Source organism: Capsicum annuum, chromosome 6 (assembly GCF_002878395.1).
Source record: "Capsicum annuum cultivar UCD-10X-F1 chromosome 6, UCD10Xv1.1, whole genome shotgun sequence".
NCBI lineage: Eukaryota > Viridiplantae > Streptophyta > Magnoliopsida > Solanales > Solanaceae > Capsicum > Capsicum annuum.
The window spans coordinates 211,203,940-211,268,303 of NC_061116.1; the positions used below are offsets into that span (position 1 = coordinate 211,203,940).

The 64,364-nt window shown below is 36.3% G+C and overlaps 4 protein-coding genes across 10 annotated transcripts; 2 read left to right on the forward strand and 2 right to left on the reverse strand.

Moving 5' to 3' along the window:
• The first annotated feature begins 21,869 nt into the window (after nucleotides 1–21,869).
• LOC107875927 lies at nucleotides 21,870–35,257 on the forward strand. 5 transcript variants are annotated; one of them, XM_047413915.1, is made up of 5 exons: nucleotides 21,870–22,302; nucleotides 22,881–23,037; nucleotides 23,776–23,952; nucleotides 28,228–29,215; nucleotides 34,812–35,257. In XM_047413915.1, the coding sequence occupies exons 2-4, from the start codon at nucleotides 23,023–23,025 to the stop codon at nucleotides 29,197–29,199; spliced, it is 1,164 nt and encodes a 387-aa protein (XP_047269871.1). In that variant the 5' UTR covers nucleotides 21,870–22,302; nucleotides 22,881–23,022; the 3' UTR covers nucleotides 29,200–29,215; nucleotides 34,812–35,257. The 5 variants fall into 5 exon arrangements, 2 of the variants coding, with proteins under 2 accessions (XP_047269871.1, XP_016578316.1); XR_007056777.1 differs by lacking the exon at nucleotides 21,870–22,302 and adding an exon at nucleotides 30,969–31,016 and having other exon boundaries at nucleotides 22,708–23,037; XR_001675907.2 differs by lacking the exon at nucleotides 21,870–22,302 and having other exon boundaries at nucleotides 22,709–23,037; nucleotides 28,228–29,259.
• Nucleotides 35,258–41,175: 5,918 nt separating this feature from the next.
• Nucleotides 41,176–48,064, forward strand: LOC107875925. 2 transcript variants are annotated; one of them, XM_016722829.2, is made up of 3 exons: nucleotides 41,176–41,403; nucleotides 41,543–41,609; nucleotides 46,791–48,064. In XM_016722829.2, the coding sequence occupies exons 1-3, from the start codon at nucleotides 41,326–41,328 to the stop codon at nucleotides 47,705–47,707; spliced, it is 1,062 nt and encodes a 353-aa protein (XP_016578315.1). In that variant the 5' UTR covers nucleotides 41,176–41,325; the 3' UTR covers nucleotides 47,708–48,064. The 2 variants fall into 2 exon arrangements, with proteins under 2 accessions (XP_016578315.1, XP_047269873.1); XM_047413917.1 differs by lacking the exons at nucleotides 41,176–41,403; nucleotides 41,543–41,609 and adding an exon at nucleotides 44,001–44,143.
• A 1,495-nt stretch (nucleotides 48,065–49,559) lies between these two features.
• Nucleotides 49,560–53,377, reverse strand: LOC107875924 (protein EDS1). The gene is made up of 3 exons (XM_016722828.2): nucleotides 52,846–53,377; nucleotides 50,649–51,434; nucleotides 49,560–50,550 (listed from the first exon to the last, which is right to left on the reverse strand). Exons 1-3 carry the CDS (start codon nucleotides 53,167–53,169, stop codon nucleotides 49,849–49,851), a joined length of 1,812 nt encoding a protein of 603 aa, XP_016578314.1. The 5' UTR covers nucleotides 53,170–53,377; the 3' UTR covers nucleotides 49,560–49,848.
• Nucleotides 53,378–54,770: 1,393 nt separating this feature from the next.
• LOC107875923 (aminoaldehyde dehydrogenase 2) lies at nucleotides 54,771–60,659 on the reverse strand. 2 transcript variants are annotated; one of them, XM_047413916.1, is made up of 16 exons: nucleotides 60,494–60,659; nucleotides 59,807–60,114; nucleotides 59,013–59,146; nucleotides 58,135–58,215; nucleotides 57,906–58,054; nucleotides 57,597–57,689; nucleotides 57,390–57,513; nucleotides 57,238–57,303; nucleotides 57,064–57,133; nucleotides 56,886–56,962; nucleotides 56,193–56,306; nucleotides 55,897–55,974; nucleotides 55,651–55,802; nucleotides 55,320–55,380; nucleotides 55,129–55,235; nucleotides 54,771–54,977 (listed from the first exon to the last, which is right to left on the reverse strand). In XM_047413916.1, exons 2-16 carry the CDS (start codon nucleotides 59,835–59,837, stop codon nucleotides 54,887–54,889), a joined length of 1,428 nt encoding a protein of 475 aa, XP_047269872.1. In that variant the 5' UTR covers nucleotides 59,838–60,114; nucleotides 60,494–60,659; the 3' UTR covers nucleotides 54,771–54,886. The 2 variants fall into 2 exon arrangements, with proteins under 2 accessions (XP_047269872.1, XP_016578313.1); XM_016722827.2 differs by having other exon boundaries at nucleotides 59,850–60,114; nucleotides 60,494–60,658.
• Nucleotides 60,660–64,364: the final 3,705 nt, after the last annotated feature.

Here is a 64,364-nt window from a genome sequence, read left to right on the forward strand (position 1 = left end):
AATATCAAGAACCAATTTTTGAATGACAATAATAAGCACACTTGTACAAGAATGAGAATCAACAAATAAAATGCAAAGCAAAAACACCCACTTACATGCCTCATGATTTATGTTCATACAAGACTGAATAAAGGTAAAAGGAAGAAGGTCATATTCAATGAATTAATACAAGAAACAAACAACGTAAGCTTGCGAAAGTAAAGGGATGAGGCAACAAGGAAAATACTCATGACTTCTAAAATTGAACAAACATAGATACTAATCCATATAACAAAAGAAAATATAGCTCAACTTTTCAAGCGAGAGAATCCTAAATCTCAATTAAGGCGACATTAACGAAAATTCATACATCTAAATCGCAATCAACATTTTATGAAAAAACGCGTAACGGCCCATGGTTTATATTTCTAAGACATCGTTGATTCTCTTTTGACATTATGAATAAAAGAGAGACATGAATCAAGTCTTTACACACACAAAGAGCACATATAACAATCCCGAGTAAGAAAATAAGAATAAAAGTTTAGTATTTCTAAAAGTGAAATATCGTTTCACAATCATACTATGCGTAAGTCAAAAATATCCAAATAATTTTTTTTTAGCCGCGAAAGTTCGAACTTTCTTATCATTTTGAAAAGACAACATGCGAACAAAAAGGAATAAACATCTTGGATGAAAAATAAAGCTAGCACTTCATATCTTATATGAGGGTTTTGAAATTCATTAAATAATTAGTAAGCAAATGACAAATTCTTGACTTAACTAATTACTATTTTTATTAAGGCACAAAAAATAATAATAACTATTCTTCCATCATAAAATAAACAACTTTACATGCTAAAAAAACATATCTACCAACAATAAGTTTAAACAAGACATGGGTATTATTTTTCAAGTAAAGATCTAAACTTTATCCAAAATAATCAAAGAATAAAATAAAAAAAGAGAAACAATCAATATTATCTATTCTTTTCAACATAAAAGAAATAACTTTACATGCTAAAAACAAATATATCTACCAACAATAAGTTTAAACAAGACACGGGTATCGTTTTTCAAGTAAAGATCTAAACTTTTTTCAAATAATCAAAGAATAAGGTGAAAAGGCAAAACATTCAACATTAACTATTCTTCTAAACATAAAGAAAATAACTTTACATACTAAAACAAATATATCCAACAACAATGAGTTTAAAAAAAGTATAAATACATCTTTTAAGCAAAGATTGAAACTTTATCTAAAATAATCAAAGAATAAAGTCAAAAAAGACACAGACAACTATTGCTAGCTCATTTTTATATCATGAACATGAAAATAATTAGAATATCGATACCACAACTTCCTAGGGCCTTCAAGGCCACCTATAACATACAATCCCAACAAATAAAATTATATCTACGAACTACGAAGAAGAAAAAAGATGAAGATAAAAAACGATAATAAAAACTAAAATAATTAAAAAAAAAAAAAAGAAAAAAGAAGGTGTTTTACCTTTTGGGGGGCAGCAAAACGAGACTACGAGTTTCGTTGGAATCAACCACCACCGAAAAAACGTCGCCGGCAACTAAAAAATTTTGATTAGCCGATCAACTTTGTGAAACAAAAATTTTTACTAAATAAAAATAACTATTTTTACTCAAAAGGATTTTTTTCTCTTTCTAGCCTTTTTTCTTTCTTTCTTCTCCCTCCTCTCTCTACCAAAGTAGTAGTACTAGTATTTATAGGAGAGAATGGGGTATTTTTTTTCCCTTTTCCACCAATATGGGAGAAAACTATTTATAGGAAAGGATAGAGATTTATTTTTTGTCATCTACCAATGTGGGAGAAAAAACATTTAGGGGGGTTTTTGGAATGTAAAAATTAAAGATAAGGTGACATGGAAGATAATGCGGGGGAAATAGTACAATGTAGTACAATCTTTGAATTTTAAAATTGGAAAAGGACAAAGTTGGGGGGAATAGTACAATTTAAATTTATTTTTTGGTGGGAATTGGGTAAAGGTTATGAGAGTTCTTGAGAATTTTGGGGTTATTTAAAATATAACTCAATTGGAATTTAAAATTTAGTCATATTTATTTATTTTGACCAAATTAAAAATTAATTGACGAATTGCATTGCAATTATGACCAATTATCAATTATGGTCAAATCTAATAGATTGGCTAAATTAAATTAAAATTCGATAAGAATTAATACTTTTTTTTAATTCCAAGCTTCTTGATTTAATAAAATGAATGCATATTTATCCAAATAAATTATTTTTGAGAATAAATTATATTTAGATTAAAATTTAAACATTTGAATTTATTTTCAAGAAAAAGGTTAGTTAAATTTGATATTTTGTAAAATAAATATTTAAGTAACAAATTATATAATCTCGTATAACTGAACACGATAGTATATAATCGCTACTTACACTGACAAAATCACGTACGAAAAATATTTTAAGTTTTTTTTTTATTTAGATGAAATAATTATTTTAGTTTATTAAAAACTGAAGAAACTCAGAATTAAATTTAGTCGTGGAGGGCAAAAATTAGGTGTCAACAACTGCCCCCTCCCTTTGGGTAGGGTGGATGTAAGTAACCCTGGGCAAAGGAAGGTTGACGTTCCTAATTTTTGTCCGACATGGATTCAAATCTGAAAGAGGTTGGTTTTCGCACGAGTTTCATTGAGTCATGGACGGACCTCGGTATTTGGTTTCCTACATATCTCAGGTTACATGAGAATTCAGGCCACTTGTAGTTCATAGAGCTTGATTTAAAGCACGATTTTCAAAAAATTAACAAGTTATCTCAGTTTTAGAGTGTTTGATAAAACTGAGAAACTGGGATAAAGGAATTAGGGGGGAGGTTGGAATGCAGTTGAGTTTTCTACATAGATCCCAGCCTACATATCCCCAAGATTTCAGAGAATCAGACTGCTTGTAGTTCGACTCAATCGGTAGAAAAGATAGTCTTTTATTTCAGACCATCTTTGGCTCGGAATGAATGACAAGTTGATCGAGTTGTAGAAAAGAGGCTTGTAACCTCTTAACCATGAATGTGGAATCCTTCACATCCATAGTTAAAAACTTACCTGAACATAATTTCCAAAACTCTAAGTGTGTTGCCACCCGAATTTGAAAAAAAGAGAAGGTTACCCTCGGCATGAGTTTAAAAATATCCCAAAGGTGAAGCTGAAACCAGAATATCCTGAAATACCCACATGCCTTCTAACAGGGGTGTGGTTGGATGGTGGTGGTGATCATTCTTTAGCTCGCGTCCAAAGAATTTGACGTCCCTCTTTAGACTATGTCCCATTTTGCTGCTAAGAAAGAGTTCCACATTGTGTTGCGTCCTACCTGAAGTCGTCTGCACCTGTGGTTTTTATTTGAGATTTTCATCCTCTCAGATGCTCTCAACAATGCTTCAAGCAAAAAGTGTTAGTGCTAAACATAATTCATGAAAGAGGTATGTAGTCTTTTAATATATCTCCACGTGAGTTGTGGCCTGAAAAGCGAAGTCATCCTTTATTGTACCTATATACAGTTGTAGCCGATGATCGATTTATAAATTCTTCTTAAATTATCAATCTTTAGATGATCTTGCGCATTATTTGATGTTGGATACGAGGCGACTTACAGATATCCTTTAAATTTCTAGCTTTTATGTAATCCTTTACATCATCCTCCTTTGGATAAGAGATGACTTACAGATATCTCTCCAATCGCTAGCTTTCAGGTGTTCCTACACATCATCCGACCTTGGATACAATATGACTTATAGATAATCCCTCAAATTGGTCATCTTTGAGTAATCCTGCACATAATCGATCTTGGATGTGACGCAGCTTATAGAGAACCCTTGGACGTATCAATTTGACAATCTTGCATATCCTTCGGTAAGGATTTAGTTGCGACTTACGAATAACCTTTGAACTATCAACTTTTGGGCGATCTTGCATGCTATTCTGTTAGGATGTTATTGTGGCTTACGGATGACCTACAGGCTATCAACTCATAGGTGATCTTGCACACTATCCTATTTTAAATAATATGACTTATAGATGACCTTCAAATTGTCAATTGCTGGAAATCTTATATATCATTCATCCTTAGATAGCGACCTGAAGACGTCCCTCTAAATCGTGTGCTCTTAATGTTTTCAAATGCTGATTCATGAAAATATGATAATATCCTCGACGCCAGCATTGTGTCTTGCGTGTCAATAGATATATTGAATACTGATAATATCCTCAACGCCAGCGTTGTGTCTAGCGTGTCGACAGATATATTGAATGCTGATGATATCCTCAATGCCAGCGTTGTTTCTAGCGCGTCAACAGATATTGAATGCTGATGATATCCTCGACGCCAGCGTTGTGTCTAGCGTATCGACAGATATATTGGATGCTAATGATACCCTCTACGTCAGCGTTGTGTCTAACGTGTTGACAGATATTAAATGCTGATGATATCCTCGACGCCAACATTGTGTCTAGCGTGTCGATAGATATATCGAATGCTGATGATATCCTCGATGCCAGCGTTGTGTCTTGCGCATCAACAGATTTTGAATGCTGATGATATCCTTGACGCTAGCGTTGTGTCTAGCATGTCGACATATATATTGGATGTTGACGATACCCTCTACGCCAGTATTGTGTCTAGCGTATCGATAGATATTAAATGCTGATAATATCCTCTACGCCAACGTTGTGTCTAGCGTGTCATCAGATATCGAATAATAATGATATCCTCAACGCCAGCGTTGTGTCTAGTGCGTCAACAGATATTGAATGCTGATGATATCCTCGATGCCAGTGTTGTGTCTAGCGCGTCAACAGATATTGAATATTGATGATATCCTCGACACCAGCATTGTGTCTAGCGCATCAACAGATATGTAATGGCCTCTGCGGTAATGATATGTGATGGCCTTTGCAGCAATGATATGCAATGGCCATTATGGCAGTGATAAAATAATTTTACCTGGCTTCATTTGTCAGTGTCCTGCTTTATACATGTACCTGTACTCAAGGTAGACGATTAGTAGACACAAAGTCGCTTTTACTAGAGACTATTTAAATACGATACGTGTAAAGAAGACAAAGTGCTTTTGTTTGTCGCCTATGATCTCAAGAAATGAGATGGACAAATCAAAAGGTCCTCAATAAATGGGCATTAAACCCATTTTTGGGGCTGCCCTAAAATACCGTTCTTGGGCATTAATGATCTGTTGTGGCTCTCAATTTGCTCGGAGATTTTTTAAAGAGACTCACTTTTTGTGTATTGATCCCTGCATCCACAGAAAAATGATTAGTTGAATAAAATTACTCCATGTTGTCCTTCTTTGATCCTTGATTTGCTCCTTGCCATCACTTGGGCATTCCACCATATTGAGACTTCCACCCTGACACTCTATTCCAAATGATGTCTAGGCAAGTACTAAGTAAGTGAGTCGTAAGATTTTTGAAAATAGTCTTAAATTTTGAAAATAATTTTGAAAACTTCTGTAAAATTTTAGAAAATTTCTGCCAGTCATGTCATGTACTAGCTCAATGAACGTCTTCCTCGCGGTTCTGACTATATCCGATGGATGGTTTCCAAAACTCATGATTATTGTTGGAGGGTTTCTTCAAGTAGTTCTATCAGAACCAAATATTGAGTCTACCAAGACTTTGTTATAGTTGGTGGTTTCCAAAGCTTTAACCTCTGGTGCTGGGGAATTTGGAATATATCTCGGCATTTGATGGAAATTTTGAGGTCTTCCTCAAAATTTCTGCCCCAGTTTAAACTTGTTTGAGATAATACCAATCTGAGTGGATCTGAAGTCTTTGCTGATCTTCATTCTCTTTGTTGGATGTCGATCTTCTCTTGTGAATTTTCGAGATTCCTTCTCAAAAATTCTGCCCCAGTTTCTATTTCCTAGGGTTATATGGCCGAGCCGTTGGGGCGCCCACATATCCCGTTGAAGTAGGAATCAGATCAAACGTAGTTCAGGCTACGCTAGGGATATACAAAAGAAATTATTGAGTTGACCGAAGCCGACATAGGCCACCTACGTATCCCTTTTATTGGGAATTCAGGTCATCACATAGTTCATACATAGAGGGGAAAGGATAAATTTTCCTAAGGAGTTGACCGAAGCCGACATAGGCCGCCTAAGTATCCCTTTCTTGGGAATTCAGGTAAAACGTAGTTCGTGCATAGAGGGGAAAGGATAAATTTTCCTAAGGGGTTGACCGAAGCCGACATAGGCCGCCTACGTATCCCTTTCTTGGGAATTTAGGTCAAACGTAGTTCGTGCATAGGGGGGAAAGGATAAATTTTCCTAAGGGGTTGACCGAAGACGACATAGGCCGCCTACGTATCCCTTTCTTGGGAATTCAGGTCAAACGTAGTTCGTGCATAAGAAGAAAGGATTCTGGGCAGTTACACACTAGCAAACAACATTATTACAAAGGTGATTACAAACAAACTAAGAAAACACAAAAACTAGAACGTCATTCAAACATAATATCTCTTTACCGCATCAGAATTGATTGGTTTGGTCCACTCTGTGCCATCCATCTCAGACAAAATCAGAGCTCCTCCAGATAGCACCTTGCGAACTATGTGTGGCCCTTGCCAATTTGGAGCAAACTTTTCCTTGTACTTCTCTTGGTGAGGGAATATTCGTTTGAGAACCAGTTTCCCCATTTCAAATGCTCGAGTTCTTATCTTCTTGTTAAAGGTACGAACCATCCTGTGTTGATACAACTGACCATGGCATACAACGGCCATTCTATTTTCATAAATTAACATGAATTGTTCATAGCGAGCACGGACCCATTCTTCGTTACTCAGTCCAACTTCCTGAATAATCCTTAGGGAAGGTATTTTGACCTCAGCGGGTATCACAGCTTCATTTCCGTAAACTAGTAAATAGGGAGCTGCTCCTGTGGAGGTTCGAACTATTGTTCGATACCTTAGCAAGGCATAAGGTAACATCTCGTGCCATGATCTATCATTTTCAACCATCTTTCTCAAGATCTTCTTGATATTCTTGTTAGCATCTTCTACGGCTCCATTCATTTGGGGACAGTACGTTGTCGAGTTGCGATGCACAATCTTGAACTGATCACAAATTTCTTTCATCAAGTGACTGTTCAGGTTTGCCCCATTATCAGTAATAATCGATTCCGACACTCCAAATTGGCAAATCAAGTTATTCCTGACGAAATCTACAACCATTTTCTTAGTGACGGCTCTATGTGAAGCAGTTTTAACCCACTTAGTAAGATAATCAATGGCGACTAAAATAAATCTATATCCATTCGATGCCGATGGCTCTATTGGTCTAATAACATCCATGCCCCAAGCTACGAAAGGCTAAGGAGAATTTATTTCGTGAAGCTCGTGTGGAGGCATTCGAATCAGATCTCTGTGTATTTTACATTTTGGACATCTCTGTACAAACTTACTACAATCATTTTCCATAGTCATCCAGAAGTAACCGGTTCTCAGGATCTTTCTGTCAAGGACAAACCCATTCATGTGGGGCCCACAAACTCCAGCGTGTACCTCGTTCATCAACTTATTGGCTTCCGCCGCATCGCCGCATCTTAGGAATCCCAAATCAGGAGTCCTCTTAAAAAGAATTTCTTCACTTGGAAAGTAATTCTTTGCCAAACACCGGATTGTCTTCTTTTGGTTGTTACTAGCCTCTTCAGGATATATTCCAGATTCTAAATACCTCTTAATGTCATAGTATATAGGCCTTCCATCAGGCTCCTCTTCCACGTGTATACAATGCGCGGGTTGCTCCTTCAAGCTTATTTCCAAAGAATCGATGTAACTCTGATCCGGGTGCTGAATCATGGAAGATATCGTGGACAAAGCGTCAGCAAACTCGTTTTGTGTCTGTGGGATATCTCTGAAATCAACATCTTTGAATCTTCCGCATAATTCTTGTACCAGCTCCACATAAGAGTAATCTTGGAGTTTTTTACCGCCCATTCTCCCCTTACCTGGTGAATCAGCAAATCTGAATCTCCGATGGCTAGCAATTCACGAACACCCATATCAAGTGCCAATTTAAGCCCCAATATACAAGCTTCATATTCAGCCATGTTGTTGGTGCATGGAAAACGTAACTTAGCAGTTACCGGATAATGCTGGCCCATTTCTGATACCAAAACTTCTCCAATTCCTGAACCTTTAAAGTTGACCGCCCCATGAAAAAATAGCCTCCATCCGGGGTAGATTTCCGTGATATTTTCTCCTACGAACAAAACTTTCTCGTCTGGAAAGTATGTCCGAAGTGGCTCGTATTCCTCATTAACTGGGTTTTCAGCCAAATGATCTGCTAAGGCTTGCCCCTTGATTATTTTTTGGGTTACATACACAATGTCAAACTCACTCAGAAACATTTACCACTTGGCTATCTTTCCTATAGGCATGGCTTTCTGGAATATATACTTCAATGGATCCATTCTCAAGATGAGGTAAGCTGTGTAGGACGACAGATAATGCCTCAACTTTTGTGCCATCCAAGTCAAAGCAAAACATGTCCTTTATATAAGAGTGTCATGGGCTTCATATGGTGTGAACTTTTTACTCAAGTAGTAAATGGCTTTCTCTTTCCTGCCGGTCTCATTATGTTGCCCGAGGACGCATCCGAAAGTATTTTTTGAGACTGACAGGTAAAGCAATAATGGAATTCCTTTTCTCGGTGGGACCAAAACCGATGGTGCAGACAAGTATTCCTTGATGCGATCAAAAGCTCTCTGACATTCTTCTGTCCACTCATTCAGTGCATTTTTCTTCAACATCTTGAGAATTGGCTCGCATATGACTGTTGATTGAGCAATGAATCTGCTAATGTAATTCAGATGACCCAGGAAACTCGTAACTTTTTTCTTGGTCCTCGGCGGTGGCAAGTCTTGAATTGTCTTGATTTTGGATGGGTCTAGCTCGATCCCCCTTCTGCTGACTATGAACCCCAGCAACTTCCCTAATGGCACACCAAAAACACACTTAGCAGGATTTAACTTCAAACTTACCTTCTTAATCTGTTGAAGAATTTCTCCAGATGAGTTAGATGATCTGAACTCTCGCGGGATTTGATAATTACATCATCCACGTACACCTCAATCTCCTTATGAATCATATCCTAGAAAATCATCGTCATGGCCCTCATATATGTCGCACCTGCGTTCTTGAGACCAAACGGAATTACCTTGTAATGATAAACACCCCAGGGCATAATAAAAGCCGTTTTTTCTACATCTTTCTCATCCATTAGTATCTGATGATAGCCGGCGAAGCAATCAACAATGACTGTATTTCATGTTTCGCACAGTTATAGAGGAGAATGTGGATGTTGGGCAATGGAAAATTATCTTTAGGACTGGCACTGTTCAAGTCTCTATAGACAACACAAATTCGAATCTTGTCGTCCTTCTTTGGCATAGGGACGATGTTGGCCAACCATGTCGGATATTTTATGACCTCGATAACCTTAGACTGAATTTGTTTTGTCACTTCTTCCTTGATCTTTAGAATTAAATCTGGCTTGAATTTTCTCATTTTTTGCTTGACTGGATCAAACTCATTATTTATTAGCAATTTATGCGACACAATACTAGTGCTCAACCCTGGCATATCATCATAGGACCAAGCAAACAATTCGATATACTCCCGCAACAGGTGGATGAGCTCTTCCATTTATGGCGCCGCGAGGTGGACACTGATACTGGTCTCTTTGTTTTCATCGTGATCTCCCAAGTTGACTATTTCAGTTTCTTCCAAATTAGGTTTTTCATGATTCTCAAATTCCTCAATATCTTCAACTAACCGTTCCTCATCATCGTCCTTCCAACCATCATCATCCCCTTCATTTTGTTCGTTCAGGATTTGACATGACACAACATTGGTAGGTTTTAAGCTATTGTTACTGTAATGGACAAACAAACTAAGTTAGATGATAAGAAAATAACAAAACATATGACTAGGAGTGTTTTAGAACTAATATAGTTTTCCAAATAAATGAAGGCCTTTTCATTGAAATTTGAGAAATAATTACAACACCATGGCTTGTGACTTGCACAAATACAAGCCCCCGCCTTTTTGAAAGCAGTAAGATACGAAAATAAAGTTTTGAGATATAAAAGGTAGATCGCGGGGCCTCCTACGGATCATCACCAATTTTAAAACTATTAGTAATTGCCCTTTCATCTACCACGACGGGCGACGGGTTATGAGTGGAGTGGAGGTCCACTTTTGCAAAGCCTCCCCTGGCGTAATCTGCTTCACCCCGCTGGACTCTGGGAGATTTTCTGGTACAGCATTGCATCCTTCAAACAAATATCCTATCCCATCCCCAAGACCATCATCATCTGACATCTCTCGTATGGGAAATGACTGGAACAGGAGTGGCAAGGGCCTAAACAGACTCTTTTCTGGCTCATCCTCAACCCTATCTCTTCTGGTAGGCTGATACCCTAACCCGTGCTTAGAGCTTCTCTCTGGGATCGCAATAGGCTTGATAATTTCTTGTAAATTATTGCCCAAACCTCGACCAGGTTTGAATCCATTTCTTAACATCACAGTTGCAATCATTTTGTAGACAGAAAGCATTGATACTTTGGGTGTCAAATCTCTTTCCGTAGCGTTTACAATTTTCACTGTATAGAAACTGCTACCTTTTGGAACATCTTCAATCACCGGTACATAACCATTGGGACGGTTCGCTCGACTTCCTTCTCCTTGGATGACTACTTCATGATCTTTCCAAATGAACTTCAATAGTTGATAAAGGGGTGATGAAATTGCCTTTGCCCCGTGTATCCATGGTCTTCCCAAAAGCAGGTTGTAGCTAGGATAGATATCCATAACATGAAACTTAGTCTTAAACTCAGCAGGCCCCATTTGGATGTGCAAATCAATCTCTCCCATAGTATATCTCTTCCCTCCATCGAATGCTCTTACATTTATGTGGCTTTGACGAATTTTCCCCAGATCATAGCCCATTTGGACTAGCGTAGAGAGGGGATAAATATTCACACCAGATTCTTCGTCTATTAATACCTAATTAATTGCATAATCTCAACAAATGACGGTGACATGCATGGCTTTATTGTGCATTGATCCTTCAAACGGCAACTCTTTGTCACTGAATGATATGTGATGGTTCCCCACAAAGTTCCCTATCATCTCAGCCAAATTCTCAACGCTCGTTCCTGCGGGAACATACGCTTCCTCCAAGACCTTCGACAGAGCCTATCGGTGGTGTTACGAGCTCAATAATAGTGCCAAGACAGAGATTTGGGCCGGCGTTTTCTCTAAGTATTTGACAATTGAGTAATCCTTTGGTTGCATACACCTCCAAAATTCCTCAGCCTCTCCTTCAGTGATTGGCCTTTTCTGTGAATCTTTCTTGTTGGTCAATTCCTCAGGGATGTAACATCGTCCTGATCGCGTCATCCCCTAGGCAGTGGCAGTTTACACAATAAATTCCTTCTTTGGAGGGGGAGCGTACACTTGAGTCAGTGAAGTCATCACTATAAATGAGGCTTTCTCGCTGATACTTAAGGCAACCACAACTTTCTCTATCTTTCCTACCTCTTCTGCCCTTTTGCACTTTTCAGAGTTCACCTGAGTAATGGTCTTGCCAGATGCCCATTCGCCTTCTATTTCAATCATGTTAACTGTAGATTCCCCATGGTTGGGCAGTGAATTACTGCTAACATTTGGAGTAGGTTCCTGGAGCGTGATGACCTTTTGATCAATCAGATCTTAGATTATGTATTTCAAGATAAGACAGTCCTCGGTACTATGCCCTGCTGCCCCTTAATGATAGGCACAATTTTGATTAGGGTGATAAAACTGGGAGCTAGGATTGACTGGCTTTGGCTGTACTGGTTGCAAATGACCAGTATTCTTTAATCTTTCAAACAATTGGGTGGTACTTTCAGCTAGTGGGGTGAAGTTTTGGGGAGGTTTGTTTTCATGGTTGGGACGCTGGGGGTTATACGGGCTTAGGTTTGTAGGAGGGGGTACTTGGTGGTAATTTGGAGGTGTTTGGAAATTTGTTCAGCTATTTGGGGGAGTAGTTTGGAAATAAGACTGATAATTTAGAGGTGGAACTAGGTATTGGGGAAAGATATTTGGTTGTGGAGCTTGGTATGATGGTAGGATATTTAGGAGTAGAGTTTGGTATTGGGGGTGGACGTAGAATGCGTGCGGAAGGTTAGGTGATGGCGGGGAAGATAAAATTTTTCTAGAATTGAACCGATGTTTCAATTTTGTAACATAATTGGCAGAAACCCCACCTACCTCTTCCTTTTCCTTCTTAGAAAACATGGGAGTTCCAGATGATGTCGGGGTTTTGGTAATTTTTCCTGTCCGAATACCTTCCTCTAATGATTCTCCTATTTTTACCAAATCTGCAAAGGTCGCTCTGACAGCGGACACCATCCTAGTATAATATTCTCCTTCTTGAGCGCGAGAGAACATGGATACCATTTCCTCCTCGAACATGGGGGGCTATAGTTTGGCAGCTCCTTTCCTCCAACGAAAAGCATAATCTTAAAAACTTTCAATGCTCTTTTGTTTAATCCGATCTAGTGAATACCGATCAGGGACTATTTCAATGTTGAATGCAAACCAGTCAAGGAAACTCTTGGCCAATGTCCTCCAACCAGTCCACCTTTTCGGCTCCTGAGACATGAACCACTCCAAGGCTTCACCATTCAAACTTTGACTGAATAGGCGCATTAATAATGCCTCATTTTCCCCTATCCCTACTAGTTGCTCACAGTACCTTCTTAGATGGGCCATTGGATTTCTGGTACCGTCAAACATCTCAAACTTAGGGACCTTTTATCCTTTTGGTAGGTCTACTCCTGGGTGAACACACAAATCGTCATACCCCAAACCGTCGTGGTCCTTGGCCCCATGAGACTCTTTGATCCTCATGATCTCTTCTTACATGACTATTAAATTCCTTTCATGCTGGGCCCTTTATTCCTTCTCCTTCTCCTTGTAATGGTCCATCTTGGGGTTAGGAAAAGGGTTCATAAATATCAGGGGATATGATGGCATGAAGGGGATTTGGAAGGAAGACTTGATTGTGCAGATAGAGGGAATTTGGTTGGTAAGTTGGGAGAACGTTTTGGAAATTAGGAAGGTTATGTGGGCCTTGTAAGTAGTTTGGCGGAATATGAGAGGGATTTTGCGGATTTGGAAATGAATTTGGTGGATTCGAAGGTAGGTTTGCCGTATTTTGTGGATTTGGGAGTAAATCTTGCGGATTTGGGAATGCGTTTTGTTGATTTGAGAATGTGTTTTGAGGATTTGGGAATGGATTCGAAGACGGGTTCTGTGGGGTTGCAGATGGATTTTATGGATGGTAGGCGTCTGAATTATTTTCACGATTAGTGTTTTGGACAAATGGAGGAGCGGAGCCGAATGATATGTTAGTTAGTTGGTCCCCGAGAATAGGGGTGCTGAAGGGAGGGATTTAGAGTGGAGTCCCGTGTCCCCCCCAGAGCAGGGGCATTGACGGTGATGGCCAAGTTAGCCAATTCTTGAGTGTGATTTATTTCCTCCTGAAGCAATTCTAATTTTCTTGCAAGTTCCGTAATCATCTCATTCTGTTCCGCTATCACATTATCCCGGATAGCCAGTGAGCTTTTTTTGTCATTTCCTATCATTTTTGAATGATGGTCTGAGGATGAGATTTTCTGTGTTTTCGATCGGGTGAAGTAGGGATGTTCTGCCAGTTTATCAACACGGAGTAATTTCTTTTATCTCAAAGTAAAACAACTCAAAGGCAAATGTGTTAGTTTCCGTATATGATAAGTAATGCAAAATATTTGACAGAAAATAATCACACAGAGTTGTTCGAGTCATAGCCAAATTCATCCGTAGGTCATAGTGGATAAACTTGACTTTGATCTCAACCAACGCATATAAGCACATAAAATAGTTATATCACGTAAGACATTAATAACGCGTATCCTAATCGGGGTGACCCTTTTTGAGCCAAGTGTTCAGGCCTAACGATTTTTTAAAGAAAATATATGCTTCCTCAAAGTCAATCCATTAACCCCCCAACTCATATAGACACAAAAAGGGGCATAAATGCCTATAAAAGATAACGAAACAGGGATATAATTTTTAGGGAAAAGGGGAAATAACATGAAAGAAGATAAGTTCCCGCGCAGGGGAGAATAGAAAAGCTAGCTACTGGAGGCTTCTTCATCTGCTTTCTCCTTCTTTGCCTTGTTTACCTTATGTGCTATTTGATACCTATTGATGATAAGGTGACTCCCGCATAATTGTGCCTTACAGTCGTAAGTCATTTCTCTTATGTTGTCGAGTTGGGAGTCCATGCTATCGTCCAAATCGATTAGGCATTGCCTGGCATCATCAGCGTCTTGCCTAGCTCTTTTCAACTCTTCCCTCAATGTATTTATGGTTAAAGTGTCTTCCATGTGCATCTGCCGGTGCACAATTTCACTTTTCTGGAACTCATCTTGTAGCCTATAAATCCAAATTTTATGCTCGTATTCTACATCCACAACCCGAGTGGGCACATTTTGTCCCGGATTCAATGCTCCGGCGAGGCTCTTTTTCAACCACTCCTTGTAAGTGTCGCTGACTTCAGGTTCATACCCTATACGAAAAGACTTCTACCCACTTTTTCCTTCTCCATCCATTTATCATGTAGTCTTTGAGCGAGGGCTTACTTTCATCATATTCGGTGAAGAATCTGAGCATAGAATCGATTTGAAGCGTATCCTGCTTGGTCTCGAATTGCCTTAGAACTCTGCCAGGATTGTAAAGGCGGGTTCCCCTGAGACCCGGGAGCACTAAAAAAGGCTATTCGCCCCCTCGAATGATGTATTTCCCTGAACGAAGATAGTTAAGGGACCATTGGACATCGCCATCTCTTAATTCTCCAAGAGTCTTAAACCAAAATTCGTGGGATGCTTCCCTTTTGAACTTGTGTAAAAATAACCACATGTTGTGCAATTCTAGCAGATTTCTCCTTGTTTTGTGATCAGGTTGTGCCGTTCTAGGATTTTTCACCAAATGCATCATCATCCATCATTGTAATATGAGGTTTCAGCCTTGAAAGAAACGATTCTCGACTTGACATCTTCCCAAAGCGCGATATATGTCGGCGACAATCATGGGGACTAAGTTGTGGAATACTTTTTTAGAATTGTATTCCATTCCAAAGAAGAGTGCATGGGTCACTGTGACAACCCTCGGATGAATTGTTCCATTTTCCCCCTGCAGGAACACCATGGTTCCAAGTAGGCCTACCGCGAATGCAAAAGCTCTCGTTTCCTTTCATTTTACTTCCGACTTCAATTTATGCCCAAATTTGTGAAAAAAGTTGAATCTTCCAAACCGACGGTACAACTCACGAAAAGTGATTTTTGCTCCATCCTGTTCTCCTAGCCAGGTGTCGTCATTAGTTAAAAATGCTTCCTTGATCTTTTGACGATCCCACACATCCGGGACTAAAATATTCTTATCCGGTGTCTCCTTTCTCTTAAAACACATTTCCGTAATCTCGTAGCAAATCAATACCTCTTCAATGGTGGGGGTCAATTCAAAATCCCCGAAGCAAAATACCATGTTCTGATCATCCCAAAAAGTTGTTAGTACATGAATCATTTTGGGCCAAGCGTCCATCTCGATCAAAGAAGAAAGATGCCCAATGTGTGTTCTAACAATCCTTCTCTCTTATGTACCCATGTAATCCCACCACAGTTTTAGGTAATCGTCGGGTTTGGTGACCGACCATCTTGAACTTTTCACGAGAATGCAATTGAGCCATATCTACATAAAAGAAGACAAAATAAGCCTTTCCCCGACCCCAAAGGATAATGGATTGAATTTAGACAAGCATATATTTCTTCAACACATAAGCATGGTTCGTCTGTGATTGACTCGGGGTCAAATGAGCAGGTTTTCTAATGAGCCCAATACCCCGCTCGGATATTGGGTTGTCCTAGGCACATGCCTAAAATAGGGTTTTGGTTTCGTTCTATCCTCAGTGTCTAGAGTGGGCTTGGACCCTGGTTCTCAAGCGGACAACTTGAGTTTGAAAATACGAACAGTGTCAGACAACTCACGTGCTGATAAGATGTTCGTATTTCCAACATATTTTGGAATTGAACAACAAGGGCCGGGACATCCACGAAACCCCAAAATAGTTTATAAGATGCAGGAAATGTCATGAGATGCGATAATTAAAATTTACATAATCGAAACACATAAACACATAAACAGTTAATCAAAGACGAAATAAAACATTTGGTTAGAACCTAGTTAGATCCCCAGCAGAGTTGCTATTTCTGTTTTGCTGAAATTTTGACTTTTGAAGAGAGTCGCCACTTAATTTTGAAAATGAATTAAGAAACCTTTAGAGAGTTACTTCAAACCATTCAAAACAGAAAAATCGTTTTAAGTTAGAGATTCTAGATAAGTGGTTCCTATTAACGTTTTAGGAAGGTGTTAGGCACCTAAAACGTCCGCTAACTTACGGTTATCCGGACTGTTTGAAAATCGTCTTTTGATTAACTTCGAACAAATTAATTTATTGAAATAGGGATTTGATTTTTTTCAAAAAAAAAAAGACTTGTGTAAAATAGATTTGGGCGACTTAGTAGGGATTTTAACTAAGTCTAAATAAAACTAATAAACAAATAAACACATAAAAGGGGAAGGGAGGAGAAAGTAAAGGATTTAGGCCATTGGGCCCAAATCAACGAGACCTGTCCTAATCTAGTTGGGCTTCTGACTCATTTCACCTGTCCTAAACTATTTTTCACGCCTTTGGCTCGAGTCTTGCTCCACCTGTATTAAATACAACTTTGGCTTCGAGGCCGAAATGAATGAATAAATAAATGACTAAATGAATAAATAAAAAGAAGACAATAATAAAAATTGAGACTTTTCAAGTCTCTTAGTGACCTCATCAATGGGTTTTGACCCATTTTCCTTCTTCATCTATCTTCTAGCACCCCCACGCCATGTAGTGGACCTTGGATTTAAACTTCGAACTTGACTCGAAGGGGTGAGCCTCATTTACCCATTATGAAATGCGAGAGGAGAGGAGTCCATTTGGACTCGAGACATTTTTTTGCATGCAAAGAAAAGATAAAGAAATTAATATACGCTCAAGACATAAAAGTGACATATTTAAAAGCAAAAGAAAATATCAAGAACCAATTTTTGAATGACAATAATAAGCACACTTGTACAAGAATGAGAATCAACAAATAAAATGCAAAGCAAAAACACCCACTTACATGCCTCATGATTTATGTTCATACAAGACTGAATAAAGGTAAAAGGAAGAAGGTCATATTCAATGAATTAATACAAGAAACAAACAACGTAAGCTTGCGAAAGTAAAGGGATGAGGCAACAAGGAAAATACTCATGACTTCTAAAATTGAACAAACATAGATACTAATCCATATAACAAAAGAAAATATAGCTCAACTTTTCAAGCGAGAGAATCCTAAATCTCAATTAAGGCGACATTAACGAAAATTCATACATCTAAATCGCAATCAACATTTTATGAAAAAACGCGTAACGACCTATGGTTTATATTTCTAAGACATCGTTGATTCTCTTTTGACATTATGAATAAAAGAGAGACATGAATCAAGTCTTTACACACACAAAGAGCACATATAACAATCCCGAGTAAGAAAATAAGAATAAAAGTTTAGTATTTCTAAAAGTGAAATATCGTTTCACAATCATACTATGCGTAAGTCAAAAATATCCAAATAATTTTTTTTTAGCCGCGAAAGTTCGAACTTTCTTATCATTTTGAAAAGACAACATGCGAACAAAAAGGAATAAACATCTTGGATGAAAAATAAAGCTAGCACTTCATATCTTATATGAGGGTTTTGAAATTCATTAAATAATTAGTAAGCAAATGACAAATTCTTGACTTAACTAATTACTATTTTTATTAAGGCACAAAAAATAATAATAACTATTCTTCCATCATAAAATAAACAACTTTACATGCTAAAAAAACATATCTACCAACAATAAGTTTAAACAAGACATGGGTATTATTTTTCAAGTAAAGATCTAAACTTTATCCAAAATAATCAAAGAATAAAATAAAAAAAGAGAAACAATCAATATTATCTATTCTTTTCAACATAAAAGAAATAACTTTACATGCTAAAAACAAATATATCTACCAACAATAAGTTTAAACAAGACACGGGTATCGTTTTTCAAGTAAAGATCTAAACTTTTTTCAAATAATCAAAGAATAAGGTGAAAAGGCAAAACATTCAACATTAACTATTCTTCTAAACATAAAGAAAATAACTTTACATACTAAAACAAATGTATCCAACAACAATGAGTTTAAAAAAAGTATAAATACATCTTTTAAGCAAAGATTGAAACTTTATCTAAAATAATCAAAGAATAAAGTCAAAAAAGGCACATACAACTATCGCTAGCTCATTTTTATATCATGAACATGAAAATAATTAGACTATCGATACCACAACGTCCTAGGGCCTTCAAGACCATCTATAACATACAATCCCAACAAATACAATTATATCTACGAACTATGAAGAAGAAAAAAGATGAAGAGAAAAACGATAATAAAAACTAAAATAATAAAAAAAGAAAAAAGAAGGTGTGTTTACCTTTTGGGGGCAGCAAAACGAGACTGGGAGTTTCGTTGGAATCAACCACCACCGAAAAAACGTCGCCGGCAACTCAAAAATTTTGATTAGCCGATCAACTTTGTGAAACAAAAATTTTTACTAAATAAAAATAACTATTTTTGGTCAAAAGAATTTTTTCCCCTTTCTAGCCTTTTTTTTTCTTTCTTCTCCCTCCTCTCTCTACCAAAGTAGTAGTACTAATATTTATAGGAGAGAATGGGGTATTTTTTTGTCCCTTTTCCACCAATATGGGAGAAAACTATTTATAGGAAATGATAGAGATTTATTTTTTGTCATCTACCAATGTGGGAGAAAAAACATTTAGGGGGGTTTTTGGAATGTAAAAATTAAAGATAAGGTGAGGTGGAAGATAATGCGGGGAAAATAGTACAATGTAGTACAATCTTTGAATTTTAAAATTGGAAAAGGACAAAGTTGGGGGGAGTAGTACAATTTAAATTTATTTTTTGGTGGGAATTGGGTAAAGGTTATGAGAGTTCTTGAGAATTTTGGGGTTATTTAAAATATAACCCCAATTGAAATTTAAAATTTAGCCATATTTATTTATTTTGACCAAATTAAAAATTAATTGACGAATTGCATTGCAATTATGACCAATTTTCAATTATAGTCAAATCTAATAGATTGGCTAAATTAAATTAAAATTCGATAAGAATTAATACTTTTTTTTTTAATTCCAAACTTCTTGATTTAATAAAATGAATGCATATTTATCCAAATAAATTATTTTTGAGAATAAATTATATTTAAATTAAGATTTTAATCATTTGAATTTATTTTCAAGATAAGCGTTAATTAAATTCGATATTTTGTAAAATAAATATTTAAGTAACAAATTATATAATCTAGTATAACTGAACACGATAGTATATAATCGCTACTTACACTGACAAAATCACGTACGAAAAATATTTTAAGTTTTTTTTTTATTTGGATGAAATAATTATTTTAGTTTATTAAAAACTGAAGAAACTCAGAATTAAATTTAGTCGTGGAGGGCAAAAATTAGGTGTCAACAATCGTATCATAAGCCGTTTGTCTTGTTGTGTTCTTCGCATTGTTATGTTCATCTTGTGCTTCATATATTGTTGTTAATCTTAGTTGGGGCTGGCTGATTATTGTGTTAAACACGTGATATTCTCTCCATTATTGTTATCACTAGCGAATCCGAGTGTGGCCACCAAGATAGTCCTCGATTTCTTGACTTTTGGACTGTTTTGGTGTGTGATTCCGTATTTTCTCTTGTTTGTCTTGTAGCACCAAGTCACTATCATTTTTGAATCTGTCGAAAGAAATCAAGAGTGACGATGAGGTGAGGCAGCGTTAGGGTTGGGTGGTGTTTCGGTGGATACGATGGTCCTAAATACACATTTTCAGATACACACATCATATACACAAGTCTAACATACATGCAACATTAGTATTATCGCCTTTTGGCCGGACACGAAATTTTAAAAATAAATGATGATTTTGTAAAGGTTACAAAATCATCCCGCTTAAAGTCACTTTAATATTTACTTGAAAGTTGCCTTTTTTTTATTAAGTGAAACTCAATAAGTATAAAATAAGGACGATGTCATTAAATAGTTACCAAATAAAGAAAAATGACATTTTTTAGACAAACTAAAAAGAAAATAACGACACATAATCTAAAACGGAGGAAATAATTTAATCTAAAAGTAAGGGAACTTTTATAAATGAGTTGCTAGTTAAGTGTACTTTTTATGATTAATTCATGTTAGTTAGATTCAAACTAGTATTTCGTTTTTGGAAAAAAGAATCTAGGTTATTTGAGTTGCAACACCATATCTTCTCATTTTTTAATTATTGATTTTTCTTTCCCTTATCAGTAAAAGAAAACATTATTTTCTTTGGTCACATGTAATTTTTTTGTATTTTTCTCCACTTTTTTAATTTAATTTTTTATGAAATTCTAACTGTCGTAAGTTTATATTTTTATTTTGGCTCGCACTGGACGTTTGTGACTTTATTGGAAGTTTCCTAACTACTAATCAAAATTTTAAAAATTATGATTGATTTTTTTTTTTTTAAATAACTTTAAACAATAAAATGCATCCCTTTTCGCACTTTTATTTATTTGTAGTTGTTTCATTTTATATGTTTTCATAGAAATTTTTTGTTCTAGTAGATCTATAAAAGTTTATATGAAATACACGTGTAATGCACGTGTCCAGAAACTAGTTTATATAAAATAAAAAATAATCTATATTTTCCTAATTGTACACTTGTACTCTTCCTATTGGCTATGCTATAACTGGTCTCAACAAACTTAAAAAGAGGCTATTAGAATCTTTTTCACCATAGATCAAAATTGAAGGTTGAGATTGAGAGTTGCGGAAATTTGATGAACGACTGTGATTATTTAAAACTAAAATGATAAAAGACTTCGATATTGTTGAGGGGTTCGATTTTTGTTGAAAACTCGGTCTTTTACCATTACCGTCTTCTGTTGGGTTCGAAATCGAGAGGACATCATGCGGAAGCTATTAGTTGTAAACGATTGTGGTGACAATTCAGAAGACACATAAACAATACTAAAAACTTAATATTATTATATTATTTGGTCAATTAACCTACATATAAAACCTAATATTAAAAATATAAAAATTAATGAGAGAGAAAATCTCCCCCTAAACAAAGACTCTTTAAAGCACTATATTGTGGATGCTATTGTGTTATAATATGAGAAGGGAATATTCTATTTATAGATGTCCAAAACCTTTCCTCTAAGAAAAAGGTTAGCCAAATATGGAAAAAAATTATATTTTTTCTTTCAGAAAAATTAAAAATAATTATGCTAACTTTTATTTCCCTTCTAAGAAAAAGTAAAACTTAAATATAGTAAGAAAATGAGAAAAAAAAAAACTAATATCTTCTTCATTTCTTCATCAATAAAGTGAGGAGTTATATCCCCAACATAATTGAGGCATGAAGCTTGCAAAAATTGATAGTTTAAATAAGTAGAATAAATCAGTTGCTCATTAACTGTATTTTTTATGATTGCTTCATGTGAGTTAGATTGAAACTAGCGTTTTCTTTTTGGAAAAAAGAAAGGCATGCATTATAAATATAGTAGGTTTGATCCATAATTATAATATATATCATAAGAATTCCCTTAGATACACAAAACAGCAGTCGAGTGTATCTCAAATATACATGATAAATTGCGTGTATCCTCCAATCATCAACCCTCCTTCCCATTTTTCCGGTGAATCCCAATCACTGCTCCACCACCCTCCACCTCTATTCTCTACCTCTCCGTCGTCCAAGCACCCTGATAGGATCTGAATCTCCACTATCCAACATAGCCACATTTTTTCCTTTCCCCATCATTGTCACGACGCCGAAAATCCAACCACCACCCTCCTCGTCTCCAACTAAGTCACCGTCATTTTTGAATCTGTCTGATCTGGATTTGTCGAAAGAAATCAAGAGCGAGAATGAGGTGAGGCGGCATTAGGGTTGGGTGGTGTTCGGTGGGTACGACGGTACTAAATACACATTTTCAGATACACGCATCATATACACAGGCCTAAGATATATGTGACCTCGGTATATTTTGTACTCCCTCCGTATATCGCTTTTTGATTGGACACAAAATTTAAGAAATAAATGATGATTTTGTAAAGCTTACAAAATCGCTCCTCTTAAAGTAACTTTAACATTTATGTTAAAGTTGCCGTAAAAAATAAGAATGATTAAGTAATTTTAACGTTTATGTTAAAGTTGCCGTAAAAAATAAGAATGATTTCATTAAATAGTTATCAAATAAAAAAAATTAATTTTTTTTTTTTACACGAATTAAAAAAAATAACGCAACATGAAATAAAATGAAAAAAATAATTTAATTTAAAGTTAGGGGAGCTTTTGTAAATGTCCCTTATGTTTGACTCTTTTGTTGATTATCCCAAAAAAGAATCTCAGTTATTTGAGTTGCAACTTCATCTTTTTATTAAATAAACACACACATTAAACATTTCTTTTTCTTTTTTTGGGTGAATTGGGGGCAAACATTTAATAAAGAAACAAATCTTTAAAGCAGTTGCCGCTCAAGATCCTTGTTTCCCTCCAATTTTTTCTCATTTACTGACAGTAAGAGTGACATTACCGTACTTCAATTTGTTTCTCAGGGGCCTTTCAGTAATTTACCAAAGCAAAACATTTTCCTCCTGTTTCTTATAAAACCACCTTCGCGAATTATCGTTCTTCACATTTTGGTCTGGGAAAAACCTTAAACGACAACAACTTTGTGAACAGTTCAAGGAAAACACAATGGATGCAAACGAGGTAACAATTAGGATAACATTATTTTTTTTTTACTTCGTATTATTTTGTTGTAATTATTGCTACTTTTCTTCGAATTGCTTTATCATTCTTGGTATAGCAGTATTTGCATGCCTTCTTTACTTTCATTATTTCTTTTTACGAACTGTTTTGTTTTGTTTTTCCGTCGAGTCAAGCTTTTATCTGAAACAAACTTTCTACCTTTCAAATAGTGGGCGGAGTCAGAATTTTCATAGCATTTCAAAATATGAAAATGTAGATATGCAAGAAGTCGAAGGGTGAAATCTATACTATATATATATAGTAAAAAATTAATTTTAGCCATGTATAAATAGTGTAATATTCAATATTTACTATAATATATATAAACTTTAATTTTAACCATGTACCTTGGTCCTATTTGGCTCATGTAGGAGCGGATTTGCATAAATTCTCTTCTCTCAATACCCACTTTTGTTATTAGACCAGATTGGTTTATTTTGCGTTGGAGTAACAAACGAAGTTGTTGCTATTTAAGCTACAGAAATAGCCCCTTGCGGAAATGTAAGGTGAGCTGAGGACAATAGAGCCTTGTGGTTCGATCCTTCCCTGAACCTTGTGTACAGTGGGAGCTTTACTGGGTTGGGCTACCCTTATACGTTGTTATAATGGAATGAAATAGAACGAGTTAGGGATTGAGGAGTATACTAGTAGTGATATATTTTAATTAATTGGTTTTGCTTATATTTTTTTGAGTTGCAGAGATTAATAGGTTTGGAAAAGGAATATGCGGATGAAGTCTTGAACACAAAGAAGGATGCAACGGTGAGGATTATGGCGTCGGAACAGAAAGCTCAATATTTGCAGCAGGAGCTTCAAGTGGTGAAAGAAAAGGGGCTATTGACACTGATGAAGCTCAAAGAGATGATGGATTCTAAGGTGAACTCTATTGAACACTATATTTCTTGTTGCTAGTGTACGTTTGTTAGGTTGGATTGTATTTATCTTCTAAAATTGGATGATTATCAGTTATCATATAAAGGTATTATACAATTATACTTCAGTTTAGATTGGACTTTTCGCAATTTGATTTAAACAAAACTACTTGATACAAGGAGTATTCTTGGTGTGGTGATTAATTTGCATTTAAATTCGTTATTATGGCATTCAACAATACACGTTTGTTAGATAAATGAACAAGAACTCTTACAACAACAATAATCATCTCCAAAACCACATCAACAATCCTTACGCACATCATAACACTTGCTCAAATTATAGTCCCATAATCACTTTGAGGCCAAAGCCAACTGTCTCAGCACTACAACTAATCCTGGAGATATTGACTCTGGTGCCAGTCATCATATCACAACGAAGCCACACCACTTACAACCTGATTATGGTAACGAGTCCGTCTCCATGGCTGATAGAACTTTCGTATCTCGTACTGGATCCACTCAGTTACAAGCATCAAATATAATGTTTTTAAGCTAACTAACACTCTATGTGCTCAAACTATCAAAAAATAATCTTATCTTTATTTAAAATTTATGTTAGGATAATTTATGAAAATTTTTTCCTTTTCCGCTATGAAGGTTAAGCTTAAGGAGGATCGTGACTATTTTTGAGAATCAATTTGGATTCATGCCATGACGATGGACTATTGAAGCCTTTCATCTAGTAAGGAAACTAACGGAGTAATATAGGGAGCAGAAGGACTTATACATTGTGTTGATCGACCTAGAAAAGGCTTACGATCAGTCCCTAGGAAGGTTTTGTGGAGGTGCTGAGAAGCTAGAGGCGTAACGGTGGCTTACACTAGTAAATTATAGATATGTATGATGGAGTCAAGACTCGTGTAAGAATGGTGGGAAGGGACTCAAAACATTTTTTTGTATTGATGGGGTTGCACCAGAGGTCGACCCTTAGTCCATTTTTACGTTCCTTGGTGATGGATGTATTGGCGCAACAAATTCAAGGTGAGGTGCCATGGTGTATGTTATCTCCGGGTGATGCAATTTTGATTGACGAGAATTGAGAATGAATTAATTATAAGTTGAAAGTTTTGAAACAGACCTTGGAGTCTAAAGGATTTAGGTTGAGTAGGACCAAAACTGATTATTTGGACATGTAAGTTCAGCGAGGTGATGCAGGAGGCCGATGTAGAGGTGAGGCTTGATACTTAGGCCATTCAAAAGCAAGTCAGTTTCAAATATCTTGGGTCTATTATTCAGAGCAATGGAGAAGGTGGGAAGAATGAGGATGTTGTGATGGAAGTGTGGGGTGACTAGGAGAGATATAATTAGGAAGAATGAGGATGTTGTGGGGTGTTACAGCTCACCGAGGACATGACCCTAGATAGGAAGGTCTGGAGGGCACGAATTACGGCAGAGGATTAGGGCCAGTTTGGGTCGCTAGTGTAGGGAATTACTTGGTGGGAGTTTTATTCCTGTTATGATTCCGTGTTCCGTGTTCCATGTTTTATTATGAATCTGTGTGCTTTCCTCTGCTTTCCTCTGTTTTATATTACTTATGGGTGCCGTATTTATGTTATATAATCTGCTTCTGTGCTTTACTATGTGTTTGTGTGGTGTCTCGTGCCTTGAGCCGGGGGTCTATCGGAAACAACCTTTCTACTTCATCAGAGGTAGAGGTATGGACTGCGTACATCTTACCCCCCAGACCCCACTAGGTGGGAATACACTGGGTTTGTTGTTGTTGTTGTTGTTGAGGATGTTGTGATGGAAGTGTGGGGTGACTAGGAGAGAGATAATTAGAAATGAGGATATCCGTGATAAGGTAGGAGTGACTTCGGTGAAAGACAAGATGGGGAAGTGAGGTTGAGATGACTCAGACATGCGATGAGGAGATGCACAAATGCCCCAGAGTAGAGATATGAGAAGTTGGCTATGGATGGTTTCCAAAGAGGCAGAGGCAGACCGAAGAAATATTAGGGAGAGGTGATTATAGAGGACATGGTCTTAGATAGGAAGGTGCGGCAAACACTAATTAGGGTAGAAAGTTAGGAGGCCGGCATGCATTCATGCTAGTAGGTAGGAGTGTTGTCCTTATTAGTAGTCACAGTGCTACATTTGTATTTTTTTTTTTTTTTTTTTGGATTCGTGTTGACATATGTTGTTTCGGGTAGGTTGCTTATATCATTATTTTGTTGTGATATTATTCTTTTACTATATGTTGTTGTGCTACTCTTTATTGTCTTTTGTGCCTCTTTTATTCAAACTTGTTTTTGCACTGTATTTTCAATTTTGTTTTAAGCCGAGGGTCTATCAAAAATAGTCTCTCTGCCTCATCTCTTAGGTAGTGGTACGGACTGCGTACACTCTACCTTTCTCAGACCCCATTGTATGGAATACACTGGGTATGCTATTGTTGAATTTTTTCCTTTTCCATTTTGTTGTGAAGGACCTGAAAAAGTAAATGTCGTTGGTGTGCGTCCATAAGTTCACATGTCCACTTTCACTTGGCATCAGTTGCTCGGTCTTCCCCACTTTAGAGTTCTTAAATATGCCTTGAATAATTTCTTGCCTTCAAATACTACTGCAGCTCTGTTTTCACTTACTGAAAACGTAAACGGAAATGTCTCATTTTTCTTCCATAAGTTCACATGTCCACCACTGCAACTCTGTTTTCACTTGGCATCAAATACTTGGTCTTCCCCACTTTACAGTTCTTAAATATGCCTTGAATAATTTCTTGCTACCATTCTCTGACCAAGACAAATTTATCTTTGTAGTTCTTGTTTCTATTCTAAAGCACATCAACATTCGTCTCACAAATTGACGCTGACAAGTTCTTCAACTTTATCTCTTGACAAAAAGTTGTATTATGGCATCTTTGTTGATCGACATACGAGAGTAGGCTATACATGCTAAAAACTAAATATTAGGTCAAAATTCGAGAAAAACCCGAAATGAACACATGAGGTAGATCTGGGTTCATGTGATTTTTTGTACGAAGTCAGGGTTAACATAATCATCCAAAAGTAATTTGAGAGGCATAGTTTTTTGGTTGCCAAATAATTTCTGAACGGGAAGAAATTATTTTAAAGTGACGGAGTAGACGTTTATTAGATAAACAACATGGTGACATGCAAAGGACCATAAAAGCGTTGGAGGATACTCCTTGTCTAAAAATGTTCTTGCAGTTTCAATAATGCGACGATGCTAAGGTTTATATGATGAAGTAAAAAGATGTTTGATATAGGAATGGGAGAGATAAGAGTCAAGACTTTATACTCTTATTCAATATCAATATAAACCGATCGAATTTTTGGTTTCAAAATGTTTTTCTTCCAAAGGATGAAATTTTTGAAAACGTTCATTGACTTCATTTTACCTTTTTAGTGTGTAGGGCCAAGTGTTTGTGTATTGATCAACAAAGATGCAATAATGCAATTTTTTTTATCAAGAGATAGAACAAGAGAGCGCTGTCACAAATCACTAAAAATAATTTAAAGCGGTTTAGAGCTTTTCAGAGTCAATTTTTAAAATGGATGTTGATGAGTTTACATGTGAGCTTGTGGAGGTGAAATGGGCCACTCATGCAGTCCACTTTTGTTCTGGCCACATGCCAATGGTGTCTGCGTTTTTCAGATTCGTCAAAACTAAGTGAAAAGGAAAACACAGAGATAAAGATATGATTTGATGCTTGTAATTGTGTAGAACCAACATGTGGCATGGATTTGTTACCATCACCCACATAGACATCCTTGTTGTTGTGATATGATTGTAAATTGTGCGGCTCCGTTGCGATATGATGAGTGTCAGCAGAGTTGATTATCCAAGGATTGACAAGTGGTGTTGAAGCCAGAGATGTAATTGGTTTTGATCTCAAAGTGATTATGAGACTTAGATTGTTAGATACTTGCAACATGGCCAATCTTGTTGCATAGAGGAACGACATTATTGTTATTCAAGTACTGAAATAGTGTATTTATCAAAAAAATAATAAGATTAGCTGCGAGCTTTCTTTATATCTATTTTTTGATAAGGAGAGATAAGCACCAGCTTTTACCATTCTGATTTTACAAAGCTTCTTTGATTCTCGAATTCCCTGTGGCCAATTATTTAGCAGATGTAAGCAGCATTAATTTTTCTCTTTTCTTTTCCCCTTAGACATCTTGCAAACATATTCATTGCCAGTCTTCGCTATTTATATTTTTTCCATATCTTATATCTCTATCCTTATTGACAGATTATTGAAGCAGAGTTGACATCGTTGAGCCAACAGAGGAAGATTGAAGAACTTGAGGCTCAACTTGAGGAAGCAGAAGATATTGCAAGTGAACTCAGGGTTGAGTTGAGAGAAATTCAAGCTGAATTTGAGAGAATCGGCAACAAAGAGAAAGAAGAAAAGCAATCACAGCATGTTGATACTACTAATCCTGTAGAACTAACAAAGGAGAACACAGCTGTATTGCCTCCAGAATCTCAGGATGCTTCTGTGACAACTTCTAATATGGAAGTCGACAGTATGAACCAGAAAATTGAGGGTCACCATTCTTTTCCTATAAAAGTTAACGCAGGGAATTGTTATGTTGCTACTTCGGATTTACCCTCTATAGGTTTGAGAGGCAAAGCGCTAGAGTTGTACCAAGATGGACATACACTGAGAATTCATGTTGCTGAAGGAAATCCATCGGATAGGGAAATCATTCATAACGAAACATTTCCCGAACATTCTTCAACGATGGAAAACATGCCAACCACTAATTTTCTGACAGATGATTCAACTGTAGCGAGAGGCAATGCTCCTATTGAAGATCCTCCTGAGATGGCCCAAGGATTGTCCACAGGAAAAGGCGAACAAGTCATGAAACTGGGATATGCAGAAAGTTCTGATAATAAACTGCAGTCTATTGAGGCTTCTGGTGTTCATTATGAAAAAGATGAGCACAAGCAGTTGATTGGAAAGACGGATCTTTCAGACGAAGATATTGAAAATGTTTGCAATCAGTTGCTCTTTATAAAAAATCTTTGTGATCAGTTGTTAGTGTCAGAATCAAGGGCATCTGATGTAAACAATAGAGTCCCTAGCCAACCTCTAAATGGTAGAATGATTAAGTACAAATACCAAAGAAAGAGGAGAAGAGAATTTCTGAGTGTATCTGATGAGAAAGCTTCAATTTCAAAGAGCTCTTCAAAGAGTAAGAATTTGACTAGATAGCCTTCTCGAGACACAGGTGAGTTCAGTAAAGTTGGCAAATTGCATTAGGTTGCTCAACAGGTTAGTTATATGTTTATTTATTGCCTTTGATGTTTCTGTTGCATACTATCTTTGTTTATATACTAATTTAACTGGTATACCTTCAACATGAGACGTGAAACCGACATATGAATGTGGCGACATGTATAGTTTTTGGTATGAGAAGGCTGTTACAACTCCTCTACTTGTTATAATATGCTTTTTTCCATCCAAAAGAAACAAGAGAAAGGAAAGGTGTCAAATTTGATGTCATTTTGATTACCTAAAAGTTTTAATATATGAAAGAGGAGAAAACTTGGAAATTCTGTCTATTTTTAGATCTTTGTGGGAAATTGAGGAGTTGTGAGAATATGTTGCAACTCCAGGAAGAGTATATGCTTATTGGATTTATTGACATCTAGGGGTGGCAAATGGGCTGTTTGGGCGGTTCTAGATGGGCTGAAGTAATAAACGGGTTATTTCCCAACTTTGCCCAAGGTTGAGATGCGTGAAGATGGAGAAAATTATGTCTAGTATCCCCCAAAGTGTTCGGTCTTGAATTTTTGTCCCCGCGTAATAAGTTTTAACGTTTGCCTATAAGGTAAAATTTGTGGTCAGTTGAATAGGTTCATTGTCTTGAAATGTCCTCAATGTCTACCTTAAAGGCAAAAGTTAGATTTATGTTTGATGTGCAACATGCCTAAATTCTAACTTTTGCCTATAAGGCATAACTTTTGGTAAATTGAGCAAGTTTGCTGTATTAAAATGTCTTGAACGTCATCTTATGGGGCAATAGTCAGTTTCTACGTGTGATGGGCAACATACCTAAATTCTATTTTTTGCTTATAAGGCAGAACTTTTAGCAATTTGTGCAAATTCATTATCTTGAAATGTCATGAACTTCTGTCGTATGGCAAAAGTTAGAACGTTTGCTTACGGGCAAAATTTGTTAAGCATGGGCAAAAAAATCAAAGTCACCCCTTATGGAGGCTATTTTTGTAAGACTTTTCTCGTAGGGGATAAAATATCAAGATTGTCTCATTTTAGAGCCATTTCTGAACTCGACCCGTTAAGATGGGTTAAACAATGGCCCAACACACCAACTTGGTCCATTATTTTTATGATTTTCAAACTTATATGCATGACTAGTATTCAATATGTCAGTGGCAACCTTCCACAATTTCATTCGTTCCTGGCATTTTACAAAGTTTGTACTAAGGAGACCTCATTCTAGTAACAAAGGCCAAATCTTCTACTCTTAAACAAGACTATGCTTATAGCTTACCAAGTTCGAAATTTGTATATTTTGTAGTACTTTTTGGAAGGGGAGCCTTGGAGTAACTGGTAAAGTTGTTGTCATGTGATCAGGAGGTCACGGATTCAAGCCTTGGAAATAGCTTAAGGCTGCATACGATACACCCTTATGGTGGGGCCCTTCCCCGAACACCGCGCATAGCGGTAGCTTTAGTGCACCGGGCTGCCCTTTTTTGATTACTTTTTGTCAAATGAAGTTTTTCACTAAGAGAATATGTTAGAATGTGAGTAGCAATAAGAATAATATATAGAATTTTACTTGAAAAAGGATTGTAATGTAGTATCTTACTTGGAAAAGGACTGAAATGTAGTTTCTATAAATAGGGTTCAATTGTAATAATGTAGTTACAACGATTCAATAATATTTTTCTCCAATATTTCTCACATGGGGAAGGGGAGTCTTAGAGTAACTAATAAAGTTGTTTCCATGTGATCAGGAGGTCAAGGATTCAAGCCTTGGAAACAACCCCTTACAGAAATGTAAGGTGAGACTGCATATAATAAATATTTGTGATCGGGCCCTTCTCTGAACTCTGCGCATAGCAGGAGCTTAGTGTACCAGGCTGTTCTTTTTTAATATTTGTCACTTGATATTAGAGCGAGGATAAAAACAGGTGTTCATTTTAGCGGGTTCGGTTCTACCTATAACCTATTTGACCATAACGAAGATTTTTGATTGCGAAATTTTATGATGCTGTTAGTTTGTGTAGAGATAGATTTAATGAACGAGATTTGGGAATGGAGATCCAGTTTGTTGAAGATTACATGAAGAAGGTGGAGCAAATTTATTTTGTCAGAAATTCAGACTAAGAGGGAGAATTGTTGGGTGTTTGTCCCAACTTTCTTACCATAATTGGGTTTCCCTTTGGGAAAAGGAAAACATAGATTTCCATATTTGGCTAATCCTTTATCTTGTAGAAAAAGGTTTATGACTCTATAGATAGAGGCTCATTTCTTCTAACTTGGTAGCATCCACAATGTAATCTTAAGGGCTTTGAGAGTTTTGTTTAGGGGGAGAAATTGTGAGACACAAGTGTTACGGTGTCATTTGTGAAAACCTTTTTTTAGTCTAAGTGAATTAGGTGAGGTTGTTTCTCTCGATAGTTTGTACTCTTTTTTATATCGTGAAGTGTTCATCATCGTTTGTGGATGTAGGTTGATTGAACGATCCACGTTAAATTATTTGTCTCTTTTAGTGTATTTCTTGCATGCTTTTTTATGTGGTGTTTTCTGAGATTTTCCCACACACCCAATGTTGGACCCTTGAATTAATACTTGCCTACACACTAGATGTCCAATCCTGGGTGTGAGGTGGAGTGTTAAAGAATGAAAAGTCCTATATTGGTAGTTAATGAGATGAGTGGTTTCTTTATAAGGCTTGAACAATCGTCCTCCTTTTTAGCTAGCTTTTGGGGTGTGGGTTATGCTCAAGACCTAATTTTACATTGTATTCAAGCCTTTACTATCTTGGTAGAGTTTCAAAAGAAAAAAGCTTCTGCAACTGGCAGGCGGTTATAATTCATATAGCCGTCTGTCTGGCCAATGATCATGTTAGTAAAAGGTTAGGCCACCGTGCTTCTTTTCTGTGAGTTCTCATATCTAATTTGATAGCACCTTGCATCTTTTCGGTGACTACTTTCTCATATCTAATTTGTGTAGCACCGTGGATCTTTTCGGTGACTACTGACCGTGCTTCTTTCCTGTGGGTTCTCATAGCTAATTTGTATAGCACCTTGCATCTTTTCGGTGACTACTTTCTCATATCTAATTTGTGTAGCACCGTGGATCTTTTTGGTGACTACTTTTTCATATCTGATTTGAATAACACTGTGCATATCTATGAACCACTTTTTCTATTTGATTTGCATAGTACTGTGCATCTTTTTAGACTACTTTCTCATATTTGAGCTGCACAGCACTATGTGCCTTTCCTGTGATTCCTCAGATCTAATTTGCTTAGTTTCGTGCATCTTTTTGGTGAATCTTCAAATCTGATTTGCGTAGTGTCGTGCCATGATTTCGACCCTACCCATATAATTTTTTTAGTAAGGTTGTGCCATCATTTCGATCCTACCCATATAATTTCTCTTTTTCAATAGGGTTGTGCCATCATTCCAATCCTACTCATATAATTTCTCCTTTTCAATAGGGTCGTACTATCATTTCGACCCCACCCATATAATTTTTCTCAAATATTGCCACTTTTCAACCGTCAAGTATAATAATCTGGCGCGTGAGCATGTTCCGATCAGTTTTTCGGTGATTTTCTTGTTCAAGATCTACCCATCTTTTGATTTTCGAGATAACTTATATATTTTATACTAGTTTTTAGCAATTTTCCAGCGACAAATCGACTTTCCCGGGAATTTTTACTATTTTTTCGATCACTTTTTCAGTTTGTTCCTTTTTAGTTATGATTGCCCAGACATCTCGAGCAGTCCTTGCCAGTTTTCTTGCAGATATTTTCACAAATCCCATACTAATCCTTGTATTAATTACATCCATCACAAGCATGGTGCATATGACCTGCATGCACCAGCTTGAGGAGTGCTAGAATATGAGTAGGAATATCCATCACAAGCATGATGCATATGACCTGTATGCACTAGCTTGAGGAGGAGTGCTAGAATATGAGTAGGAATAGAAATAATATATATAATCCTACTTGGAAAAGGACTGTAATGCAGTGTCATACTTGGAAAAGAATTTGAATGTAGTGTCCTACTTTGAAAAGAATTGTAATGTTGTGTATATAAATAGGGTCTCATTGTAATAATGTAGTTGGAACAATTCAATAATATTCTTCTTCAATATTTCTCAGAGAATACTGGAAAGTAGTAGTTTGTGTTTGACTAAGTCATTTGAGAAATTGCTTTTGTAGAAGCTATTTGCGTTTGTCCAATCTTTCCAAAATATCTTTTAGCGTTAAATTATGAAAAATGACATGTAAAGGTTCACTTTATAATTAATATTTCTTGAATAAATGTATTGATTTAATATATGCATTTATGAGACTAGTCATTTATTTTCTTTTCATTGAAATATAAAAGATACAAACAACAACACACCAGTGTAATGCACAAGTGAGGTTTGAGGAGGGTAGGGTGTACGCATGCCTTACCCCATCTTTGTTGAGTAGAGAAATTGTTTCCAATAGACTTTCGGCTCAAAAGGAATGTTATTGAAGCAGGATGATGAAAATATGTCAACCAAATAACACAACCAAATGCTCATAGAAGAATAGGAAGCTACGGAATTATTAAAGGCGAGAAGAGGAAAGGAAGAGGTTAGGCCCCCACCTCTCCAACATATAGTGCGATAACACTCGACTACTTACTAACCTTCTACCTTAATTCTTGACCTCCAAACCTTCTTATCTTGGATCGTGTCCTAATAAGGTGAAGTTGTGCCAAGTCCTGTGTGATCACCTTTCCCCCAATTCTTTTTCAGCCTATGTCTACCTCTCCTAGCTCCTGCTATGTCCAACCTCTCACACGGCCAGTGGCGGAGCTAGCTGTAAGTGAGGGGGTTTCGAACCCCCTTCGGCGAAAAATTATACTATTTATATAAGCTTAAAGTTATTTTTTATGTATATATAGTAGACGTTGAACCCCCTTCGACTAGTTCTTTTGTTCACATTTTTCGATTTTGAACCCCCTTAGTTGAGATGTTAGCTCCGCCACTGCTCACACCTCATAGATGTCTTGTTGACAATGCATGAGGTCAATTGTCATCCATATGCTAAGGGTACTTTTGTCATCAAAAAATAAAATCAGCTTATTGATCTACCTCTTAAGGGGAAGCTATTTTTCAGTTTCTTTGCCACAACTGAAAAACAAGCACTTCTAGTTTCCCAAAAGTTTGGTCAAACACACTATTGAACTTATTCGTTGAAAGATGTTATGGGAGTTGGAACATTTCACCAGGATATTTTTTTCAAGAAAGAACATTTAAGAATAACGAATTTATCAACTCTTCCTTTTTTCTTGTAAAGAGTGAGTTATGCTGGTTTTTATTAATGCTCAGTACTGTTAAGTACAACAACAAACCCTGTGTAGTCCCATAAGCGGGGTCTTGGGAGGGCAGAGTGTACGCAAACCTTACAAGGAGGTAGAGAGGCTGTTTGCTCTGTACTGTTAAGTAGCGTTGGCATACTGCCCTATTTTTGTTGGCCTGTTGCAAATTTTGATGGCTGTTAACATAGTAGACTAGTTTTAGTTTCTTGGAAATATGTCGTTTGTCTCCTGGTTGCTCATATCTTCCCTATTTGTTCTTTGCAGCTACTGATGCCTTTGGCTAAGAAGTGCCAATGAAATTGAGTGCGCCGTATTTTCTTTGCCAGAAAACGAGGAATGTCTTGTGTCTGCTATCTTTGAGATCCACCTTTTTGGATACCATGTCATTAAGGATGGAGGTTTACGAGTAAGATGCACTATCTGATTGATAGCTTGCCGGCATGATCTTCAGCAGAGACAGATCTAGTCTTAGAGCACTGGATTCACGTGAATCTAGTAATTTTTGCCCAAACCATGTATTTGTGTTAAGAAATTCACTAATGAGTTCAGTGTTTATTGTATATTAACTTGAGATCGTTGTAGGAACTTATAAACTTCAAGTTCTGGATCTGCCTCTGTTATCCAGTAGGTAAATCGTTATTTGTATTGTTTGGATCCTGCACTTGTACAGTATGTAGCTTTCAAACTTAATTATGTTCATCTTTCCCGTTTAAGTAGTTTAATCATCCTTTTACATATCTGATTGTGAATGGTATGTCGATAAAGAATGTCACTTGCAAAGATAAGTTGGGACTCATCTACTGATGAAGAATCATAGTTTTGGTAGTTTGTGGAATGCCTTTAGTAGAAATGTAAGGTAATATTGCTTACATTAGAGCCTTCTGATCCGGTCCTTCCTCGAGCCTCGTGCATGGCGGAAGCTTTAATGTGCCGGGCTGTCCTTTTTTTTTTTTTTCCCTTGCTTTGATTGAAATTGAACTTTAAGGAAAATGTTATTGATAGGAAGTTGCTCTCTTCTGATAGTATAGTACTATGTCATTGATAGGAAGTTTGTTCTCTTCCGATAGTATAGTACAATGTCTTTAAATTATCTTTTACTAACAAATTTTATCACCAAAGTGATGGGCATTAAGTATGTTGGCATTCTTAAGGTCTTCAATTCGAGCCTTGAAAATGAAACCGGAGATAGCACAACTACAAATCAATTGAGTCCCAAAGCATATATCGAATAAAATGTGAGAAACTCAAAAATTAAGAGTAGTCAAATTTAGCTTTAAGTGATTATCCATAGGAAAGTGAAAAATCAGGTTGAATAGTATCGTATCAAATGGAAAGGCTATCGTTTGCATGATAAGTAATTCTTGTAATAGTGTTTGCATCCAAATCAATGCAACCTATTGTGTTTAATTAATTTAATGAAGCTAATACATGAATTGATTAACTATAATTATATATTCGAAGTCTATATCAAATCAATAAATTTGAAGGAAAATAAAGACGTGCACACTTAAGTAAAATTATGAAAAATCAACTTTAAAAATAAAATAAAATATTAAATGCTAAATGAAAACAGAAAACATACAACTAATGACCCAATTTTTTGATTTAACTGAGACAAATTCCATTTCCAGGTCCCAACCAAAAAGAACAAAAAATAAAATAAAAATCAATAGTTCTTAGTGTAGTAGTATTTATTTTGCCTTTTCTAATTTATCCAAAAATTATTTAAAACAAGATGAATGAAGCACCTAGTCTGATTATTAATAAAAAGAAAAAAAAAAGAGTATAAAAGGTCGTAATCCTAAACCCCTTCCCAAGTTGGAAATAAGAAAGGGGTTTTTTGTACTGTGCAATATTTGCAAGTCATTGTTGTTCATTTCAATCCCAACAACTAAACGTCCATCGGAAAATGGGAGGGGCAAGTAAGGCAGGTGACTTGGTATTTAAGGCGGCGGCAGCGGGGCTTGGCGTTGCCACCATATATCTGACTGCTACTTTCTCTGTTAACGTCTACCGTGGTCTCTCTTGGCATAAAGCTCAATCGGTATCCTCCACAATCCCTTATCAAACACTTTATATATGATTGCTAGTTGTTCTTTTCTTTGATTGAAAAGCTAATTGTGTGATTTCTATTTGCAATAGAATTTTTTTTTTTTTTTTTGCGAAGATATTTCGATCCATTTATAGTAGCAACCTTGATCTTTCGTTATGCTCATTTCATTTAATGGTCAAATACACACCTAAGGTATCACGGATTTCTTAATTGAAGTATTGGATGTACGAGTTTCCTATCCTATGTGAAGTATTACCAACTATTTATCAAAACATACCCCATCTATCAATTGTTCATTTTTCATACTTGAACTATGTTGATATCTTTTTTTTTTGATAACCATGGTGTACAGGCCCAGCTTGGGCACCTCGACTAAATATGCGAGATACTTGCCACCTCCCACCAGCAATAATAGGTATCAGTTAACTCTATCCACAAGGCTAGAATAGATGGGAAGAAATCACCGAGTGATTTTGTTTCTGCTGGAATTGAGAACTATGGTAATATTTCAAGTAGGAAAAGTACACAATTGATAGTATAGTTAGTGATAGTTCAAGTAGGAAACTCACACGTTTGATAGACCGGTATAAATGTTGAAAAACTAGGATAAGCTAGGGGTGCCTTTGACCCTTTACTCTTTGATTTATTTCCTTTATCTCCTTATTTATGTTACATGGATTTATTCATTTGCCTTAAATTGCCCATGTACTACGTGTGTGATATGGGTTTGATTGGGTTGCTGCAAATACGAACGTAGTAAAGAATTAGACTAATACATAAATGTGCCATTTAACTTTCAGCTTTGCATCTATGCTCTTCAACTTTAGGTGTACACAAGTAGGCACTTAAACTTGTATAAAGTTGAACAAGTACACACATGCGTCCTATGCGGTGTCCTACGTGTATTCTTATGCCACATACGCCGGGTTTGCTTACTTGTTCAACTTTATTCAAGTTTAAGTACCTACTTGTGCACACCCATAGTTGGAGGTCATAGATGCCAGCTGAGGCCGAGTTAATGGGCACGTTTATGTATGCCTAAAATGTGTCCGTTTAACATAGCTCCTAATAGTGTTTCACAGAGAACAACTCCTAGCAGCGGTGCAGCTACCTTTTGGTGGTGGTGGTGGGGGGGGGGGGGGGGGGGGGGGGGGGGGGTTCATTGAATCCCCTTGAAAAACTATATTGCATAAATTGGACAAAATTGTTTGTATTTTGTATATTTATACATTGTCGAATCCCCTCGAAAAATGGTAAATGGTGCATTCTGGCTCTCATTGCATCCCCTCGCTAGATTTCTTGGCTCCGCCACCGTCTCCTAGTGCAAATTAAAAGATTGACCATCGTTTTCCTTCTTAAATAGGACCATCATTTTCCTTCTCTATTACCAATTTCTTGTCTTTTGGCCTTTTAATCTCTACTTCCTTTGAATCACCGATGACTGTTCAGCTCAAGGGTTCTGCATGAAATCCTGTCATTCTGTGAGCCAGACACTCAAATAGGACTAAAGTTCCAGCTGCCACTTGTGGTGTTGGAAGAGCCTGTAGGCTGTACCTTTCCCTTATATTTTATCCATAAGATTTAGCTCTTACTATTTTTGTCCGATAATATGAAAAGATCAGTGTTTAGTTTTTGTGTACCAGTAGTAGATTTATTTGTGGGTATAAATTAGTCAATTGTGTGACTTCAAAAGTTAGTACCGAGAAATGCTTGTCTTTTTAATCATTAGTCTGCTGGATGTGAACTTTTAATGTGGTTTTTGGTTCGGTAAGGGTAGGAAAGGGGTAAAGAATAGAGAAATTCATTAGTTTATGTCCCTCCCAATGAAGATTTACCGTTTACCTCCCATTCTTTGGAATGAGTGGAAGGGCTAAAGAGATATGTTTTCTCCAGTTAGTCCTTTAAGGGCTTGAATAGGTATTTTCTTAGCCCTTTCACTTTTACTCCTCTCCCTGACCCTTCTTTTCTGTTTGAAACATAGTTAAGCATTCCCAAGCTGTTGTAATTGATTAGCTTTTCCAAAGTGGGAAAAGAATGTGGTAAAAAGATGAAACTGTTCTGGTGCCAGGGATCGGTTCACAGTCCATCTGAATGCAAGGTGGGTAGTTATTTTGGTTTTCGTGGAGCCTTTCCAATAGGATATTAAGATTATACGAGTTATCAAACTTTTAATTAGCGGAGCACAAAAACTGAATTTATACGTTGGTTAACGTACTTCTTTTTGCTTCAGGTAGTATGAGGTTTCAGCACCTCAAATGCTTTAATTTCTTGAGCACCAACTATGTATTAAACTGCTATTATTTAAACCTCTGAATAGTTTCCATTCCTATTGCGCCTTTCTTCTCTCTGGTGCCGAGGTTCTAACGTCATTTGTTCTGTTCTTTTCATATCTAAACTCAAATGAACTAGTTTTGTGATCTAGTCAGTTCCTGAAAGATGAGTTTGAGCATAGTCTACTGATTAAGAAAATCCTTGAAGAGTTGAGTTGCAAGTTGGTTTCTTCACTCATTGTGTATGTGCAACTGCTTTAAGGCCGATGTGTGTAATGAGTCAAGTAAGCAGCTGGACCATCATTCATGCTTTGTGCTTGTTAGCATGCTATATTTGCCAATTGGTATGAAATTTTAAATACTACATCCTTTAGTTTCAGACACCTGACTGACTATACATTCCATGTGCTCAGTGCGCATTGTATGTGCTTTCTGTTAAAGTAACCTCTCTACACATACTGCCTTTGCACTATTGAATGCTGACTGGACTATTTCTCCTAGATAATCTTTACTGGAACTGATTATTACGTAGTATTGCCATCATATGGTTCATTTATGAAACTGTTAGTTCTACAGGAAAGCTTTCTGATAGGTGGCCTTTTTCTTCCTCCAATTGCAGAAAACCGAGAAAGAAGGGTCTGTAGTTCAGCAGGAAGGATGAAGTGTCTTCAAATCCTACACTAGGTCGTCATGTTGCTAGCCGAGGCCCTGCAAGAAATTTCGGAGGATATCTGAATGTTGTCACGTTGTGTAATAACCTTTTCACAGTTTTCCCATATGATATTTAAAATATGGCAGCACTTCACGATCTTCTCATTCAACGAACAAATTGGATGGACAGTATGTCATGTTTATTCATATTCCGTTTCTATTTTTGTTGCTTAAATTCTCCATAACTCCGAGTTGTAACTGTTAGTTTGAACGATATTCGGAGTTGCATCTATTTACACACTATGACACAATAATATACATAGATAGATAGCATGGCAGTGGGTTTTCTTTACAAGTATGCAATCACCCATAAAAGGCAAGTTCATTTTTTGGTACTAAAGATACTAGAACACATCATATGAGATACAATAACCAAAGATGAAATATTTAGTAGAAAATAGTAAGTTAGGTAATTTCCCTTTCTCATATCTTACATGCCCATTTCGTATCCTTTTCCTTATACTGCCTTTGTGATTTTGGTGCAATTCAAAAGGAAACTTCTGCCCATAAGCAAAAGCAAGGCCAACTGCTTTCCCATTGCTAGAGAAATACAATTTTGCTTATTTTCTCAAATGTAGTACTTAGTTATTGTTATGGTAAAAGATACACAAAGTTAGTGAGTCTGAATTTAGATTACTTTCTGTCTTAATTCAGTAAAAGAGATACCCCTCCGTCCTATTTTACCCGTCCCAAATTGGGATGACACAGCTATTAAGAAAACAATAATTGGTAATGTAACTTTATCATTTTGCCCCTCTTAATTGTGTCTTGTTGTTAGTTTTAATATTGATGGATGACTAATACCAAAACACCATTTATATTCTTAATGGTACTTCTTTTTGCAACATTTTTCAAGAATGCTAATAATAAGAAGTAATTAATTACATTAAGGGTATAATGGAAAAAAAATTGTTTTTGTCTTGATAAGTAAAAAGGAACAACAAATTAAGAAATTTGGGATGGGACGGAGGGAGTATTATATATAGTCTCCAGAGAGATCATAAGTGGAGACAAATTAGTAAATTATTTGCTTCATTTCTGACACACTAAGTACAAACTTGGGAGAAATAGTGAGGTTTACTGCAGTAAATCAACAAGGAAATGAACGTGTGTGTGGGGATTTGAAGATAAAAAGGAAAGTACAGTCATGTAAGAGCGATAAGAGCAAATTAATACACTATTAATACCTTATTTATTATCTTTAATAATTTTAAAATGTAATCCATTAATCTAAACAATCACAACTTTCAAACATAATTATTACTAGGCAAAATGACAACAACTTTACATATTTAACAAATCAATTGAATGCACAATAATAACATTACCCATAATATAATTTAATAAACCAAATATCAATGTCCTTATATTTATTTTATTACCAACAAATATCTAAATCTAATCCATTTTTTAATTTTATTAACATATACTACAGTTGTAAGACGGGCAATTTTATTAATCAACCAAAAATACCCCTCATCTTCCACTTATTTACATCATCACCTTATCATAAAACCCATAAATTTGGCAACAACCAAGGGCAATTTCGGCATACTATTTCTATATATTATAGCCACAGCCCACATTTGTATAAAATTTTCTATATATTGAAAGATCCAAACTTTTCACAAAGAGATTTGCCGTTATCTTCTCTCTATACCTATCCACCTAAATTCTTCGACATATATTTCTCTGATCAAATTAGAGCTTCTTTTTTGTCACAAATTCGATTTACCCACTCAACATGGTTTCCGATTCTATTATCAATGCTTCAATCCCTGTTGCTTCCTCTAATCCCAAAGATTTCGCCAAGAAAAAACGGGTAACAATTTGTTAATTTTTTTTCTATTTGTTCTGTTTAGTTTTTCATATTGATAAATTTTAGGTGTTCTATGCGTCTGATTTTCAATGTGATTTCTGTTATGTACTGTTTTGTTTTATTTTATTTTTGTGAATTTTAGGCTAATCGGTCGGCGAAGTTGAAGCAGTGCAAGCTTGATGCTCGACGTGAACAATGGCTCTCACAAGGTTGTTAAAGTTATCTCCTTTTTTGTTTGCAAAATCCGGTTTAAGTGATAAATTGAACTGAAAAAGATTTATTGGTTTATCGTTATCTGGTTATCGGATTTGACGGTTTTTTATATTGGGTTATTGGTTTGGTTTCTGATTTTAAGGTTTTTAGTTAATCGTTAAACTGATAATACAACAAGGTTATACTAAAATTACCTTTTTTATCCCGAATTATATAATAGTGGCTTTAGATTTTAAATGAAAAATCGCACTTTCCTGTGCATTTTTTAGTTGTTGTGTTGGTGCTGATGTTTTTTTTTCTGAAGTCATTGGCTTGGTGGGATTCTGCCCCTAATGGAATTAACTGGCCTCGTTTTTCTTTTTAAAAAATTATTACAGTGCTATTGCATCCAAGTTTGCTACTTAATCAGAAACAAATAAATTTATTCGGCAATAACTTATATGTATTTGCTTCTGTTTGTAATTGGTGTAGATTTTATGCATGAAGACAATGTATGTATATGAAAAAATGAAGCTAAGAGAAAACAACAAAAATTAGAGGAGCACTTTTTTATCGGTTAAATAGAAAACCAAACCGGTAAGGACCAAAATCCGATTAATCGAAAACCAATAACAAGTATCTTTGGTTTTGGTTATTGGTTTTGAGTGTTTACAAACCAAAAACCGATAAACCGAACAGGCAATGCACAAAACCAGAAGGAACCAACTGATAAAGACCCCTAATATCCTTTTTGGTCAGGCCAAAAGTCATTCTTTAGACTTGAATATATACAGTTAACAAGTTTTTGAAAGTTTATATAGTTATTTAATTCTAATAATAATTTTGTTGTCGGGGGTATTTCATACCCATTGAGTTAAAATCTTCGCTGAAGTCATATGCCAACACCTCAAGTTGGCATGAAGTTTCACTAGATACCTTAACTAAGCTTTGTACCATTTAACCATTGTAGTAGGGTTTTGACTGTGTCATTTTGACTCTTTCTGCACCTGCTTATAAAAATCTCAGGCGCGTGTACACATGTGTCGTACATTGATTAATTGGCCATTTAAATCGTGCCATGCCACTTTAATCATCCAAATCAATTTTATGCTCGACACACCTAAAATTGTCATTTACTATTTTCTCAAATAATTGTCATATAGTTTTTATTCTAATATTTAGGACTTTGAAAATAATTAAAGTTATAGCTGTTGAATTTTGACGTACTTGTAAGAGGTAAGAACTAATTTTATCGAAACATACAACTTCTTGTAACCTATGTCATAACAATTCTACAAAAACAAGAGCAAAATTTGTTCGATCTACCTCACTGTGGTTCCTTGCATAGATAATGATTTTGACTATGACTGTTGATAAATTTTATGTCCATAGTAACATAGTTTCATTGGGTGGAGAAGAATATTACTCCAACTTGTTAAGCTAATTGGCTTATGTTGCTTAAATGGATTCATCAAGAAAGAACTTGTCAGTTCCTTTTTTATCCTTTAAGAATAGATTTCACGCTATACAAAATTCTCATTTGATTATTTTTCTGTATTTAGGACTTCCAAATTAACTGAAATTTTAACATTAAAATATTCTGTCCTAAATTAAAGTGAAAACACATTTAATAAGCAGACCCCAACCCCATCCAAGTCATCTTCTCCACTTCACCACAAACACCACTCTTCCATTGCTCCAATGAAAGAGTGGAACTCAACGTTTCAATATTTTACCTGCAATAGGTCTTAAAAAGTATTTCAATTTTCTGCATGTTATTACTCCATTACACAGAAAAAGATGCTATAGCATGTCCATGATAAACAAATTTTTGCCAAACATCATGTTTTTTATTATATGGACTTGTGGGAAATGGATTTACTGGAACAAGGTTTAAAAGCTCCATGACATTGTTAAAAGTAAATTGGATGTTGAGGACAAAATAGAGCTAATCACTATTTCACAAGTCCTATAACAGATTTGAGTCAGAAATCTGACCTCCGTTAAAGGAGTTTAAGCAATGGTGGGAGGTAGTGGCTGGAATAATGTGAAAGAAAAAGATAAAAATAATATAAGAATTGGCTAAATAAAGCCTTTCACACGCTACAAATGAGTGTATTACACTCATTATGGCATATCAGAGAAATTGTCTATTTGGTACAATCTTCGGGTAGTGTAAAGTGTTTATAGGTAAACAATCTATTTGAGGTCTCCTAAGTGAAATTTCGTGCCAACTTTAGGTGTAGGTGTATAACTTCAGCCTTAAATCTTTGATGCAAAAGTAAAAATTAAAATCTTTGAATGCATCTGGGTATTGTAGGCGTATCAAGGTTGAGGATGTCAAGGGGGCTACGCAAGATGCGACGGGGGAAGGCGATGGGGCCAGACGAGATTCAGTGGATTTTTTGAAGAGCATTGGCCGGGCAGATTTGGAGTTGACAAGGTTGTTTAACATCATTTTAGGGCGCCGAGGATTCTTGAAGCGTGAAGGTGGAGTACGATGTCTTTGTACAAGAACAAGGGGACATCCAGAGTTGCAACAACTATAGAGGTATTAAGTTGTTGAGTCATACTATGAAGGTTTGAAAAAGGGTGGTAGAGTTGGAGGCTGAGAAGGATCGTATCTCGGAGAATCAGTTATGTTTTATGCCAGGTCGCTCGACTACTGAGGCCATTCACCTTGTGAGGAGATTAGTGGAACAGTTTCGGGAGAGGAAGAAGGACTTGCACATGGTGTTTAGTGATCTGAAGAAGGCATATGACAGAGTTTCCAGGGAGAGGGAGATTCTATGGATGTGCTTGTAGGCAAGAGGGGTGCCCGTGGCGTACACTAGGGTGTGTTTGGTATGAAGGAAAATGTTTTCCATGTAAAATATTTTCCTAGAAAATGTTTTCCTGGAAAACAAGTTTATTTCTTACTTGTTTTCTTATGTTTGGTTGGTGGATGGAAAATATTTTTCGGAAAATATTTTCTAGTATTTGGTTGGTGAATGAAAAAATATTTTTCAAAAAATACATTTTAGTGTTTAGCTAAAGCGTTCCTTTAAAAAAGAATTAAAAAAAATTAAATCCTTTTTTGGAAAAGGGGTTGGTAGGCGGGTGGGTAGGGTTGTCAGAATTGGCAGTAGGGGTGGGGTAAGAAAAAAGTTATAAATTTTTTTTGTTAAAAAAAAATTTTAAAAATTGGGTGGGGTGGGTGGGTTAGTAGGAGTTGGGGTTCAGGGTAGGGGAGGGTAGGGGAGGGTGGGGGGGGGAAAAAATTGAAATTTTTTAAAAATAAATTTATTTTTTTATTTTTTTTTACGTTGGGGGGGGGGGGGGGGTGGGGGGGGGGGAAGGGATGGGAGAGAGGGCTGGTAAGGGGGGTAGGGAGGGTGGGTGAGTAGGGGTGTGGAGTAAGAGAAAAGTTTGAATTTCTTAATAAAATGTAGATATTGTTTTTTAAAGGAGGGCTGGTAGGGGTAGGGTTGGGGTAGGGGTAGGGGATGGACTAAAAAAAAATTTTGAAATACTTTTTAAAACAATTGAATTTTGGGGTGGGGGTGGGGGTGGGGGTGGGGTGATAGGGTATTGGGGGAGGGGTAGATGATTTTGAGAATTGTATAAACATTTCAACTTTAAAGTGAGGTTGAAAGAGAGTTTTGAAAAATTTTTTCCATACTTTTTGAAGGGAAGTCATTTTCCTTAGATTTAAGGAAAATAAGTTGGTTTAAAAACATTTTCCAAAACATGTAAGCCAACCAAACATAAGAAAATTAGAAAATGTTTTCCTTCATACCAAACACACCCTAGGTCGATTCAGGACATGTATGATGGCGTGAAGAATCGTGTGAGAACGTTAGAAGGAGATTCAGAGCCCTTTTCGGTATTGATAAAGTTGCACCAGGGATCGACTTTTAACCCTTTTTTTATTTGCCTTGGTGATGAATGTTTTGACGCGTTATATTCAAGGGAGGTGACTTGGTGTATGTTATTTGCTGATGATGTAATATTGATTGATGAGACCTGGGGAGAAGTTAATGATAAGTTGGAGATTTGGAGACAGACCCTTGAGTCTAAAGCATTTCAGTTGAGTAGGACCAAGACGGAGTACTTAGAGTGTAAGTTTAGTGATGTGTCGCAGGAGGCTGACGTGGTTGTGGAGCTGGACTCTCAGGCCATTCAGAAGAGGGGGAGTTTCAAGTATCTGGGGTCTATGATTCAGGGAAATGGTGAGATTGACAACGATGTCACGCATCGTATTGGGGCACGGTGGTTAAAATGGAGGCTCACGTCGGGAGTTTTATGTGATAAGAAAGTGCCCCTAAAGCTTAAAGGTAAGTTCTACAGAGTGGCAGTCCGACCGACTATGTTGTATAAAGTGGAGTGTTGGCAGTTAAGAACTCCCACATCCAAAAGTTAAAAGTGGCGGAGATAAGGATATTGCGATGGATGTGTGGCCATACCAGGAGAGATATGGTGAGGAGTAAGATTATTCGGGAGAAGGTGGGAGTGGCTTTGGTGGTGGACAAGATGCGAGATGTGAGGTTACGTTGGTTGGAGCAGGTGATGAGGAGGGGCTCCGATGCTCCAGTGCGGAGGTGTGAGACACTGGCTATGGATGGTTTTAGGTGGGGTAGAGGTAGGCCGAAGAATATTTGGAGGGAGGTGATTAAGCATGATATGGAGCAGTTACAGCTTACGGAGGACGTGACACTTGATAGGAAGATGTGAAGGGCGTGGATTAGGGTAGAGGGTTAGAGGGTGGGGGTGCATCGGTAACAGTAAGGGATCGCTCTTTATTTGTGTCTAGGGTTTCGAATAGTTAGTTTTTAGTATTATCTTGTGGTTCAAGTATTATCTTGTGGCTAGCGGTAGTAGTTTATTTTGCATACTGTACTAGTTTATATGCATTTATGTTTTGTGTTTGTTATATTGTTATCGGTCCTAAGCCGGGGGTTTATCGGAAACAACCTCTCTACTTCACCTGAGGTAGTGATAGTGGTATGGTCTGCGTACACTCTATCCTCTCCTACCCTCTCCAGACCCCACTATGTGGGAATACACTGGGTATGATGTTATTGTTGTTGAATGCATCTGTGTATTTGGTGAATGATTGAGCAATCTCAAGATTGGTACTTTTTCTGTATTTTTGTTATAAATTATGTTGTTTTCCTTTATTTATGTGCCTTAATTCTTGTTTTTTGGGGCTTGTGTAGTGAAGAATAAAGGCTCCAGACAGGAACTTAATGGTGGGGGAGGGGCTTGTGGGCAGGGAATGCAGGTTACTAATGAAAGAGGCCAATTGATGGAGAAGTTAGCTATAAAGCCGAGAGGAGAGGCAGAGGAAAATGGGGGTTACACGAGCACGTACAATGATTTTGATTCACCTTCTAATAGCCCCACCAGCCACACTAGTAGTTTGTTGGAAGGAAATGATTCTGGGACCAATTTCACAGGTGGCAGCAGCAGTAGTAACAGTAGTAGCAGTGGTGGATGTTGCTCACGAAGTATGAGTGAGGAAGATAACGAAGGGGATGATGACTGCTTGGATGATTGGGAAGCTGTTGCTGATGCTTTAGCTGCCACTGATAAGAAGCAGGAGCAGCTTAACTCTAGCTTGGATTCAGCTCCAGAGAGGGATGACAATGTGGTGCATATGAGTTCTCAGCAAGAAGCTTCTGACCCGAAGGTACCAGCAAAGGATACGTCACAGCAGAATCCCAAGGGCAGAGGAGCAGTACCTGGATCTCCTGTCGGCATTCATGCATGGAGGCCTAATGATGCATTCCGTCCACAGAGTCTTCCGAATTTGTCGAAACAGTATACATTCCCTATGAATTCGGGGCGGCATTACCGAGGAGGCTCTGTATGGGGATGTAAAAGCTTATCAATACCCACATCATGTCCCATATGTTGTGAGGATTTGGATTTCACAGATACAAGTTTTCTCCCTTGTCCTTGCGGGTTTAGGCTTTGTCTCTTTTGTCACAAGAGGATTCTTGAGGATGATGGGCGGTGTCCAGGTTGCAGGAAGCAGTATAAACATGACCCAATTGAGGGAGAGACAACCAAAGATGCAGGCTGCCTGATTTTTCGAGCGGCTCGTTCTTGTAGCATGATCTCAAGGTCGTAGGGAGATTTTGTTTTCTGTGAATGTGTATGTTGTGTTCCTCTTTCTCTGTGTGGCTTGACTTTGTCAGACTCCAATTTTTTTTAGCACTAGATGTTGATATAGGATCGAGATTCTGAAAGCACTGGGGAACTGTTACGGTTCTCTTATAATTTTTCTCATTATAGATATGATGCTTGTGCTGATGTAGAAGACTCGTTATGTGAATAGATAAGGTGGATAAAGGTTAGATAGACTGAATTCGATGGTATAAATGTCCTTGTCTCTTTGAGCACTGTTTCACTTTCTATCAGATTACCATGAATAAACATGAGAACAATGGGACATCAATCTTTGAATGAATATCTTTCTTTCTGAACATTTCTGCCATTCTTCATCTTGACTTTTTGCGATGAATCTGAGTAAATACACAGCCTATATATTTTATCCTCAAACTAGCTGTTAACTGGTCTATTGCTCTCACTTTTCTCTTCAATTCAGTTTTGGATCAAACCACAATATGCAACCTTACCACAGTGTATGGGCTTTTAGTTTGTTAGATATGTACTGATAGGTTTTCTGCCAGCAGATATGTGTCGATGCTCTGCCTCAAGGTAACGAAGAAGTGAATTTTGGGATAGATATTTAGATTGTCTTGTGAAATTCAAAGTTCTTGCGCTTTGGGTGTCACTTTTAAGTGTACGGTTTTATGAAATGAAGTAATCTTGTTGAGTTTAGATCGGTTAGCTGTATGTTTGATGTTTTTATTTTGTCATCTTTGTTGCATTCCCTAATAGTTCTATATTCAAATTGCGCATTCATTGTGTGGATGCTTGACATGTGGATTATAGCCTTGTCAGATTCAAATAGTGCATTCTGTAGTGTTTTCTCAATATCCTGTCTAAAAATGGGATCAGTCTGGTTTTGGTTTTGGGGGTGGGGGTTTGTTCAGTGGAAGTATCTTGAAAAATGTCCTATACCTTGAGCTTCCGTTCTCTTCGTTCTCTTCTCATATGCTGGTAAAGATTATTAAGTCCTTCAATATGGTTATTTTTGTTGAAAGCTAATTTACATTTAGATATTCTATTTGATATCTCAGACTATTTCTAAGCTTTATACCGTCTGCTTACTGGATCTTGACGAGATTATGTTAGTATGACAGTTCTGTTTTTTTAGAGCAGTAGCAGCAGTTATTTGGTGTTGCTTCTTTTTCCCTGGTACTAGTTGATTGCTTTTCCGTGCGAGTATTTGGAAGCTAACATTTGGAAGTATCTCCAAATGTTGTACCTTCTCTTCTCTTCTCTTCTCATAAGCTGGTAAAAATATCAAGTCCTTCAATATGATTAGTTTTGTTGACAGCTGACATTTACATGTAGATCTTCTATTTGATAGCTCAAACTTTTCCCAAGCTTTATACAGTCTGCTTACCGGATTTTGACGAGATTATGTTAGTATGACAATTGCCTTTTTAGAGCAGTAGCAGCAATTATATGGCGTTGCTTCTTTTTCCGTCTGTACACGTTGATTGCTTTTCTGTGGAACAGAAGACTTTGTGCCACAGCTGATCTTCTCCTTGCTGTTCTTGAAGTTCAATTTCGTTAGTCTCCGGTTTGTTCCGGGGATAAAATGAGATCTTTGCATGTTTCCCATGGTTGTAAGGCTCTTGGGTTGTAGACAGGAGCGATTAAAGTTTGGTTCTGTATCATTTACACATTTTTATTTGGTTTTCACCGACTTTCATGAGATTATCTTTCCCAAATTTCTGTCAGTGGTGGTATTTATGTTGTCCAGATCTTCTCCTATAAAAGTTGTAAAACTAAGCCAGCTTGGCTACTTTTTAGGTTCTTAGATTGTTGAACGTTGGAAATTCTCGTTGTACATGGGAAAAATGTGCACTTGTATCCCACCTTAAATACTTGAATGTTGGTGTTCTTGCTACAACTAATCTACCATACAAGTAAAGCAATTCCTAGGAAAACTGGAACATCTTCAATTATCTTGGCTGCATACATTGGGTTGCACTCGTTAGTATCTTTGTTTATCATCTTAGGCAAATACAATATGACTCTTCTTATTAGGGCATTGGAGTATACGTGGTGGAATATTTGAGGTGTCCGCAAGTTGGCCCAGACACCATATTTATCACAATATTAGGCTGAAAGGAGCTAAGAATTTATATGACTCGATACCCAAGATGCCTGTGTGCGCTGAGTAGGGAGTGTTTTCCACCATTTGGTAAAGGTAGACTCAGGGAAGAAAACATCATTGCCCAGAAGGCCTCTCTGGAACCAGCCCCATGCATTTGTTTCTAAACTCAAAACCCTGTTTTGAACTTCTTCAAATGTCTTGTTTCTTAGTTCCTCCACTTCTGCCCAGAAGCATGACTCGGAACGCGCACCACTTTGGACTCTCTCAAAATGCTCTAACCATCTCTGTGTGAACCGATAACGCTTAGGCCTAGCCCTGATCATGTAAGGTCCAGTATCTTCATTCTTCAAGTGCCTGTAATAGTTTGCGATATCCAAGGGCTCAACTTTCCTGCGAAACTGTGTCCCTAGTTGTATCCACTCCTTTCGTCCCTCGAAGCTATCTGGGAGCTCATACCTTTTCAACATTTCAATGATCTCATCCCATATACCTGCTAACTCAAGCCTTTTCACATTAGCATTGAAGTCATCAATGTTTACTTGAAGCTTGAATGCATCATAATATCCAACTTTTTGGATATCACACTTGGTCTGGTACTCCTGTATCTTGCTTAACCCGTCCACGATGCTTTTCTTATTAAGATCAATCTTTTCCTCGTTCTTCTTTTTCTGCTTCTCCCACTCTCCTGCAGCACGAAGACACAACCTTGCTCTTGTGCTCTGAGATTTAGAAAACGTGATGAAAGCGCTCATTAGCTTGAGCAAGATTGGCAATCCTGTTGAAAATAAGGATAAAACTAACCATATTTATCGCTTACCAGGCCGAGGTCATTCAGTGCTGAATTCATAGTTGCAACTTCATCACTGGGATTGACATTCGAAGACAATGGAATATCAGTAAGATTATTGAGACAAACCGCATCTTGCATCTCTAAGCTCTCCTGCATTTCGTTTCTATATAACAGATGTTCGTTTAAGCTTCTGGCATCGATGACTTCAGCTTCTGCTTCTGAACTCAGTTGAGAGGAATAGAACAGTAACTGCAGAACAGCATCTGGATTCTCAATGACAACCAGTTTCCCATTACCAGTACAGAAGATGTAAGTTCCAAAAGGTCTGTAAAGGCTGAGTTGAACAATGTTGGAAACAGTTTCTAACAGCAAGTTTGTGCATCCCTTCAGATTACATGCAGCATAGCTTGCAACACAGGATGCACTCCTCATTACAGTCATAAAGAAATTCAAAGCATCACTTGATCTTGCACCAGACACATTCGGGGATTTTGGGTTGATGCCCGCAAAGATTGCTTGAACCAATTCTTGAATTGATGAAAGGGGAGCAAGCATCATCCGGGGGACAACATCGTACTTCATGACAAAATGTATGAAGTAATGGGCCCAGTTTTCGCGCCTGAGGGCATGAGACCATATTCTGTCACCAACAAGAGGGGATCCAAAAGTCATACAGTATGGATAGACTAGATTGTCATTTGATCTTGTGCGGCGATATTCCAGACACCAGAGAGCTGCCAAAATAGCTATAGGGCCACCGAATGAGTGCCCTGTAAACACTATCTGTTTTCCATCTGACATTGCCTTCTCCACCTAAAACAACCAAACCCCATGAATCAACAACACTCATTTCCCAAATAAAAGATGGAAGCTATACATGAAGATTAATTTCCATTAACCTAGTCTATCCTGAAAGGATCAGTCATAGGAATCAGTACTCTATTTTGGCTTGGAACATATTGCTGAAATGACCCAAGTAATAACTAAAAGTCACTGAAGGGAACCAAGTTGATCGAACTCAAGTTGGCTGGATCAACATGAAATCGTCAAGAATAACATCACTAAAATTGACAAAGTTGGTTTGAGGAGCAAAGGCAGATTCAGAATTTAGACTTGATGGTTATATATCTACGTTTTCTGGCAAAAATGTTAGGTTCAGTTGAAGCCATTGTGCAAAGGCTACTTTAGCCTCTGCCCGGAGAAGCAGCCATAAATCCAATAGTCACATTAGGTCTACTCAACAAAGAAAGTACTTAAAAAAAAGAAGTTTGAATTAAAAAGAAAAATTCTTTGTCTAAGACTCATAGATTTGATTCTTTAATTGGTGTACACTCTTGTAAAAACTCTCTAAAAGAGATGAGATGAAAGTCAAATCTCTCTTTGTGTGCTGGTATAATCCATTGAATGTATCCCCAGCTTTTGGTCCATTTCCAGTGCTAAACATCTAACAGTTCAGGTTCTTCCTTCCTTTCCTCTTCTGGAACCATTCTCCCCGCTTCACAACAACTACAACCCAGTGTAGTCCCACAAAGTGGGCCCGGGGAGGCTAGAGTGTACGCACCTCACCCCTACCTCTCAGAGTTAGCGATGTTGTTTCTGATAGACTTTCGACTCAAGGAAAAACAGTCCAGAAAAGAAGTAACGGAGGTACAAGAAACAGTAGATGCTAACACAAACAACATATAGTGCCAAAACAGAAACTCGAACAAAACAATACGATAGCCAAGATACAAGGAATCCACAAATAATAACAGAAATCGAAGTACAAGAAACTACATGAGCAATACTGCGACTACCAATGAACATACAGCAAGCAGGGGGCAGCTCAATGAAATTGATGGCCTAAAGCCAAATTTTAATAAGAGGTCTAATTATATTCAATAAAATTAGCTTCTACGATGCGCCGCACGTGCATCTCGTGCGCACCACGTGCATCGGACATGCATTTAGTGTCAATTAGCAAAAAATTTAAATTCAGATACATATTATTTTTAAACATGAAAATTAATTTATTTGCATCAATTCTAGTTTGTGAAGCTATCCTTTGTCACTACTTATGTCAAAATGAAAGATGTCAGTTGAGATTGTTACTAAAATTTGAGGGACCTTAGGCATATGCCTTAGTGGGAATTAGTTTTCATTTTCACCAACATCATCTACTGGGAAGCCAAGAAAACAAAACCACCAAAAACCAAAAAGGAACAAGATTATCAAACCCCAGTACCTCATTTTTAAGTGAAGATTTGTTCAATATGTCTTCAAATCTCCTAGCAAATGCTTCATTCACCATAGCTAATTCATCAGTACCAACACTTCTCATGGATGGAAACAAAGATACGTTAATCTTTGTTTCTCCAAAAGAAGTGTTATTGTACCAACCATCAAGAGACCAAGTTCCAGCAAAACCAAAAACAGCATCCATTGACCCACTTTTTTTCTTGTAAATATAAGGTTTCCCAGATGACAAAGTGTGAGCTTCCATGGCTAAGTTACAAGCTTTCTTGATCAACTCATCTTTGACTTCAATTCCCTCTCCAATTATCACCATTTTTTGCTTCTTAGCTGCTCAAATACTGCAACTTCACTTTACAGTTTTCAAGAATCTTGATGGAATTAATGAGTTAGCTAAGGGGGGAGTGGGTATTTAAGCTTTTGATGATTGGATGAATTGTCCAAGCAATGTGCCATTGACTTGTGGAGTCTTTGCTTTGCTTGTCTCTTGGTTGTGGAAATTCTATTGGAAGTTACATAGTGTCAATCAAAGAAATTTCCCACTATTATTCCGTCTCATTTTACGTGGCATACTTTTAATCATAGAAGTTTAACAAATAAGAAAAGGCTTGACGATATTTTCAGATTGTACTTTATTAAAAAATGTACTACTATTATGTTTAATTAAGTAGGATCTTATAAGTGAAACTAATAAGGTTAAAAGTGAAATTGTGTCTTTAGCTAGTTACTTCCTCCGTTCCAAATTATCCGTCCCAAATTGAGATGTCACAACTATTAAAAAAAAATAATTGATAGTATAATTTTATCATTTTACCCCTATTAATTGAGTCATGCCGTTAGTTCCAATATTGATGGAGTTATTATATGACTGATATCAAAACACTTTTTACATGAATAATTAGGATTATAGGATTAACAAAGTCTTTGCAACATTTTTCAAGATTTGATAATTCAATGTTAGTAACAAGGAGTAATCAATTAGTAAGGGTATAATAGGGAAAAAAAATTGTCTTGTCTTAATTAATGAAAAAAGACAAGTAAAATGAGAAATCAAATTAGAAAATTTGGGACGAGTAATTTAGGACAGAGGGAGTACCAAATAAGAAAAGGTGATAATTCTTTTTGAGACGGATAAAAAAGAAAATGATGAAACATAAAATGAGACGAAAAAAGTAATTATTATTCAGGAAAATGATTGACGTATGTATCTAATCTATATTGTTTAGACTCTCTAAAAGTGTTGCCGTATTTGTGTTGAAATTCTCTAAGAAATGGCATTACTTTGGAAGAATTCGATATGCAATCGATATTTTAAAGAAGTCCGAGCAATATATTGAATGTTACTTTAACTTTTATTCTAGTTTGTTTCACGAAAATATCATACTTTCATTTTACTTTTAATAACACTTTCGTATAAATAACATGATGTATTTAAGATCATAAAATTTAAGGAATACCTTTATTATGTCCAACACATATAATTTAAGATCAAGAGATCACTTTTTTTTTTTTTTTTTTTTATATATATATTCTTGAACTTTTATGCACATATCAAATTGAGATGCATGGAAGTGAAAAAGGAGGGACTATATTGCTGCTAATTGTATTCTCTTTCTTGATTATGCAAAGTGGGCACCCCACTGAAGGACAATTAGGTTCTGGCGTTCTGCTCCCTTCTTTACTCCAATGACTCAATGTAAGGTCAAATAAGTACTTTCATATAAAGAGAAGCCTCCTATGTTTTTCCCTTTTGAAAAAAATAGGAAATAAAGTTTGGTAAGTTGGAAAAGTATACTTGTTTTTAAACATTCTTATGGAAAAATAAAGAATTGTGAAGCTGGTGAATGCTTATTCGTTGATCATTCGCATCTTGCGTTCATGTGAGTCTAGAGAAGGGCCTCACCCAAGATAGAGATAGAATAGAAATGTTACTTCGACAGAAGATATTTTTTGAGTTTTCACCATTGATTAAGGTTTATTACAACTGTTTATTGATTAACGAGCAAAGGAAACAATAATAGACTAGCCTTTCACTAGTTCTTTGAAGGTGACTTGTAAAAAGCCCATGCATCATCGCAAGTATACTCTGTCACCTGCTTAATGTTCAAGTACTTTTCAAGACCCCTGCATCAATGAACACAAGTGACAATAAGAGATCTCAGGTTCGAGCGTTCAAAATGAAACTTTTTTTTTTTTTTCAATTTTTTTTTGGTAGAGAACATTTTCCCTTTTAATAAACCTTACACAACGTGAGTTCAGATTAGTGAGTGCTTACATCTCCCCTAGATCACGTCCAAAACCACTACGCTTTTTACCACCAAATGGAAGCTGACAAAAAGATGGCTGTGAACAGTTAATCCATATGATCCCTGTCTGGAAAGCCTGCAAAATCCAATTAACTCTAGTAGTAATGCCATGCCTATTGATTAAAAAAAATTGCTTACAGCAAATGAGAAATACTCCCACCTTTGTAAACCTCTCACACCTTCCAGCATCTTTTGACATAATAGCAGAAGCCAAACCATACCTATGAGACAAGGGGAAAGAAATCAACAACAACAACAAACAACAAAATTTACGCCTAAATAGCAAGCAAGCCAGATAGGCTATATGACAGTACTAGTCCGGAGCCTAAAGGGCAAGTTTTTTCATCCAAAATTCCGAAAAACTCCTAGAAAATGATGGACGTAAAGTAAATATACTAACATGACTAGAAGTTAACTCTGACTAGTGACTTACTAAATAGGGAAAAAATATACACACAATATATTGGTGAAAGTCTGAATAGGCAACTCACTCGGTGTCATTGGCTAGTTCAATGGCTTCTTGTTCAGTTTTGAATGTTCTGACACAAAGAACAGGTCCAAATACTTCCTCTTTCCAAATTTCCATGGAGGTATTAACATCAGTAATAATTGTTGGCTGAACATAATATCCTTTCTTCAAGTGCTGCAATTCAATCGTGATGACTTGAGTTCTATTACAAAAGATTGACAAACAAAGCACCTCCAGGCTTTTTCCATGAAGGTTATTTTTTTTTTACCTGAGGCCGTTCGCCACCATAAAGAATGGTTGCACCTTCATTTTTGGCATTTGAGATGAACTTCATTACTTTCTCATACTGCAATTTAACAAAAATTAGTACGTAGAAATTGTCTACAGATTGTGTTACGGTTACCACTTCACTTCATCTACAAGATCTGCTGGAAAATAACAAACCAAATATAGTATCTTCTATATGAAAGTGTCAGTTCAATGTTAAACATGATATTTTGTTTCTGAAGTACTTTATAGTTAGAACCGCGTTTTAAATCAACCCAAAACATACAATTTTCTTACCTGGGCAGAACTAACGATGGGACCAAGCTTGCAGTCTTCTTCCAAGGGATCAGAGATCTTGATGTTTTTTGTCCAAAGAATCAGCCGGTCCAAAAATGCAGAAGCAATGCTTTCCTACAGTATTGGCAATTTGGTTTCAGTAAAAGCTCTAACATCTATAACAGACAGGAAAATAGAACAAAAGGACCGAGAAATGCTATAATTTCTTATAAGTTAGAACTTAAGTAATCAGCAATCTGTCTGGACTTGATATGCTAATTTTAGTGCCAATTTTTCATGAAATTTTGAATTGGAGATACAATTCAAAAGCATCTTCTCTCAAGCATAACCATATCACAAAATGTTTTAAGAGTTGGAGTTCACGTTCCTACTGGGATGAACCTAGCTCTGATACCATGTCAAGAATGGACCTTGAGCCTAACTCAACCTTAAAAGCTAACTCAAGAGATGAGGATTACCCAAGTCCATATAAACAAACTAACAGTCCATTCCCCAACTAATGTGGGACTTTACCCACTCTAAAACTTATTACACAGCCAAGCACGAGATGACTTGATGATCATACGTACACAACATGTGTTACAATAGGTACTTCATAGATAATGGTAAATAGTGCCAAACCAGGACTGAGTTAACCAAAGAAAAACACTGTGACTAAATATGTGGACCTCATCCACATATAGCGATTGTTACCTGTATTATAAGACGTGATGTTGCAGTGCAAACTTGACCAGCGTTCGCAAAGCAACCAAAAAGAGTCCACTCAACAGCTGCATTAGACAACGAAGAACATGGGATCAAGAACCGAGGATGAAGTTAACTTCTTAACCAAATGGTAAAGTGTACAATTTTTTTTAAAATAGAAGCAAACCTATGTCAAGGTTATCGATATCATCAAACACAACTATTGGACTTTTTCCGCCAAGCTCAAGAGTAACTGGCTGCAAATGAAACAAAAGGGCTTAGCTATAATTTATCCACCTGAGTACCTATTAGTTTTGGTCAGTTAGAACCTAAAAGATTAATTATTTACGCCAGAACGTACTTTAACAAGTTGAGCTGCAGCAGTCATGACCTTAGCCCCTGTAGCGGCACTTCCTGTAAATGAAATCTGTCGCCAAAAGTTTAAAAACTTCATTCACATGTGAGATTTGATAAATATACAAAAAGCATAACTCGAAAAAGAAACAGGCAAACCTTGTCCACGTGAGGATGAGATGACAAAGGAGCTCCAGCTTCAGGCCCCAATCCTGTTAGAATGTTAAGGGCACCAGGAGGAAGACCGACTTCTCTACAGATCTCACCCAACTCCAAACATGTACTGCGATTGAAAAATTACAGTCGTTTGATTAAAGAAACAAATGATGTGCAGGATATAGATAATGATATGCTATAAGGACTCACATTGATGCTAGTTCAGACGGCTTAAGTATTGCTGCACAACCTGCAGCCAGAGCCGGGGCAACTTTCCATGTGGCCATTAACAATGGATAATTCCTGCGTTATGAAAACAAAAAAGATCATTGACTTGAAAAAGTATGAAGAATGCTATTCTCATTGTTCATTTGTTAGGATTATGGAATGGTATTCTCATTGTTCATTTGTTAGGATTATGGTCCAATTTTTCCAATGAACTAGGAGTGAAACGCAGAAGTTCAATCATGAATGTGTGGTTTGTACAACTAAAAGGAAACTCTGAAAAACGACACCTACCATGGAGTTATCAGTCCCACAACACCGAGAGGTTCTCTAAGAACATAACTCTTAAATGAATCCAAATGAAGATCAACGGGAGTCTTCCTTTTCAAATCTAGAGCTTCAGCGAGGTCTGCATAGTACTCGAAACAGGCTGCAACATCATCCTGAAATATAAGACAGCACATAAAACAAATTTGTGTACTTCCGTAAACTATATGCTTATCTCATTATGCAAAAAACGTACCAGATCTGCAGCAGACTCGAACAATGTCTTTCCACAATCAAGTGATTCAAGTATTGCAAGTTCAGACTTCCTTTCCAGTACCTACGAAAAGATCTAAAACAGTTAGCAAATGAATCGTTTATCGAAAAGCAGAATAGCCAATTAGTCATGAAAACTGTTTCAATATCTTGTCAACACCAGGTGAAATACAATACATACAGAAGTTAACTGTATCCAAATAGTAAGCTAGATGCCCCTAAAACGAAAACATGTGCGCTTTTTTATCCTCCGCGACATCTACAGCTGCACTATATTTCAGGCATCTATAGTGAATAAATATTTGGGCCTAGGACAATCTGAAAAGGCACTCACAACTTTAGAGGAATCGGAATCACTAATGTAATATTACACCTTCGCTAAACCTATTACTATGCCTTGATCTCATCTACATCCATTTCGCTCCAATTGAAGACTTGTTTCACCCCAAACTCAATAGTTCATCTACAAAGACAAAATATGTAGTTTTATCTACAAGGTAAAGATAGCTATTCTTCAAAGCAGAACCAGAATTTGACGCGGTAGGTTGTTGAAGATTTAATTATCACTCGACACACTACCCGTGTTTAGAAGTTCCACTTCACCTCAGTTCAAGGACACAAGGAACACGATCTAGATTTAAGTTCATGGATACGAATGAAAAATTGATTTAAACTAACTAAGGGAATACAGTTTTCCACATCCTGTATGATTTGAGCTCAACGACACTATTCCGAACTCACACATAATTACAAAATCAGCATTGAAACAAAGATAATTTCTCTGTTCTGGCCTAGTAACTGGCTGCATCAGGGAAAGGGCCAAATATACCCTGAACTATTCAACGCAGAAGAGTATACAACCTTAGCAGCAATAGCACGGAGATATTTTGCGCGTTGTTCCCCTGTTGTGGAACCCCAATCATCCCGAGCAAGAGCTCTTCGAGCTGCTTCCACAGCTATATCCACATCTTCTGCAGTAGCAGCCGGAAAATCCCCTGAAACTCGAATTTCACTTACATTGCACTACGAAACAAATAAATTAATCTGTTCTGTCGAATAACTTAAGCTTTTAGACGAGACTGTTCATGCAATTCAACATATTATCTCAGAAAAACAAAAGTTTTTTCACGCGCTTTGCAAAAAGCAATAAAAGAATCACACTTGCAAATAAAAGGACATTCAACCGGAAAAAAAAAGTGAGAAGCGCGATCATATTAGAATAGGAGAAAGAACATAGTGTATGCTAATCATCAAATTAATTCATTCTCACTATAACTTAAACAGTTACACTTTTAGATGAGACTGTTCACGGGATTCAACATAATATTTCAGCTGAACAAAAGTACTTTCACGTGCTTCGCCAAAGAAAAAAAAAAGAATCAGACTCGCAAGTAAAAGGACATTCAACAGGAAAAAAGTGAGACGCGCGATCAAATTTGAATTAGATAAAGAACATAGTATGATAATCATCAAATTAAATCATTCTCTCTAATAACTTCCACTTTTAGATGATACTGTTCACGCGAACATAATACTTATCTCAGCAGAACAAAAGTATTTTCACATGCTTCGCCAAATTTGTTTTAAGAAAAAAGAATCAGACTCACACATAAAAGAACATTCAACTAAAAATGTAAAAAGCGCGATCAACTTACAAGCAAAGAAAGAACATAGTATGCTAATCATCTAGTAATATACCGATGATGTCTTCAGTAGCCGGATTGATTATTGGTATCCTCTTCTTCTTGACTGGTTCTCTCCATTCTCCGTCGATGTACAGCTGTCGACTTGGGATTGGTACGTTGTGAATTGCCATAACTCGATAGTCGATGCAACCACCAAAGAGTTTAAGACTTTTTAAGTAGAGAAAACTGATCTACCATACAGCAAAAATGTTGCAGACTCCAGTGCTTAGTAAGAGCAACTTTTAAAACTTGTGGTAAGTAGTAAATAGAGGGTGTTCCTGCAAGAAATAACCGTACGAATAAGCTCAAAGCATTGTAATTTTCAACCAAAGAAATTCAGATGAACCCATAATATTAGTGTGATTAATTACTATGTTTGTTTTAACTATTGCTAAAATTATTAGTATCATTAAGTCCCACTATCTTATTGATGTGTCACATTAAGTAACGAGATAGGATAATCCATCCAAATGTTATACTTACTAATATAATACAACACAATATAATACGATGTATTATGAATGAACATGTAACAACCATCCAAACAGTGTAGAAGTAAAATTTAGATCATAAATTAAATTATTTTTCAAATTTACAAATGTACAATTATTTTTGGTTTAAATTAATTAAGAAAAATACTACTTTTGGAGAGATTACCTGAAATGAATGAAAGAGAATAAAGGATAGCTCCAAAGAGGAAATTGTGCGTAAAGCCTTTAAGTGGGTAATGTATGATTAATAACATCAAGCAACTAACATTTTTTATAGTGTGATGTACTTCCAAGTTTGATAAATATGTAGTATTAGACGTGATTTCCTTTTATTAGAAAAAAAACAAAGGTGCACATGCTCATATAAGTCATGATTTTTCATTTTCAGTACTATGATCAAATTTAGTGGTCAATAATGCTTGGGCTATGATCAAAGTTTAGTGGTCAATAATGCTTGGGTTGCTAGATATTTCCTTGGTTACGTTGAAACTAAGGAAATCTTATGTGGTAGTAATAAACACCTACTCCCATGCTCTATACTTACATCAAATCAAAAAAATTAATTTTCATAATTAAAAGTCGAACTTCTCTAGTTCAAACTTCATTTTTTTTTTTACGGTTCAAATCGAATTTTAATTTTATATTTTTTGAATTGTATGGTTGTAGTATGAAGTCTGAGGCGAACTCAGGAATTGAAGAACGCGAGTGTACCATTATCTTGACATAAGTGGTCAAGAATCTTTCAATGATGACTGATCTTGACATAAGCGGTCAAGGTTCTTCCAATGATGAATGATCTTGACATAAGCGGTCAAGAATACAATTGAGGAATAGCGTCGTGTCTGACTGATTGGTCGGTATAGACTTAAGCAATAATGAAAATACAAATATATAAGCCAAATATGATATAGTATCTAAACAAGATGTCACAGGTTCCAATCTCTGCTACCACTATTGTTGTTTAAATTTTTTTTTTTAAAAAAAAACACGTGCACCCCACCTAACACGTGGTTCCGGCCCCCTATGAAGTATGATGGTGATATTTATATTGACATCACATTGATACTAGAGAAGCTTTTGCAAGGTATTGCCAATTAATAGCAGTAATAACACGGTTAATTCCACTCAAATAGCAATGGATTTTCGCTATTTTTGAAGCTTTATTTTCAATATTAACTGAGTAGTATTAAGTTTTGTGACTAACTGAATCTGACAAACTACTTATATTAACCAAGAAGCAACCACGAGGGTTGGTGCGGTGGTTCAACACCTCACCCCTTAAGTAAGAGGTTGGAGGTTTGATCCCCACCTCTGGTGAATGGAGAAAACTCTGTGGCCAGTTTCCTATGCTTAGTGCGCTGATAGTGAAACGGAGGATTCATCTCACGACTGTCGACTGTAGGAATACCTTGAGAAACTAAAAAAAACACAAGAAGCATATGATATATAATGGAAAGGCCATGATGTTTTTCTTTTTGTTTGTGTATTAGTTGTGACTCTAATTTATACTTATGTTTTTCGTGTTAATACGATTTTTTTTCTCTCGACTTGCTTATAGGATGCACATTCGGTTCATTCTGTTTGTTTATTTAATGTCGATTTGATTTTAGATTAACGAAAATGACAGTCATAATCAAACTAAAATAAATTTGGTTTGGTTTGATTTCTAAAAATTCGATTCGGTTATTTCTAATTTTTATTTCGATTTTGAAGATTAAAGTAGTGAGTTTTTCTTTGTCATGATTGGGCATTTAAAATTGGTGATTTTGTTAGAAAAAATAATTTTTTTTCAAACCTATTTTTCATTCTCAAATATAAATAACTCAACATGCATGAAATAAAATGAAATAATCGAAAAATATTATTTACACTGAATATATATATATATATATATATATATAATTTATATCTATCTATAATCTATAATATATTAAAAGTGTGAAGCCCCTTAGAAAAGTGATTTGAATTTTTTGTCCCTTATTAAAAGAGTTTTCTTTAGACAAAATTGTCTTTTCATTATTTTCTTCAATTTATTATTTTATTATTTTTATTATATTAACTAGACTCCTAAAATATATGAAAGGAGGATCAATTAATATTTTCCTCTATTGATCAATTAGAAAAATACTCCTAAAATAGGACTCTATTAAGGAAATACTTCTATAAATATTAAGATGCACGTTAAACTACAGAAAAAATTGGTTTACTTATTGAAAAAATATATTGATACTCGTCTAACTTGATTCGGTTGCATGTCTAGATTGGTGGATGCTTAATTTTCTAATCCTCAACTTCTTCACTATTTTTGTCAACATAATAAAATTCAGCGTGTGTATATATATATATCTTCTTTGTTTTTACTCAAGTCATTCTTTAGTGTCTAAATTTTCGCTCAGACAAGAATTATTTTCATCAAAACTGAAGTTTTGTTATCACTATTTTATTATTTTGTTGTAGTTTGCAGATCGTAGTTGAATTTACAGGTGGTAGATGAATGTCGGTCGACTTTGAGGAATTTTTTTTAGGTAAAGGTTAAGTTTAATTGTATTATTTTTATATCTCTGTTTTGAGAATTTTTTTGTGTAAAGGTAAAGTTTAGTTGTATTATTTTGGTATCTCTATTGTCGTATTATTTTGTTATAGTTTACAGATGGTAGATAAGTGTCGGACGATTTTGAGAAATTTTTTGTGTAAAGATTAGATTTTAATTATATTTTTTTGATGGCCCTATTATCGTATTGTTTTGTTGCAGTTTACAGGTGGTAGATGAATGTTGATTGACTTTGAAATTTTTTAGGTAAAGGTTAAATTTAATTTAATAAATTCTCCAAAAGATGTTGAATTTAATTATTGTATTCATCTTTATTATTTAAACAAATATCATATTTAATGTAACGTTTGAACTCAATAATGTAAGGTACACGCGCGAGGCGCGTACACCTAAACTAGTATATGTATATTATTTATATAGTTTCGTTTTTTGGTTAAATTGAATTTTTTTTTGAAAAAAATAAATGAAAATCAAACCGTTTAACAAATTTCTAAAATTTGAAACTAAAACTAATCCGAAAAATCAAAAAATCAAAAATACCCAAACCAAAATTAAATTTCAATTTGATTTTTCAATTTTTTCCGGTTTGAACCAAAATATATCCAACATGGCTTATCATGGGCTAAAAAAGAAGAATAGTAATTTTTGGTCCATTAAAATATAAAATGATCAAATCTTGTCCAAGCATTTTAATTAACAAATTGGTTAGGCAATTATAATTACCACCTAATTAAATTAGTGTGGTCCGGATCTTTTTTCGATTTGACTTGCTCACCATAGATTAAAAATAGAAATTCAATGATTTCCAATCCATAAGCAATATAAGTCATTGAATCTTGTCCATTAAAAATAGAAGTTCAACGACTTTTAATCCATAAATAATATAAGTGAATCTTGCCCAAGCATTAACAAATTGGGCAGTCAATACTCAATTAACACTTGATAGAATAAAGCTAAATAACAGTGTAAAAGTTAAGACAGATGACACATATTTTAGACTGTCTGTTCTGTTTGAAATGAAATTAGAAAATAAATACTCTTTTGACTTTGAAAATATTTGAGCAAAAATATCCTTACTTTCTTGAGAAAATTGAAGAAAAGGTGTCTTTTAAGTCTTGAGTGAAGGATTGGTGACATTGACCAACAGATAGGGTCAAACATCATTAGGAAACTTGATTAAGTTAATTGTGGACTTGATTAATATTTTTAAAACTTTCTAATCTTTTCAAAAATACAAATCAACCCAACACACACCCCTCTTTAATCCTAATCAACCACTCTCTCTCTCCAGCTTCTCCCAACCAACAGTTCTGCAAAATTTCTCCCTTCAACCTCCGGCGACAAATAGTCGGGCGAGTTCCTTTTCGACTTTCAACCGTCAATCGACTTGAATACTTTTCCGGCGACAACAACTTTGAGTTCTTCGTCCTCCCATTTTTTTTTTCACAGGTAAAAAATTATGAAAAAACAGAGGAACTTGAGCCAA

Bases quoted from the DNA above. Each gene is read 5' to 3' on its own strand.
- LOC107875925 (XM_016722829.2), top strand. From the start codon at position 41,326: ATGGTTTCCGATTCTATTATCAATGCTTCAATCCCTGTTGCTTCCTCT. The intron at 41,404-41,542 runs GTAACAATTTGT...TGTGAATTTTAG, and splicing joins ATTTCGCCAAGAAAAAACGG to GCTAATCGGTCGGCGAAGTT. The intron at 41,610-46,790 runs GTTGTTAAAGTT...GGGCTTGTGTAG, and splicing joins TGAACAATGGCTCTCACAAG to TGAAGAATAAAGGCTCCAGA.
- LOC107875924 (XM_016722828.2), bottom strand. From the start codon at position 53,169: ATGGTGATAATTGGAGAGGGAATTGAAGTCAAAGATGAGTTGATCAAG. The intron at 51,435-52,845 runs GTACTGGGGTTT...TGGTTGTTTTAG, and splicing joins AATCTTCACTTAAAAATGAG to GTGGAGAAGGCAATGTCAGA. The intron at 50,551-50,648 runs GTAAGCGATAAA...TCTAAATCTCAG, and splicing joins CACTGAATGACCTCGGCCTG to AGCACAAGAGCAAGGTTGTG.
- LOC107875923 (XM_016722827.2), bottom strand. From the start codon at position 59,967: ATGGCAATTCACAACGTACCAATCCCAAGTCGACAGCTGTACATCGAC. The intron at 57,134-57,237 runs GTACGTTCTGGC...TTTCATTTGCAG, and splicing joins CTGCAGCTCAACTTGTTAAA to CCAGTTACTCTTGAGCTTGG. The intron at 55,803-55,896 runs GTAAAAAAAAAA...ATTGAATTGCAG, and splicing joins ATGGTGGCGAACGGCCTCAG to CACTTGAAGAAAGGATATTA.
- LOC107875927 (XM_047413915.1), top strand. The intron at 23,953-28,227 runs GTGAACTCTATT...CCTTATTGACAG, and splicing joins AAGAGATGATGGATTCTAAG to ATTATTGAAGCAGAGTTGAC.